Below are 71,475 nucleotides of genomic sequence, written 5' to 3' on the forward strand. Positions count from 1 at the left end.
GGAGAGGCAGTATTAGCATGGAACTCAGGACCTCGAGGGGTGCACCCACACACTGAGACAATGGGGATGTTCTATCGGGAACTCACCAATGCCAGCTGGCCTGGATCTAAAAAAGCCCTGGGATAAAACCGCTGAACATAGTGGACACTGAGGACTACTGAGAACTCAAGAACAATGGCAGTGGGTTTTTGATCCTACTGCACGTACTGGCTTTATGGAAGCCTATGCAGTGTGGATGCTCACCTTACTAGACCTGGATGGAGGTGGGTGGTCTTTGGACTTCCCACAGGGCAGGGAACTCTGATAGCTCTATGGGCTGACAAGGGAGGGGAACTTGATAGGGGGAGGGGGAGGGAAATGGGAGGCGGTGTCGGGGAATAGACAGAAATATTTAAAAAATAAATAAACGGAAAAAATAAATAAAAAAGAAAAGAATATAGAAATTCTCACCTTAAGGGTATATATCCAGAAAGAAACATTAAGTCAATATATTTTCCCATTTTTTGTATTATTCCTAAAAATTAATATTATGATGACAACCTCTGTCCATTGAACACTTATAGACACATGGATTACAAATGGACATACATAAAAACAAAAAATATTGTAATAATCCTTTTATCATAACTCTATGAAAAGATTTATCATATTATTTGGTGGTTTCATTTTATTTAGAGAAGAAACAGCACAGCAGACAACATCTGAGCTTTTGATTCAGGATCCCTGATTAATCAGCTACGTGCTGACTACTATTAGAAAAGGTACTATGCCCCAAAACTTGTGTTTTCTTTGTCTTAAACATATTAAAATGGCTACTACAATAAAGTTATAGGAATAAAACAAAGATTGCAATCATGCATTCAGTAAAGATGAGCAGGGCCAGGTGAGGTGGCCATAGACACAATCATGTTCACAATAGATAAGTCCCCCATTTTTGGATGTTCAATTAATGCTAATAATATCAATGTATTTCTCCTCTTGCTCATAATAGTGACTAACTCACGAGATTACTTAAAAACATTAATGAATATGGATAAGCATAGGGCATCACACTACCATGCCCAAATATGTTTCAAAATGCTCTACCCATCTCCCATTAACTAACACATTACATTATTCACATCATTTCAACAACAATATATCACAACATTTCAAATGTGAAATTGGTACATTTGCTTTCAAAGAATATCATATATATGTTTAGTACTCAAAAATTTTAATTCATTGGTTTATTTCTCAAACAGCAACCCTTATACAGCTCAATTTAAGTCTGGCTTCTCATTAGTGCATCCCAAAGCTTAGACTCAGAAAACCTAGAAAATGAGGGAAAAATACATATTTGGCAAACACGGACAATTCCTCATTTATGTTCTTTAAAACTACACAAAATACACATGATTATATAATATTAAAGATTGGATAGAGTTATGAATTGATAAAGAATATAAACTGTAATGTTTATTTGAATCTTTCTAACTCTACCCTAAGCCTGCCTTAAGCATACTTCCTCTGGTTCTCAGGGTGTCCTTACTCTTTCTTTTAAAGTTCCTTTTTTTTTCCATGTCCCTATTTCCATGTCAAATTAACTCTCTCTCTCTCTCTCTCTCTCTCTCTCTCTCTCTCTCTCTCTCTCTCTCTCTCCCTCTCGCTCTCACACTCTTTCTTTTGCCCCTCTCCATCGTTTCTCCCCTAAAGTGCTGTTGAGATTTAAAAATTGTCCTCCCTGGAGTAATTTTCTTCTACACATTAAAAAATTATTTTCAGGCTACAAAAAGCAGGAATAAAGAGGTAAATAAGATTGAAAGAAAAATCTAGACCTAGATCATGAAGAATGCACATAGAAGGACTATAAAATTTGAAAAGTTGGTATATAATTGGGAATAGAAAAATGAGGAAGCGTACTATAAACCAGGCATAAATATTTAAATTATGAACTTATCTCAGTTGAATCTGTCTGTATTTTCACTATGCTTATTATTTCAAATCATTTCCTCAACTTAAGGATACCTACCCAAATTTGGATGCTTCTAATTTAAACATAACTATATCTATTAAATAGTTTGTAAGATATAAATAATTCTGTATTCTTTTCAAAAATATAATTAGGTAAAAGTCACTTCCACATCTTTAAAGTCTTTCTGATCAGATCACGGATCAGAATCAAATTAATACAAACATTCCAACTTTATATTTTATACCAGAGCTGAAAGCAAGAAAATAAATTCAACTTTTTATATTTTAAGTACCATTTTGTTCTAAAATTAAAATGACATTTTATCACAACATCTGTTTGCAACATTGAGGCTTTTGGTCACATGTTAAAATTTACTTCTGGTCAGGTTTTCATAACACTCTTCCAACCTGAAAAGCATGAAAATCTTGACCAAATTTACTTCTGTTTTACAGAAGAATCACATAATGTTTGGTAGAAGGTGACTTGTTCACATTCAAACTATTTTTAAAAGTCAGTGAGGAGAAAATTACAAATCTTTCCTTTTTACTTACAAGTATCTTTAATATCTCATTAGATCGTAGGGTGTATTGTATCATTCATTCAATCAATTATTGGTGAATAAAGAATGATTCATTATATTGCTACACAAACTTAGTAGAAAATGTTACAAGGTTGTTTGGCTTCTCAAGGCCATTTACAATGTGGGTCTAGCTCATAGGCAGTCGGTTACTTAGCCTTTGCCAATACTTCAGTTGCTGTTTATCAGCTATCCTCCTGTGCATTCAATTTCTTTTCCTGACTGCTCTCTACTTTGCTCATCTTCCTCAAGCCCTTTAGGATGTGGCTCTTATCCACAGTAATTCCAAGCACAAACTAGCATCTGGGAATTAGCCACCCAAGCATTGTTAAGTTTATTTTCAGCCATGCATTTTACCTGAATGATAACAACATCATCTAAGCAGAGTCAGGCTTCTCTGTGTGCCCTAACATAAAATGCTACATGGAATCTTCCATTAGGGAGATAAGAAGCTAATTAAATGTACCTCAAGAGGCCACAGACTAAGATATGCTCAAAAAACATAGCAATTTAAAAGCATCATGTGGTTATAAAATTCTTTTCTCTAGAGTATTTGGTTTGGTCTATGTGACCAAAGAATTTCTGTAGCTCATAGTATGATATTAAAAGGAAGAATAAAAGAAAACCAGGATTGTTATGGTAACATTAACCTACGTGAATTTGAAAGTTAACATGGTGGCACACACCTTTAATCTCAGCAATCAGAAGACAGAGGCAGGTGGATCTCTGTGAGTTTGAAGCCAGCCTTACATAGTGACTTTCAGAACATTTAGAGCTACATAGTGAGATCTTGTTCAAAGCAAAAAAATCCCATTGATATTATTCCTTAATAATTGATAAATATTTTCTCAATGTTTAACTATCATCACCGAGTTAAATCAAACTAATGTACTAATTAAAGTGTAGTTTAAAACAAAGAAGAATTTTGAGAAGTATTCATTTTCTGTAAAACTGTGACCTTTAATTATAGATGTGTGCATAGATTGAGATGGACAGAAATCAAGTGCAGTAAATAAATCTCAAAAGTAAATAACTAAAATTTCTGTCAACTAAGAATAACAAAGAAACTATGTTCCACACACGTAACAACCCCCTAAAAAGTATGTTGAGACTATATAAGAAGACTTACAGTTTATACAAAGAACAGACAGCAGAATAACATCTTATAAAATGTTGTACAGGTAAATAAACATGAATGTAGACAAAACTAGATTATTTTTCAATAAGTATCACAGCACAGTAAGAGTTTAGGTACTGTGAATTATACTGGAAATGGCTGCGCCTAGGAATGGCATACTGTGTCAAGGGCTTGGACAGGTGCTTAATATATCCCCAAATAGGAGAGAAACCGAAACTGGGTGTAACTGGAGGGGTGAAATACTTGTACCTTCCGTTTTCTTAAATCTGAGGGATGAGCAGAGTTGGGAAAATAATATCAAATTAAGAAAGCATTGGGCGATATAATGAGTAATTATATCTTTGCAAGATAACTGTCTGCATGTTATCATGAGATTTCTTCTAATAGCACAATTTCCCTCAGATCATCTTATCCTCCATCAGGATTTGTACTATATTGTATTCTCTACTTAAGAAGTAAAATAGTTTTACTTTAATTGGCGATATACCTTGATGTGATTCATTTTATATGTATCATTATTTATTTACAGCACATGTAAACCACTTATCAGAGATTATTAAAAGAATATAAATACAATCCCTAAAGTCTAAATCTCATGTTTCCAGTCCCCATCGTAATATAGAGTCAAAACCATATAAGTGAAAGATTTCTGTATTAGATTTTTTTCAGTGGATGGTCAATTCCAAGTTAGGCCACCAATATATGTGAATACATTCACAATACAGGTTTATGTTTTCTTCTGGGTTATGGAAAATATACTGCAAGTTGTATGAACGCACACACACACACACACACACACAGAGAGAGAGAGAGAGAGAGAGAGAGAGAGAGAGAGAGAGAGAGAGAGAGAGAGAATGTACATTATGGTTGGTTTTAATGTCAACTTGCCACAAATTAGAATCATCTGAGTATGGAGGAGACTATCCCGAAAAATTGTCCTGATTGTCTTGTAGATGTTATCTCCTTGTTTAAATTACCTAGAGAACATGTATAAAATTGTTTGTGTGTGTATGTGTGTGTGCATGTGTGTGTTCATGATAAAGAAACTGTGACACTCTAAACTGCAATTTTATCTTTTTCTACAAAATTTGCATAATTTTTTCCTGCTCCAGAGACACCTCAAAATACATAGCATCAACAAATACCATTTCATCCTTAAACCCACCTATCTCAGGCTACTTCAGCAGCTCCTCGAGACACAGACTACAACTGCATAGAACGAACCAAAAGGTGAGTGACCAGCCTTTCAGCTGGACAGCCCAGTATGTAGGCCCTAGGCAAAACCTGGGCCCTTTACCCCCGACACACCTCAGCTACAAGAGCAAGCGTCCTATAGGCAGTGTGCCCAAGCACCACCTATCAGGTACTGCAATCTACATGTCCCTACAAGCCTACTCATTCTCTGCGACCTCAGCAGTCCCCTGAGATACAGACTGTGACTGCACAGAACTGACCAGAGGCAAGTGACCAGCAGCTCCCTGAGAAACAGACTGTGAGTACACAGAGTGAACCAAGAGCCACTCCCTAAAACAGGCAGTAACTGCACAGATTGGTCCAAGACATGAGACCCAGACACCTACTGCAAAAGTCAAACTAAGAGCAAAGACACTGCCTGCACCAACTGGACTAACAGATGGGTAGACACTAATGCAAGAATATATTAAACAATCTAAAGAGCAATGTGGCACCACCAGAGCCTTGTAGTCCTACAACAGAAAGACCTGAACCTCCCAACCCAGAAAAAGCAGAAGAAATAAATTTTGGGGGCAAAGAAAAAATTAAAGGCAAATAGGTCATAACACAAAATGTCCAAGAAATCTGGGGCACCATGAAAAGACCAAACCTAAAAACAATAGGGTTGGATAAAGGAGAAGAATAGCAGCTCAAAGGCAAAGAAAATATATTAAACAAAATCATAAAAGAAAACTTTACAATCTTAAGGAAGGAAACACTTATGAAAATACAAGAAACTTACAGAACACTAAATCAACTGTACCCAAAAGTTCCAGTTTAAAAAAATGGGGTACAGAGCTAAACAAAGAATTCTCAGCAGAAGAATCACAAATGACATAAAGACATTTAAGGAATTGCTCAACATCCTTAATCATCAGGGAAATGCAAATCAAATGGCTCTGAGATACCATCTTACACCTTCAGAATGACTAGGATCAAAAGTACTGAGAACAGCTTATGTTGGAGAAGATGTGGAGTCAGGGGATCACTCCTCCACTGCTTGTGGGAGTACAAACTTGTATAGTCACTTTAGAAACCAGTGTGACTTTTTCTCAGAAAACTGGAAATCAGTCTACTTTGAGGCCAATTGGTGTAGAAGGTACTTCTTTCTATGAGTTGCTTGTATTGGTTAATTAATAAAAAAAACTGTCTTGGCCTGATAGGCCAGAACTTAGGTAGGTGGAGAAGACAGAACTGAATTCTCGGAAGAAGAAAGCAGAGGGGAGAGACACCATGGAGCCACCAGAATCAGACGTGCTGAATATTTCCTGGTAAGCCACTGCCATGTGGCGACGCATAGATTAATAAAAATGGGCAAAATCAAGGTATAAGAGCTAGCCAATAAGATGTTAGAGCTAATAGGCCAAGCAGTGATTTAATGAACACAGATTTTGTGTGGTTATTTTGGGTGTAAGCTAGCCAGGTGGCCGGGAAAACAAATAGCATCTCTCCTACAACAGCCAATGATACCACTCCTGGTCATATATCTATAAGATACTCAATCATACCACAAGGACACTTGATCAACTATTTCATAGCAGTATTATTCATAATACTCAGAACCTGAAAATAATCTAGATGCCTACCAACCAAAGAATGGATAAAGAAAATGTTGAAGTATTACTCAGCTGTATAAAACAATGACATCTTGAAATTTACAGGAAAATTGATGGAACTAGAAAGAACTATCCCAAATGAGGTACCCCAGACTTAAAAAGATAAACACGGTTTATACTCAACAATAAATGGATATTAGATATAAAGCAAAGGATATTCAAACTACAATCCACGGATCCTGAGGAGGCAGGTAACAATGAAGACCCTAAGAGTGACACATGGATGGCTCAGGGAAGGAGAAGCAGATGAACTCTCCCTGGGTAAACAGGGGAAATGGGGTTGTAAAGAAGAGGTAATGGGAGATGACAACTTGAGGAAATAGACTGGCTGAGGAGGAAGAGGGACATTGTGGGAGTGAAATGGAGAGATCTAGATAGAGAGAGCCACTATGAGGTTGGGGAGAAACCTAGTGCCAGGAAATTCCCAAGAATCCGCAAGGATGACCACAGCTAAGACTCCTAGCAATAGTGGAGAGAGAACCCTAAGTGGTCTTCCCCTGTAATCAGATGGCTGAATACTCCAACTATCATCATTAAGCCTTCATCCTGTGATGTGGAATTCCCCTCTGTATGCTGTGATTAACATTAACTAATAAAGAAAGCTGGCTTGAGCCTATAACAGGACAGAACAAAGATAGACAGGGAACACTAAACTGAATGCTGGGAGAAAGAATGAGGCATCTCAGAGACACTATGTAGCCCCACCAGGAACAGACATGCCAGAACCACACTGGTAGTCCACAACCATGTGGTGATACACAGATTAATAGAAATGGGTTAAATTAAGTTGTAAGAGTTAGCTAATAAGAATCTAGAGTTAATGGAACAAGCAGTGATTTAAATAATACAGTTTCTGTGTGATTATTTCAGTTGGGGTTGAGAATGTGGATGGAATATAAAATAAAATTTAAAAAAAATTAAAAAAGGAAAAAAATACATAATTTCTTAAAACTTGTTCAAACTGGGATGCAGTAACACACACCTTTAATCTCAACACACAGAAAGCAGAGGCAGGTAGATCTCTGTGAGTTTAAGACCAACCTGGTCTAAAGTAAGTTACAGGACAGCCAAGGCTACACTGAAAAACCCGTGTCAAAAAAAAAACTAAATAAATAAACAAATAAAACAACTGTGTAAGAAGAGGGTAATTATGCACACGAATGGAAACCTTGCCAGCTAGTTTGGGCTAGGAGATTCATGGATCATGGAGGAAAACCAACAACTGTCACTTTATTAAACCAGCGTTATCTCAAACTGCACTATAAATATTTGTCCTTATAAACAAAGAGAGGTGTCATCCTCACCCCTCATCAAGGAAGCTCCTCTTTGGAATGGATGGAGACCATTATTTAAACAAAACAACTCCCACACCTCAGGTTCAGGAGTAATTGTAGAAGAGGTCAGAAAGATTGTAAGAGTCAGAGGAAAGGGAGTTTGCTATGAGATTGTGACCTCTAGTTATGTCAGAAGTTGTAATCATAAAATTTCAGCATGATTGTCTAAACATGATGTGAACAAGGCAAACATCCATGATAAAATGGGTGAGCAAAGCCCGAGAGGCTCATTGCTACACAGAGAACTACAGATAGCTCAGGAATGCTGATTTTGGGAGAAATAATCTTCCCCATGAAAGAGTACACTAATTGGCTATCCAATACAAACAGCCTGTCCTATAATATATATATATATATATATATATATATATATATATATATATATATATACAAGTATTATGCAGGCTCTGTTTGTCATTGATTTTTTTGTAAATCTTTTTTTTTTTCTATTTTGTTCATTTCAGCTAGTGTTTGATTATCTCTTCCCATCTACTGTTTGGGTGAGTTGATTGTTGTCGATATTCAAAGGCCTTCAAGCACTTAATTGAGTTTTTCACTTGACATCTCTCCAAGTTTTGAGTAGGGACATAGTGCTCTAAAATTTGCCAGTTTTGACTACCTTATTTATGTTCCATAAATTTTTAGATACTGTGTTTTCATTTACATTCAATTATAGAATTTTTAAACTTCCTTCTCCATTTCTTCCTTGAGTCAATTATCATTCGGTAGTATGTTGATTGGTCTCTATGAGCTGGTATGCTTTTTGTAGAATCTACTGGTATTGATATTCAACCTTATCCCATTGGGGTAATATAAAAGACAAAACGTCATTTCAGTTTTTCTATTTTGAGTAAAGTTTTGCATCCTAATATACAATTGGGTTTATGGAAAGTTTCATGGACTGCTGAGAAGTAGATGTGTTGTTTATTACTGGTGTAAAATGTTCTGTAGATGTTTCTTTAGTCTATTTGTTTTATGTCATTTAACTTCAGGTTTTCTCTGTTCAGTTTTTGTCCCATAGACTTACTTATTGGGATATTTAAGTCATCCACTATCACTATTTGGTGGTTAATCTGTGGTTTTAAGAATAATAGTATTTCTTTTATGAAATCAGGTTTTCTTGTGTTCAATGTGTATATGTCTAGAATTGTATTAGCTTCTTGGATTTTTCCTTTAATGCATATGTATTGGTCCTTCTTATCTCTCTGACTGGTTTTGACTTGAAATCTTTTTCATCAGATGTTAGAATAGTCATGTCTGCATTTTTGTAGGAGGCATGTTGTCTTAGTTATTCATGTTCTGTCTTTGTGATATGACCAAAGAATCTAGACATAGGTCATTGACAGTGTTCCTTGGTGTGGATAGCTTGGTCCCTCCTTAGTTGAATAGGTGTTTGGAGATCTGTTGTTACTCAAATGTAAAAGGCTAAGCAGCAGGTCACTAGTGATTGGAATTCAGTCTTGAGGCAACTCCGTATAGATATGTAAATAAAATATAAGAAGTGATGTCTGTGGTAAGAGGAGCCATGGACATAAATTCAGACCCTGACTGCTGCAGGACCATGGCCCCAGACATGGCCTAGGCAGCAGCTCCACCCAAACTGTATGAAAACCTGGCATCTGGTCAGTCACCAGAGACCATGTTGATGTCCAAGGGTCATACTACTGCTGGGGACATACTGATCTGGATGACCATGTTGCCACTGTGGCCATGATGATGTTGGGGATAAAGCTGCTTCCATGTCTGGATCCCTGGTCCCATTACAGCTGGGATCTGTATTGATGATCATGTCTTAGGGACTTCAGGAAACTACTGCAGGGCTGAAAACAACTCGACACGCCGAGCTGACGGCTATTCAAGGAAAAAAAAGGACAAGAACTTGGGCCTTTACCCAGGCAGTTGTAAAATCTCTGTTTTTCGGTTATGGTGCTCTGCACGCCATCCAGAACAGTCGCCCTGGGAACCGCAGGAAGTAGCTCAACGGAGAAACAGGAAGTCCCGCCTCTTCCTCCCAGAGGGAAGACGGTGAGCCGGAGGAGTCAGTCAGAGGGCCGAGCAGGAGCGATTTCCCCGACAAACGACGTGGCGGGGGGTCTGGCGGCAGGGATGGTTTGGCGTCGGCGGGGGTGCGGGAGCAGCGGCCTGCGGGCCCGAGCGGGCGGCGCGGCGTCGGGTGTCCGCGGGCCGGCCGCGCCCCCGCCCCCTCCTCCGCCTCCGCCCCTCCCCGCCAGGGCCGACGCCGCCCCGCCGCACGCCGGGACCCAGGCCCTCGCCCGTCGGCGGCGCTCGTCCCGCTGCCCGGCGACCTCCGGCCGGTGCTGCAGCTGTCGGGGCCGCGGCGGCCTCGCGCCGTCTCGGGCTCCTTGGGCGCGGGTGTCCCCTCGGCTGGAGCGCTGACAGCCGTGCTCGGAGTCCGCCGCGCCGCCCTCGGCTCCGGGATTGGCCGTTCCCCGGTCCGTCCCGGAGGAACACGCTTCCCCGGCTGCCCAGCGTCTGCTCCGAGGGACGGGCTTCCCCGCAGAGGCTCCGCGCAGCCCGCTCCCGTGCACCCGGGTGCCTTGCCGAAGCCGCTGCCGCCTCTGCAGCCTCTGCCGCCGCTGCCACTCGCGCTTCTTCCGTTACGCCATGCCGGTGACTGGGAGCCCACGACGGAAAGGTAGGTTCCTGCTCTGCGCGACTGCCGGGGGACTCGGGCCCCTGCGGCGGTCGACCCCGGTCAGCTTGGCAGTGGGCAGTGCGCCTCGTCCCACTTAAACTCGGCACCCTCGGGACCACCGCCGGCTGTGCTTGCCTTCTGTCTTCAGTTCAGTCTGCTGGGCGATGGGAGCAGAGGCTGCTGACCCCTGTTGGTAGCGTTGGGTTTTGAGTGGAGCGTTTATATTGAAGAGTTCTGGAACAGGACCTCTTGGCGGAGTTGGCCTCTGTGAAGACACTGCTCCACACTCACACCCCCTCTCTTTCTCTGTATCCCTCTTCCTCTCCTCCTCCCCCCTCTCTCCGATTTTTTTTTATTATGTAATGGGATGTAAAAGTCCAATGGTGACTTTTTAGCCTATGTTTGACAGGGCTGGTCACACACAGTATGTACCTAATTGGTGGGATCTTAGTCCATCTTGAAACAAAATACTGATTAGAAAGTATTCGAAGATCTCCTGTCTGTTGAACATACGCTATAACTCATAAAGCAGGACAACTTTGTATAGAAGTTACTCCAAATTCACTAACATCCATAAAATAACTTGAGCAAAATCAATGTTCACATTCAAATGTTTGGTACTTGTTCCAGATAGGAGTATTACTGTTGGCACAAGCCAGGCTCTGTGCTACAGCAGATGAGAACTGGTTACATTAAAAAACCCCACCAGGTAACTTCCACTACATTTGCAGGTCTGTTTTAGCACTTACAAGGTACATTTATTAAAATAGCCAAGTGTTAGCTTTCCAGAATCTAGAATAATGGCCGGCACAAACAGGAAGTGGAGACATTGCTTTGGGACCATACCCACTGTTTGTGCTCCACTACAACTTTTCTACAAACCTGAAAAACGCTTAAAAGGGTTTTTGTTTGTTTGTTTTTGTCTTTGGAGACAGGGTTTCTCTGTAGCTTTGGAGCCTGTCCTAGAACTAGCTCTTGTAGACCAGGCTGGCCTCAAACTCACAGAGATCCACCTATCTCTGTCTCCCGAGTGCTGGGATTAAAGGTGTGCGCCTCCACTGCACGGCCCAAATTAGGCTTTTCTTACTGGAAGAGAATGCTAGTAAAATAGAATGCTAATTTTTTTATTTCTCTCTTAAAAATAAACGCACCACACACATATACATACACATGGGGGGCGGGGGAGGTAGGTTTGCTAATTAGGTGGTGAAAAGAATCCTAGTTTGTAAATTCCCGAATGAGTTAAGCTGTGCAGATCCACCTGGCAATTGGACCCTCTTGGCAATAAGTGAGTGCTAGTGGGTGTTTCTGCACGGTGGCCTAACATTCTCCCTAGTTGTGGAGTTCATACAGGAAGCATTTCTTGTCTGCCTGCTTTGTCCCAGTCATTGTAGCAAATAAACTGATGGTCGGGATAGCGGAGTACCAGGTAGTAACTGGCCGTGGCAGTACAGTCTCGTGTTGATCCTGTGTTCTCTGAGGGCGAGGCATTGCACTGCTGCTCTTGGTTCTTGGGTGTCAGCTAGGAATGGGCTTTGACTGATGTAAGCAGAGGGGCATGTACTGGAAGAGTCATAGCAGGCTGGAGAAATGTGTTCCAGGAGAGAGACTGGGGGTCTGACTGAGGTCGTAGCTTGGCCACATCCTGTAAGTAGTCTGCTTAGAATTTTGCTACTGACTGGAGAAACTACCACCTTTGTGATGCACTCTTGAGTCCCCTCTGCGTCTCCATCATTGCGTCCTTTAAAGTTCTAAGTGGTAGGACATAAGATTGGCCAGACCACCTAGTTCCTAGGGAGTGGAGACAGTGTATTTTCTGTGTCACAGCATCTCATAAACAGCCCTGGATTCTTTTAAAATATGAAGGTAACTTCAAGAGCAAAAAGGTTTAATGTGACTATTACCAGTCAGCTTGTTGGACTCCTGTTAATTTACCCTCAAAAACTGGCTAAGCAAGGAGAAGTGGCATTTCAAGTGCTGGCTGGTGTTTACCACTTTGGTGTATACTTGAGCATCTGAACATTTTGAGTGAAGGCAATTGGAGGTGCTACTTGTTATTGTTGCAGGTCCCGTGTAGTCCTAGGTAGCAGGACCCTTAGCTCTCTCGACACAGTGTAGTCTTTGTGAGAGTGCAGGGAATCTAAATGCCTCTGCTCTTAGCAGCAACTGTCATTGCAATTTCTTTTCTTTCTCTCTTTTTTCTTTTTTTTTTTTCTTTTTTCTTTTGATTTTCGAGACAGGGTTTCTCCATAGTTTATTTGGTTCCTGTCCTGGCAGTAGCTCTTGTAAACCAGGCTGGCCTTGAACTCACAGAGATCCACCTGCCTCTGCCTCCCGAGTGCTGGGATTAAAGGCGCGCGCCACCACCACCTGGCCTCTGTCATTGCAATTTTTGGGAGGGATAGTGTTTACCCCAGAAAATTGGAAGTGTCTGAAATACTAAGGACTTGGTACTAAGGAGTAATAAAGGTAATAAACAGAATTCCATGAAAATAACAATAATGTTTTGAGCTCTTAGTTGGTATAAACTTTTCATAATCTCATTTAGTCCCCAGCACATTCTCTGAAGCCGTGTCCTACATTTTATCCACTATGGTGCATTCAGTTTAGGGTAGGCACGCAGTTTGTGCAGCTCTGTGCAGTTCTTAAATGGTGGAGCTAGTTTCTAGCCAAGGCGGTGTGACTGTATAGCCACTCTTTGAGTCATAGGCCAGTCCACTGACTTCATGACACTTTAGCCAACACTTGTCCCATGGTTCAGTCCTTAGATGTCTGATTGTAGGCACTTTGCCCCCAGGCAGTGTATAGTCTTGTTATCAGACACTTCGTAATGTGCGGCAGAGCCCAGGAGGAGGGAGGAAGGCCATTGCAGGGCACAGGGTACCCTAAAAGAGGGCAGGGCATTCTGGGAGCTGTCAGGGTAGCTGAGCAGAGCCCTGGGAAGTACAGCAGTCAGAAGCAGGGCTCCAGGTGTCAAGCTCCTTCTCAGGTTCGCTTGTTCCACTTTCACACCTTAAAATTGCAGCTGTCTGTATGTGTGCGCATCAGCAAATAGGAGCTCGCTGTTCATGGGACGCAGTTCTAATTTATGTAGCTGGAAATAGTCATGTACAGCTTAATAAAAGATTTACATATTGAAGGTGAAACTATAAAACATTTAGAAGGTAATTCGGGGCAATAGTTATATGTATGATTTGAGATTTTTGAGTCAATCACAAAAGATACAAGTCATAAGAGAAAAAATGAGTTTTATTGTCATTATTAGTTTGGATAATGGTATATGAAAAAGACCCAGAAATGATCAGGCAGATTAACAAAATTGAACGTGTCAGTACATATTATTGGTAAAAGTTTAATGCTATTTGAAGAGCAAGCAGCAAAAGTCAGAATAATAGGAAACAGGTTAGGGAGAGAGCAGGTAAAGTGATAGCTGCTAAAGCCTGATGAACAAGTGAGAAGTCAGGGCAAGTAAGCACTCTCAGCTCTTGTGGAGGGACACAGCCAGCCTGGGATACACAGCACAGAAGCAGAAACTGGAGACTGCCTCGACAAGGTGGAAGGCGGAAACTGACTTCTGTATCGGCGAAAATGAATGCAGACAGAAATTGTAATAATACATACAGCTTTAATTGATAAATAGACTTATAGAACCAGAGGTTCCAGCGGAGAACAGGAAAGCAGAAGGGGCGGCCGGGAGTGCGCCCGCAATCTTTATAAGTAAAAAATATCCTCGGGGGGACCCCACCCTACAGACTTCCTCTACAAGTACGCACCCATTCTCTCCCCTTCTCTATTACACACACGCAAACACACACACACACACACACTTAGAAAAGAATCTTCAAGTATATATTTTATACACCCTCACCAAAGAGATAAGTATAAAGATGCTCCCGTTGATCAGTAGCTAGAAGAACTAATTGGTGTGTAATTTATGCACTGCTTATACCCGCTGTGTGGGTCTTGGACTGTGGTGGAGGGGTGGCGAATGTGCAGGTGGCCATAAGGGTCCGGCCTCTCAGCAAGCGGTGAGTCTGGCAGGGGCGGGGGGGGGGGGGGGGGGGGGGGGGGGGCGCCTGAGGCGTCAAGTGAACTGAGAGGAGAGCGAGAAGGCGCCTTTCTCTAGGTGGACTGGCCTGGAGAAAAATCAGACTCACAGTGCCCTGAGGGCTCAGGGTCCAGAAGCCATGAAGGCCTGGAGGGACAGGGCTTCAAGTCGAGCTTTCCCGTCAAGCTAGTAGATAGCGGTTCCTGTGTGCCTCCCTCCAGAGGTCGCTGCCCTGTCTACACGTCCCTGGCATCTTGCCAACAAGAGTTTCTTGGGACCCTGGCTCCGGTCTTGGTGCACTTAGTAGGGCCTTTCTCGTGCATCATGACGTGAGGAGGTGCAAAGAGGTGGGCAGTCTCCACTCCTCATGGTGACCCAGGAGGACCCGAGAGGACTGAAAGGTGTGTTCATATACATATATACATGGGATTCCTCTGTGGGGACTTAGGAAAAAGGATTGTCGGGATATGGGAGGGAAATTGAGGCCCAGAGAGAGAATGTGATTTCAATCTGTGCTCAACAGCTGACGTGATTTAAGAACAGAACTGTGACATGGGAAGGGGAAGTTGCTCCTTAGTGCCAGTTCCTTGTGCCTGCGCCTCATTCCACACCTCTCAGCCCTTGAGGCAACCATTGTGGAACTGAACATTTCATCCTCTCCCACTCGGGAAGTCAAAGAAGGCTTTGCACAAGGGTTGATGTCTGAACTGTTCTGAAAGATCTTTGAGTTTTCTGACAGGAGGGGAAAGTGCAGAGCTCTCTAAAGTAAGAGCAGGAAGAGAAAGTAAATTTAGGCTGTTAGGGTGTAGATGGGAGCCTTGGACACGTGCGTGGATAGACAGACGCAGGGTGTGATGGGCGAGAAAATTGGCAGAGTGTGGTTCTATACCAGATGACATATCTTGAGATTTATTGTAGAAAAAAATCTTCAATGTCCAGTACACAGAGGTCAAGAAAGGCTTTGTCTCCTATGACAGAAATAGTATCATGGGGTGTTAGTTTTGTCCTTGTAGAGGTCATTTGCTTTGAAAAGTTTTGACAGAATGAGAACCATGAGATAGGAGGAAGACATAAGAAGATATACCCATGCCAGTGTTGTTGGCAAATGCCTTTAATTCCAGCACTCAGGAGGCAGAGGCAGGTGAACCACTCTGTGTTGAAGGCCAGCTCGGTCTATCAGCCTAAGTTCCAGGACAGCCAGGACAATTGGTTTTTAAACATCTGGGTTTGCATAACTACACGCGGTGACTCAGGGTTGGAGGCTTCCAGGGAGCAGCTATCCAGGAGGAGGTAACTGCTGGTAGATTTCATTCTTTCTAAACTAATTTTTAGGGTTCTTAGGATAGCAGTATTGACCACTCTTAACTTTTTAGTTCCTTGGAAACCAGGAGTTTCAAATAGCATGGATTAGATTAAGAAAAGGATGTTGAAACCCTTTGTTACTTGCAGTCGTTGCCGAGAATAACACATCTCATCCAACAAAAATGAAAAACAATCAGGGAACTTATTTACTTTCAGCTCCAGTGAAGAGGCTTGAGAGTAAGTGGTAGATTAGATCATCAAGCCTCCTGGTCTCCAGGTGTGAGCTGATTTTTAGCAGGCTGCAGATCCACAGTCACTGATTCAGGAGTAGTTTTGTAAACAATTAGTGTGATCTCAGCTAAGACGTTTAGACTAGACCATTCTCCAATTCCCACAGAATTCTGCAGAGATGGTGGTGGTACCCACTGCTTATTGACGCTGTTTTGCATACGGAGAGTCTGCTGACTGTGTCATCTGTCCCAACTTACAGGTAAGTTATCATGACTGACAACTGTGCTTGAGAAGGAACCATCTAGCCCAAGCTTACATTATTTTTCTCCAAATGAGAACATGGTCTTGCTTAAGTTCTAGAAGCAGGATTTGATTCACTAAACCAACCACACTGCTCCTTCCCAAGATGCTCAAAATTGTTCCTGTGTTCTATAGGACTTGAGAAAATGCTGGATGAAATAACACAGAAGTGATTTTGGAGTCCTCCCCTTGACCCATATGTTTCCCATAATCAGAAATTCTGTTTGTTGGTTAGAGATGCTGCCATTGCCTGTCCAGAGTCATTCGCCACTGGAGAAAACACCTGCCCCACTGAGCTCTGCCCCACTGCCCTCTACTTTCACTTGGTACCTTAATTTGTTTCACTTTTTGGTTTTTGTTTTTGATCTATAAAATAGACTAAAATGATAATCACGTCAATCTTTTCTCTTTTTTTTCTGAGACAGGGTTTTTCTTTGTAGCCCTGGCTGTCCTGGAACTCCCTTTGTAGACCAGGCTGGTGGCAAACTCACAAAGATCTGCCTACCTCTGCCCCCTGAGTGCTGCGGTTAAAAGTGTATCCCACACCACCTGTCTCCATGTCAATCTTTTTATAATACATTTTATTAGCATGTCTTAGTTGTACAAAATAATGGGCTTTATTATGACATTTGCACATATGTAGATAATGAACTTTGATCATATCACCTGTTACCATTTCATGTCTAATCAGGTGTTAATCATATTTTTAGTGATCGTTTTTGTTCTTCTGGCCTCTTCTCGTTTGTTCCTTTTTTGAGTTTTAAAAAAAGAAATAAATACAAATGTGTAGCTTGGTTAAATTCCCCTCTAGAACAGTGGTTTTCAAATTACAGCACACATAAAATCCCTGCCCCCCAGAAGCTGGTTATCATCTGCTCTACTCCTCTAAACATTTGAATTAACTCAGCCTTCTTGTATTCTTCTTAATTCTGATGTAGGCAGCCTGTAGACTTACTTCTATTCAAAGTCTTTGATGCTAAAGATGGATTCTGCTGATGGGCTCTGGCAGCTAGTAATAGTGACTGCTTTGCCTTGCTTAGGGCTTTTCCTTAGTAGGACTGGTTTGAACCGTTTGAAGCCAGCTTCTTTTTGTTGTTGTTGTTGTTTTTGATTTTTGTTTGTTTTCTGAGACAGAGTTTCTCTGTGTAGCCCTGTCTGTCCTGGAACACTCTCTGGCTGGTCTTGAACTCAGAAATCTACCTGCCTCTGCCTCCTGAGTGCTAGGATTAAAGGTGTGTGCCACCCAGCTGAAGCGAGCTTCTTCCTTGAGATTGATGTCCTTTCTGCCCTCTTAAAATTTAATGCCAACATGTCTGTAGGTGAGCAGAGGAGGTAGGAAAATTTCACCTACTTGTGGACTGATGATCCTGGGAGTTGGGAATATCTCTGTACATGGGGGTGTGTGACTGGGTGATAAAGCACTTGCCTAGATGTATAAGACAATGGGCTTGATCGCCTCCACCACAAAAGAATACCTCTCTCGTGTACTGTCTTCTGTATAGTGGACAAGAAAGTACAGTAAAGCCTTAAGGGGAAAGAAACAACAGAAACTTAAGTTCAACTAACAAAGATGCTACTTAGCTAGTTACTTTTTGTTTGTTTTGTCTTGTTTTTTGTTTTTTCAAGACAGGGTTTCTCTGTATTGCCCTGGCTGTCCTGGAATTACCTCTGTAGCCCAGGCTGGCCATCAACTCACAGAGATCCACCTGCTTCTGCCTCTGAAGTGCCGGGATTAAAGCATGTGTCACCACTGCCCAGCTAGAGTTAAGTTTTATCTAGGACTTTATTCCAGATACACCAAGTGCCTTCAGTTGATGAGCCATCTTGTCCTAGCCAGAGGTTTTTGTTATGAAAAGAGTGGGCTTCAGATGCATGGATCACCATAATAAGCCATTAAAAAAGCCTATTAAAATGAGTAAGTTTAAATCCCCAGCACTGCAAGAAGAAGTTTATAGTGAATGTAAAGGTGGGCTAGTTGCTAGCAGTGTTACCACGTACGGACAGGGTAGGAGGATTTCTTAGTACCTTGGCTTTCTCCAACTTCAGAAGTACGCCCAACATTTCAGCAGAGAGGACTGCAGTGTTCTCATCAGTACTTTGTACAGTGGTTCAGAGACGGTGAGAAATTGTGTCTTGCACTGGACCAAAGATATTTTCCAAGCCTTATTTTAAAGCTATAGTTAAGGATCAGACAGATCTGGACTTAAATCTCAGTTACTGGTCCTGGCTGGGTGGCCTTGGATGAGTTATGCAATTTCTCTAGGCTTTAAAATTCTGTCAGAATGAAGACATGCTATGAAGTGGTATCAGGAGAGTAGGGTGGGTAGGGAAATTACAGTGTCCATACACAATATGGTGCTTTATACATTATCACCGAAATAAATGGTGGTGACAGTTAGTGCTTCCGGAGTCAAAGTGTCTGATCAGGAAAGTGTGCCCTCAAGGGAGTCTTCACGTGCTTTTGGCTATTTATGGAGACAGGCATTGCACTTCCTGGAACAGGGACAGGAGTGAGAAAACTAATTTCTTTTTGTCTTTTCTGTTTTTGTTTCTGGTGTGTGTGTGTGTGTGTGTGTTAAGTGGGCAGCAGATGTTTGTAATTCTAGCATTTAGGAAGAAGAGACAGGAGGATCAGAAGCTCAGTCATTTTTGGCTAGAGAGTAGATTTAAGCAGCCTGGGCTACCTAAGATTCTGTCTCAGAAAAGAAAACAAAAAGTATTTCTTCTCATTGGAATTCTGTTCTCATTTCTTAGCGAGGCCAAAGAAGGGGGAAGAATTATTGTGGAAGTTGAGGACAAAGTGGCAAAAATCAGGAATTTGAAGGTAAGTCTGAAATTGTGTTTGTTTTCTTAGGTACGAATCTATGATTAAAGGTGACTCTGGGGTGAATATGTTTAATATATTAGAGAGCAGGAGATGTAAGGATTGTGGGGAAAGCTTAGACCAATCATAAAGTAAATAAACAACAAAAGAATTATGCTTAGAGTCCAGAAAATGTGGCGTTGTAGTCCATGCTGTTAAATAGAATAGTGCAGCTGTTTTGGAAACTGATAAGAGCTGCTTTGAAACCAAATCCAGACTATGTAACTCATGCTGGGGGCAATTTGTATGCCTATGTAACTCACCTGGCCACCAATTAAACTTTATCCTGAGCCCCTCAACTGATAATACTTTATCCAGGTCATTATTGGGAATTTTAGTATTTGTCTGATAATGCAGGGTTTGTGTTGGCCATAATATGGTCCAGGTGTCAGACATCAGCCTGCAGATCCCAGAAGGGAGTTGGTCACTAGCCCGAGTCTTGTTCAGATTTCTTTTTCCACAACCCTGCTTAAATTTGGAGCTCAACTGGGCAGACACGGGGAACGTCCTTCCCTGCTCCTCACCCTGCCCTCCAGAGTCAACTTCCTCCATCCTTCCTGATGCAGAAGATGAGCTGGTTCTTCTTTTGTGGTCCTTGAGCAGTGGAAAGAAACCAGGGAGGTGATCACGTGATCGATGCTGTAGTTAGCTTGTGATGCAATGCCAGCCTTTCCAAGAGCTGAGGAAGCTGAGGCAGAGTGAAGGTCATCTAAATCCCAGCCCTCAGAGCTCTGGTCACCCCCCCCCCTTACTTCCCTGCTGTGATTTGTTTCCTCTTGTCAGCAGCTCCTGTTAAAGGAGGGGTCCTGTGAAAGTTTAAGCAGGAGCTCCTGGAGAACAAAGGGCCTTCCATCCCTTGCCTTCTCTCTTACTGCCCTTGCTAGTTTGTTGTAAGATCTCACACTCTTGGGTCTAGAGAATAAAGTATGTCCAAGAGGAAAATTTAAAAGCAAACTTAAAAAATATTATTTTATGTGTATGGGTGTTGTGCCTGCATATATGTCTATGTACCACATAGGTACCTAGTGGCCTAAGGGGCCAGAAGAGGGTATCAGATCCCCCAGGCCTGGAGATACAGATGGTTAAGACCCACCATGTGGGTGCTGGGAATCAAGCCCAGGTCCTCTGGATGGGCTGCCAGTGCTCTTAACCTCCGAGCCACCTCTCAAGCACCCAAGGACAGATTCCAGTTTGCCCTCTACACACTTCCTTAGCTGTTGGCTTCCCTAAGGTCAGTTGTTTATGAACAAGCTATTCATTATGACATCCATGTTCTTCTGTAGATTTTGAATGGCTAATGTCAGAGCTACCTTCCCCTTTTCTAACTTTCTTCTTGTCTAAAATGTGTTTTGGGTATATTTTCCCCTTAACCTTGATATGGGCACTCTTAGTGCTGCTTCCTCCTCAAGGAGCACCCTCTGTGGCCATGCTTTCCCACTTGGAGCTGACAGAAGACAGTGGAGCAGCCAGCACGCAAAGCTGTGCGTGCTTACCGACTGGTGATTTTGTAGCATCCTGGCCATTTTATACCAGCGAACTAGGAACTCAGGGTGTGCACCAGGTGTCCATTCTTCAGTTTCTTGTCTCTGGAGAGGATGAAAATGCAAAAGGCATTTTATCATAGGAAGATCATTAACTCCTGAGTGCCACAGTTTAAATACCAAGACTAGGCATGTCTGTGAAGAATGCCAGCCATTCTACCCAGTACCCAGGGCTCAGCATAGTTCCACGTTTTGGCCCTACCCTGTGTTCAGCAGCTATATTATTCCTGGTTATTCCATTTAATACTATTTCCAAGTCACTGAAGGTAGATTCCTGAAGGATCCCAGCGAAAGCTCCAAGGTGATGAAATCTGCAGCACCCAGAGGCTGTGCTACTCATGCTGTCAGTCTCCTCTATAGAAATGCCTCGGGAAGAGCGAGTGATGAAGATGTCCTTTAAAAGAGCCTGTTTCTCCTGCACTGTCCTGTAGTTCATGTGTTTGTGCGCAGACACAGGCTTGTGTCATGGTCATATTTAGTTCCTGGGTCTTTCTTTGTTCCTAGTGAGATGGAGATAGATGTTACCTCTCTTCTTTTGTGACTGTCGTAAACATTATAGTGATAGTCCAGGTCTCTGTAATCATCAGAGAGCATAATTAAGGGCCACTGTCCAGATTCCAATGATATGACAGGAAAGACACTGGATGCTGTGTTTAATTTTAGGTGAACAGTCGACCAGAGAGGTCTGGAGACACCCGGGAGAAGGTTGTAGCGTTTGGTTTTGATTACTGCTATTGGTCAGTCAACCCGGAGGACCCTCAATATGCATCTCAGGAAGTGGTAATGTCATTTTCCCTCTATTCTCCTTTTTACAAATGTTTGCTGTAAATTTACTTTTCAAGGTCATTGTGACAGTTGCAAACTTAAAGTACTCTAACTGCTACTTTTAACTTTGAAAACTCTCAAATGAAAAGTGGTTTTCGAGAGGAAAACCCTCAAATACATTGTGGAATGTTTAAAGTTATTTTAATGATAGCATTAGTTTTTATAACTGGATACTTAGGTAAATTAGCATGGAATCTGGGTGATGAGTGTATTTTATGATATGCTGGTTAGAAACTAATGTTTTAATCTGAGAAATGGTAATACGTGGCATCAGTTTCTTTTCTTTCTTTCTTTCTTTCTTTCTTCTTTTTTAATGTGGCAAAGAGGTGGAAAAAGACTGCTTGGTGAAGGTGTGGGAACTTGACTAGTGTCCGTTTCAAATCTGGGCCTCAGAGTGACTAGGAGTGGGGCTTAGTGCAGGTAGTCTTCTACTATTGGAATAGGTCAGTGTCTTAGGGGTTTTTATTGCTGTAAAGAGATACCATGACCATGACAACTCCTAAAATAAAAACACGTAATTGAGGTGGCTTGCTTACAGTTTCAAAGGTTCAGTTCATTACCAGGATGGAGAGCATGGTGACATGCAGGCAGATAGATGTGATGCTGGAGCTGAGAGTTCTACATCTAGACTTAGAGGCAACAGGAAGTTGACTGACTGTCACACTGAGTGAAGCTTGAGGAAAAGACTTCAAAGCTGGCCCACATAGTGACACACTTCTAATAGTGCTACTGCCTTTTGGGGCCATGTTCTTTCAAACCACCACAGTTAGTAAGGCTCACCTCAAACATGGCATACTTGTGTCTGTGTATATATGACTTAGATGTTAACAAAGTGTCACCATTCATAGATAGCTGTTAGCAAGATGTCACTATCTATAGACTGTAAAGTATCACTATTAATAGATAATGGTTAGTAAGATTTTAGCATTCAGAGATACCTGTGAACAAGGTGTCACCATTCATAGACAGATGTTAACAAGATGTCACTGTTTATTGGTGGATGTAAACAAGAATGTCACCTAGGACCTGAGCAGTGTTGGCGTACACTTTTAATCCCAAGTGCTGGCACTTGGGAGGCAGAGGTAGTCAGATCTCTGAATTGGAGCCCAGTATGGCTTATATAGCAAGTTCCAGGCCACTTACTCAGTTGAGACCCTGTCTCAAAAAACAAACAAACAAAACAGATGTTAATGTTAGTAATTCACAGGTAAATGTGTGATGATGACTAATTTCAGTTGTCAGATTGATGAGCTGTAGAATCACCTGGCAGACTGGCGTTGGCAGGCCTGTAGGGATTATCTTGGATAACGGTCAGGTAGGAAGAGCCTGTCCCTGAGAATGGTACCATTCTGTGGGCAGGAATCCTGGGCTCTATAGGAGAGAAGGTAAGGTGAGCACCAGTGTTCATAGTGTCCCACCTCCAGACTGGATGCTGTGTGACCAGCCACTTTCAGCATCTGCCATCTTTCATTCCCTGCCATGATAGATTGTACCCTGAACTGTGAGCCAAATAAACTTTCCCCCATTCTGTTGTTTTTATTAAGGTATTTAATCATAGCAACAAGAAAAGTAAGAGCGGGATCTGGGGATGGTAGTGCACACCTTTCATCCCAGCATTCAGGAGGCAAAGCCAAGGATCTATGAGTTTGAGGCCAGCATGGTCTGCATGGAGAGTTCCAGGGCAGCGAGGGCTATAAGTGACCCTGTCTCAAAGAAGAGAGAAAGAACACATCTGTCTTTATTCCATGATCCTTTATCCTATAACCCTGGTGTTACTAGCTTCCTATTATTTGTAATTTTTTAAAATTACACTTATTTGCCAGGCAGTGGTGGAGTACACCTTTAAGCCCAGTACTCGGGAGACAGAGACAGGAGAATCTCTTTGAGTTTGAGACCAGTCTAGTCTACAAAGCCAGCTCCAGGACAGGCTCCAAGGCTACAGAGAAACCCCATCTCTAAAAACTAAATAAGTAAATTATGCCACACACATATAAGGAGGCCAGAGAACAATTTTTAGGAGTCTTTACTCTCCTTTCACCTTGTGGCCCCAGGGATCAAACTCAGGTCTTTAGGCTTGGTGGCAAAAGACATTTCCTACTGAGCCAACTCCACAGCCCTAACTTTCCATTCTTAAGGAAGATCTTCGTTGATAAAAATTGTATTTATACCCTATTAAAAATATTTGGATGTTCAGCCAAAACTTTTCATCAAAATTGATCTGTTCTCCCTGGTGTGAATCTGCACTAATGCTAATCTGTTTATACTCTGAAATTAGACCCACATTTGAAATAGGCACAGATACTAATTTACTGTCTTACTTTGAACAAGCTACTTAAAATCTCTATGGCCTATTCTTATTAGTTATGTGTGTGTATTATTACCATTGTGGTAGTGAATATCTCAGAATTACCATATGATGAATTATTTGTTAAAGTACTTATGTTCATTGCCCACCTAGTAAGTTGATATGTGAGTTTTTATGTGCTTTCGCTCAGATCCTGGCACAGTGAGCAACCATTCTCTTACAGCACATGAGAAGCAAATACGTGCTTTTTCTTTTTCCTTTCTTTATTTTTATTGAGCTATACATTTTTCTCCCCTCTCTTCCTTTCCTCTCCCCTTCTACTCTCTCCTGTGAGCCCCAAACTCCCAGCTTACTCAGGAGATCTTGTTTTTTTCACCTTCCTATGTAGTAGATCCATGTATGTTCTCTATTTAGGGTTCTCTTTGTTGTCTAGTTTCTCTGGGTCTGTGTCCTGTAGGCTGGTTTTTCTTTGCTTTATGTCTAAAAGCCACTTATGAGTGAGTACATGCTATATTTGTCTTTCTGGGTCTGGGTTACCTCACTCAATATGGTGTTATCTAGATCCATCCATTAGTGCACACTTTTTCTAACCCTTCTTTGAAGCTGTGTATTTCTCCTGGGACCAGCATGTTCTGCTTGGGAAACTCACCTAACTTCCTCCTGGTGATGAGCAGCTGTTGGGGCAGGAGTTCTCTGCTCACACACATTTGAAGTCAGGAACGGTACTTATAATGCAGTGGTCTAACTGTTTTTCAGTTTATATACATTTAAATAATCTCAACTTTTAGTAAAAATTGCCTTTTTAGAATTGCAAGCATATCTACAGAGATGACAGGAGAAAGAATTTGTTTTCATCTTGGTTTTGTTTGCTCTTGCTTGATTGGTCCTCCTTTCTCAAACATTTCCCCTTAAATCAGCATCACATTTGATGTGTCTATTTTAGAGGAGACAGATAATCACAGTGTGGTAAGTACTATGCTTTTTTACTTGTGCATTGTGTGTGATGTACATGTCTGTATGCATATATGTGTGCATGTTTGTGTGCACAGGAAGGTATGCTTATTTGCTGGCGTGTGTGTCTGTATGTGTGTTGGAAGTATATGTAGGCCTGAAGTTGACCTTCCTCAGCTGTTCTCCACTGTTTTATTGAGGTAAGGTCTCTCTGAACCCAGGATTCACCAAGTCTAGCTAATCTACCTACCTAGTTTATTGTAGGGACTCTCCCACTTCTGCTTCCCAGATGCTGGGATTACAAAGGGTAACTACACTCTCCCAGCCTTTCTTCTCTCTTTTTCTTCTTCCTTCTTTTTCCTCCTCCTCCTCCTCCTTCTTTCTTCTCCCTTCTTCTCTCTTCCTTCTTCTTTTTCATCATCTTCTTCTTCCTCCTCCTCCCCCTCCTCTTCTCTTTCTTTCTTTCTTCTTTTTTTTTTTTTAGTGTGTGTATGTGTGGTTTTTTTGAGACAGGGTTTCTCTTTGTAGCCATGGCTGTATTGGTACTTGTTCGGTAGACCAGGCTGGCCTCAAACTCAGAGATCTGCCTGCCTCTGTCTCCTAAGTGCTGAAATTAAAGGTGTGCATTACCACCACTGGCTCCCACTTTTTTTTTTAGTTAGAGGTGCTGGGGGTACAGATTGTGGTCCTCACACTTGCATGGCCATCACTCTGTCCATTGAGCAGTTTTCCTCAGTCCAACAATGTGGAAAATAACACACATTTTACCCAAGCTTTTCATGGAATTTCAAGGGAGATATATACCAGGTGTGGTAGCGAATGTAATATTATGTACCCATATTAATCCCAGCATTTGGAAGGCAGAGGTGGATGGATCTCTTGTGAGTTTAAAGTCAGCCTGGTCTACATAGTCGTTTCCAGGACAGCTAGAGCCTATCTCAAAACAAAACAAAAAACAAAGAGAGGGGTGGGTAAATTGTTATTCTCAATGATGGGAAGAAAGTATAAAAATTTTTGTTCATATTATAGAAGATGGGGCAGAAGGAGTGTAGGAGCTGGAGAAAGGAGCTGAAGGGTGTGGGACACTGGCATCCAGGCGTGACAGGGCTGTTGTACTCTTAATCTCATAGCAGGTGTGATTACTTACACAAGAGCTGGACTACATTGAGCCTGCCAGAATTGTGTTGTGGGAGGGACTCACGGGGCCCCCATGCTTACTTGAGAATTTATAAGCAGTTATCAGTGGTCAGGGAGGGAGAGACATTGTCTTCAGTGGTATCGCCACTGATAAACTGCACGGTCGGTCCACTAAATCATTGAAAATAAGCAAAAAAGGGACAGACACATGAAATTAGAAGGGGAGCTAGTTAGGAAGAGGGAGTATAAGGGAGTTAGGGTGAGAGGAAAAAGGCAAGAAAGATAAACAGGGGAGAATGTAATTGGAATATATTATGTACCCATATGAAAATTTCATAATGAAACAAATTATATATAGGTAATATATGCTAATGAAAACATTTTAAAATCTGATTAACAATATGATTGCTTAGTTTGTAATAAGATAGAACCTAAGTCTGTAGATTCTCTTCCAAAAAATGAGAGAGACATTCTTTCCTAAGATTTGAAAGTAACACACACACACACATACACACATTTAACCTCAGCTCTTTGGATTTCAAGAGGATCTGATTTCTCAGAGCATCATGTGAGTCACTAATTTAACTTGGGAGTTCCCTCTTGGGTTTCATTCTGTCCTTCAGCCAGGAGTCTGTAGGCCATGTAGATGCCTATAATAGCTATGAGTGCAGTCCGATGCAAACTTGTCAACTTAATTCAAATGTGTGAGGTGTGTGTGTGTGTGTGTGTGTGTGTGTGTGTGTGTGTGTGTGTGAGTGTGCGACTGTTTGACTGGTTTTTTTTGTAAGTCAATTGCACAGTTTAGTATGTAAACTTTGTAGATGTCAGTATTGTGCCAACAATGTCAAGAAGTATTCAATGTATTCCATCTAGTCCAAGGTGTATGAATCATCTGGCTAAGGCTGGCCTCAGTATATCATGTACGAGATTCATGGGGGACCCTTGGTTCAGTTGTCTAAATGTCAATAGAAATCTCTCTTGTTTCTGCAGAAAGACATAGAAGACAGATAGTATTTTTCAACTATGAAGCAGAGAGTATGGGGTATTTATATTTCCTCTCCCTCAAAGACTGAATGCAATAAAAGCCTGAATTCCAATAGTGACAGTTTGTCCAGGCATCACTCATAGTCTGGATTTTTATTTTATTTCATTTTTGAACAGGGTCTCACTATATAGCCCTTGCTAGTCTGGAACTCTGGATATGTTAGACTAGCCTGCTCTTGAACTCACTGATATACACTTGCCTCTGCTTCCCCAGAGCTGGGATTAAAGACATGGGCCACTGCACCCATGGATTTTCAAGCTGTAAAAGGCAGAACCCTGGGGTGATGTGAGATTCCCCTCTGTATGTTGTGAATATCATTGGTTAATAAAGAAGCTTCTTTAGATCTATTGCAGCGCAGAATAGGGCAAGGTGGGAATTCTAAGCAGATAGTGGAGGAGAGCAGACAAATCAGGAAGATGCCATGTAGCCACCCAAGGAGAAAGATGCCTGTGGGAACCCGCCAGAACCTTGCCACTAGGCCATGACCTCGTGGTAATGCATGGATTAATAAAAATGGGTTAATTTAAGATGTAAGAGCTTGCTAGAAATACGCTTGAGCTATTGGCCAAGCAGTGTTGTAATAATACAATTTCTGTGTGATCATTTCAGGCCTGGCTGACCGGGAAATGAACAAGATGCCTCAGGCTACACTGGGGAGTTCAGGCAGATGTGGAATTGAGCCCTAAAATTATCTTAGTTTATACACGGTCTCCTAAGTAACTGTCCCTCAGGGATGGAAGAAGCAAGCAGAAAAATGTGCTCATTTGCCTTACACATTTCTTAGAAATAGTAGATTATTCCTTTGTCTCTCATTTCATTGTTCAGCTCTTATTTCTGAAGCTCAGCATTTAGGTATAAGACAGGTGCTTCTTAGGGATACTCACTGAGTTTACACAGGAGGAAGATTAATACAGCTTCTATGTAGCTGGGAGAAGCAGCGACTCTGTTGAGATGGAATTTGACAAGAATAGAAACCCTTAATTACTCTCTATTATTCCTCTCATGTTAAATTGGTCATCTTGTTTGTGGTGATGTTAAACACAGACATGTCATGGTTTCAGGCTGGTATGATTTTTCCTTCTGTCCACATCCATTTTAAGAAAGTAAACAACTTCTTCCTTCTCTTCAAGGATCTGGAAACATTCCATGAAGTTTAGTGATTCGGTTTCAGGGTTTGGAAAAGTCAGAGTTAATTCTGGAAATGTTTTCATAACCAACTTTCTTCTATAGGGAGAAAATAGGACTTTTGTTTTGTAGAGACAGAGTCCCATGTAGCTCACACTGGCCTTAAACTTGCTGTGTGGACAAGCCTTCTGCCCCTACCTTTCAAGTGCTAGGATTATAGGCTTGTACCATCTTGCCTGGGTTCTTAAAATGCTGTTGTTGTTTTGAGATAGTCTCTCACTGTGTAGACCAGGCTGGCCTCAAACTTGTTCCTGCCCCTGCCACCCTCATGCTAGGATTACAAACCGATTGAGGGCCACCCTGTTCTAGGTAGACTGGGTATTTTAAGTTCTGTTATATCATTTCTTCTCCATGGCAGTCCTGGAAAGTGTGGAACCTAGATTTAAACCCAGGTCTGCTGCCTCAAAGTCTTGACTTTTATACTAGATTCTCCTAAGTGCTGTATGAACTTGCCCCATCTCCTCACTCTATGATGCCCTCTGATATTTGAAGTGTGAAATGAAGTATCTGACATTTAGAAGATACTGGACTGTTAAGTCTTACAGTAGTGTAGAAAGAACCAACGGTCATGAATGAAGGACATGTTATTTTCAGGCCTGCTTAGTGACTCCTCTCTTTCTGAGAAGTGGAGAACACCACCTGATTTTAGTTCTGTAACCAGAGCAAGTGTTTGTCTATGGATGCAATCAGGATGTTTTATCCTAAATTACCTGAGTACTTCAGTGGACTTGAGTATTCTGTGATATAGAGACAATAGTTTGTACTTTATAACAGTGAATGAGAATGCTACTTACTCCTTTGTGACCCAGGGGCTAGGTGTTGAAGTGTAGCTGGAATGCTCCCACAGGCGACTAGGATCTGTGTCACAATGTAGTCATTGTGCTACTTTCTTTTCTTTCTTTGAGTTTTGCGACAGGGTCTGAGTGTGTGGCCAAGGCTGGTCTGGAACTCATTATATAACCCTGATAAACCTTCAGCTTGCTATCTTCCTGTCTCAGCCTCCCGGGTGCTGAGATTCCAGGCCTGCACTAGCTCATTGTGCTTTCTTCCTAGTATAACCCAGCACTCCTGGCTCTTGTCTTTCCAAGTAGGTTCTCTTTCATCTGTCTTGTACCCTAGGGTGTCCAGTTTCAAATCAGAGGGGGAACGAACGCAAGTCCTCCAGAATGAATCCAGAAGACTTTTAATATATATGATGCTTTTGTTTTGGTTTGGAGACAGAATTCTCCTGTGTGGCCTAGGCTGGCCTCTTACTGAGATCTCCCCACCTCAGCCTCCATTTGTTCCATAAATAGGTGTTAAACTAGAGTTAGTTTTGTATAGTTTGGGATGGACTTGAAGTCTGAGAGCTGAAGCGGAAGAAGTGACTTGAGGCCAGCGTGTTGAGGAATTGTGACTAGCGTGCAGCCGCTCCTTCTGCAAAGGCTTTAAGGCTGGGGGAGGGGACTATGGCTTTAGTCAGGAAGTTGTACTGTAAGTGGGATATCTGAGGCAGATACCCCACAGGTCATCACAACAATTAATCTCTTAAACCAAACCTAAAAATGAGATGAGCTTCAACTGGCCTTGCTAAAGTATAAAACCAGTTCGCTTGTGTCTCCAGTGCTAACATTGGCCTCGTGAGACCCTTTAGACTAAACAAGATTAAAAACAGGAAAATATGCTCCTAGCAGCATAATTGGCAGAAAACTTTTTCCACATAGACGCAATCATCTAGGCTTGTTTTCCTTCCCCGGTGTATGTGTATGTGTGGTGTGCAGACATGTATGGAGGTTCACGGTCATGTGTGTGTGGTTGTGGTGTCTCTTTCTGTGTGTGCACACTGGCCCAGGGTTGATTTCCAGTGTTTTCCTTAGTCACTCTCTGCCTTACATACTGAGGCAGTCTCTCCCACTGAACTTGGATTCAACTTTTTGCCTAGTCTAGCTGAGGATTCCCTTTCTTCCCTTTCTACGTGCTAGCATTACAGGTGGTCTACCACACCCCCCCAGCTTTTTTTGTTCTGAGAACCCAAACTCTAGTTTTCACATTGGCCTTGTCTGGTGAATACCACTCAGCCATATTTCCAGCTTCCTTCTATACAAGTATTTGCAGCTCAAACGATATGAAACAGCTTGGTCCTACTTGACTATGTCTTGGTGCTGCTGGACCAAACCCATTGAAAACAATGCTGAGGAGCTCTTTTGAGTACACTGGAAACAGTGCTGTATGCAAGACTCTAACGAGCATCAAACATGTGGGAAGGAATTCAGGATTTAAAGGAAAACTACTGAACAACCATAATGTAATTTTATTCTGCATATATTTTGTGAGCATACCGGATTCAGTCCATTGTTATACATTCATTTATGTGCACTGTGTTGCTTGTGGATGCCATGTCGGAGCCTCAGCCTTAAATGAGCATCCTCTGTCTAGTACTTCAGGGGCTTGCCTAGGGTTTTCTCGTGATGGTGAACCCAGAGAATCTCTATAGCCAGGGATCCAACTCCCAGGACCACTGTTTTACATGCTATCCTCATGAGAGCAGTGGTGGAGGGACAGTTCCATTTGAGAACAAAGGAAAGAAGGGACAAAGAGTCTAAAGGCTAGGAAGGCAATGCTTATTTGGCTTGGTTTTGTTTTTCCTTTCTCCCCAGCTGTGATGTTATTATGCCTAAATAAATACTGTGTTGGGGAAAGTTTTGGAAGCACTAAGACTATGACTCAGACTCTCTCTGTCACCCTGGCCTTTGCTCACAACTCTCATCTGGCTCAACTCAATATTATGAACATGTTTCTTCAGAAGATAACTGTGTGGTCAAAAGGAACATTATCACCTGGTGTGCTGTAACTCCATTTAATATATATATATATATATATATATATATATATATATATATGTATGTATATGTATATATATGTGCACGCACACACACATACACATGTTACTTTAGTATTTTAAGATGCACTCGCAAAATAATATGTGGCCTTTTCAGACATTCTTAGCATTACCTATCTCTCCTTTCTCCCTCTTCCTCTATGTTACCAACATACTTTTAATATTGTCTGGGTGGTTGAGATACGTGCTGAGAAATGGTGTTTTATAAAGTTTGATCTGTGCAACAACATAGATGAACCTTGAATAGTAAGTGGAGAAAAATACCTTTTTTCTTTTTTCATCCATGTTGTTACACATAACAAAATTTTCTTTGTTTCTAAAAAGTTTCCTTGTGTAAAAAAAAATTTCCTTGTGTGGAGTTAATGGTTTGTCTATTAATTAAGTTCTACTCACCTCCCACCCCATTTCCCCTAATTTGTAGGAAGACTATAGGTTAAAATACATTTAGACCTTTCTCTGTAATTAGATGAAGCCATAATTTACTGTGGTCCATGTTTGCTGTATTTTACCAATAGGTTATTATCTTTATTGCATTTTGGGTCATCCACAATTTCAGTTTTTATTTTTTTGTGATTGAAGGGTTATCGGTGATTTCTTCATTTTTGTACTGTCTAATTGTCTTATATTATTGATAGTTTTCTGGCTGAACGTGATTGCCTTGTCATCTAAAGAATGCAGCGCGCTTAGTGGAAGAAAATAAGCGTGTTTACCTTGCACTAACATTTGAGTCCTTTTTCTTCATGTATTTGATTTTCCAAATTCCATTAAGTTAATCCCTCACAGTGTAACACAGTTGTTTATACAGTTTAGACATCTTTTCTGTTACACAACCTACTTGATTTTCAAGGCTCCATTCTGGTTTTTCCTGAGTCATTTTCTGCAGCATGAATAATAAATACCAAGAGACAGATATTGGGGTTCCACCTGAAGACTAGAAAAGCAAAAGCAGCCAAGCCACTAGAGAGCTCTTACCTCTTTGAAATCTTCAGACTGAAAGAGAACCAGTCCTCGTCTGCCTTATATTCCTCTCTAGTGCTGGGATTAAAGACGTGCACCACCACTATGCAGCCTCTATGGCTGACTAGTGTAACTGCTGGATTAAAGGTGTGTGCCACCACTGCCTGGTCTGTATGGCTGACTAGTGTGGCTGCTGGATTAAAGGTGTGTGCCACCACTGCCTGGTCTGTATGGCTGACTAGTGTAACTGCTGGATTAAAGGTGTGTGCCACCACTGCCTGGTCTGTATGGCTGACTAGTGTGGCTGCTGGATTAAAAGTGTGTGCCACCACTGCCTGGTCTGTATGGCTGACTAGTGTGGCTGCTGGATTAAAGGTGTGTGCCACCACTGCCTGGTCTGTATGGCTGACTAGTGTAACTGCTGGATTAAAGGTGTGTGCCACCACTGCCTGGTCTGTATGGCTGACTAGTGTGGCTGCTAGATTAAAGGTGTGTGCCACCACTGCCTGGTCTGTATGGCTGACTAGTGTAACTGCTGGATTAAAGATGTGTGCCACCACTGCCTGGTCTGTATGGCTGACTAGTGTGGCTGCTGGATTAAAGGTGTGTGCCACCACTGCCTGGTCTGTATGGCTGACTAGTGTGGCTGCTGGATTAAAAGTGTGTGCCACCACTGCCTGGTCTGTATGGCTGACTAGTGTGGCTGCTTTTCACTGACCTTCGGGCAAGCTTTATTTATTAAAATACAAATAACAGTTCATCACTGAGAGAAGTCAGGGCAGGAACTCAAGCAAGGCAGAAACCTGGAGTCAGGAGCTGATGCAGGTCATGGAGGAGTGCTGGCTGCTTGCTGGCTGCTTACTGGATTGCTCCTCATGGCTTGCCCAGTTTGCATTCTTGTAGCACCCAAGATCACCAGCCCAAGGATGCCACCACCCATGCCAATTAATAGTTTAGAAAATACACTATAGACTTGCCTGCAGGCAGCTCTTATGGAGGCACTGTTTTCAGTTGAGAGTCCCTCTTTTCAAATGACTCCAGCTTGTGTTAAGATGACACAAAGCTATCCAGGAACTATATGGTTTTTTTGTTGTTGTTTTTGTTTTTAGGATAGGCTTTCTCTGTGTAACAGCCTTTGCTGTCCAGACTGGCCTCAACCTCGCCGAGATCTGCCTGAGTGCTGGGATTAAAGACGTGCACTAACACTGCTGGGTCCATATGCACTTTTTACAATTACTTTTGCTATGAGTCCACTTGGTTAGAGAACATAATAGCTAACAGAATAAAAACCCATACAAACCAAAGCAACTTATCAGTGACAAATCCCTCTAGGAATATGTAGGCCGCCCCTATGCTTGGATGAACCATTGTTAGGAAATTGTCAGCAGTGTTGTTGATTCTGGTTGGATTTGAGAAAGGGATGTCTGAGCCGGGCCTGGTGACATACACCTTTAGTCCCAGCACTCTGAAGGCAGAGGCAGGCAGGTTCTCTGAGTTTGAGACCAGCCTGATCTACAGAGTGAGTTCCAGGACAGCCAGGACTGTTACACAGAGAAACCCTATTTAGAACAACAAAATAAAAAGGAAAGAGAGAAAGGAAGAAAGGAAGAAAGAAAGGAAGAAAGGAAGAAAGAAAGAAAGAGGGGGGGAGCGGGGGAGGGAGGAAGGGAGAGAGAGAGGGAGGGAGAGAGAGGGAGAGGAAAAAAGAACAAGGTCTATAGTGCTGTGCATTATATATGTTCCATTACTTGAATTCTTAAAAAATAAATAAAGGAAGTCACCTATCTATTCTTAATTGGTGTCTGCGGCAGACTGTAGTTCAGTGATTTATCTTAACTCTTAGACTATGATGTCATATTGTGAGGCACAATTAATAAAAACTCAGAGAAATTGGGGTTCAACCTGAAGACCCAAAAAGCAAAACAGCCAGCTACTGGCTCTTACTTTGACCTCCATCCAAAAATGGCGATCCTGCCTCCAGGAATCTCAGAATGAGACTGTGTCTGAGAGCTGTCTCCTCCCACTTTATAATCCTCCCTAGGGCCGGGATTAAGAGCATGCACCACTGGGATTAAAGACATGCACCACCCAGTTTCTATTGCAACTAGTGTGGCTACTGAGATTAAAGGTGTGTGTAAGGCTGAACAGTGAGGCTGTTTTACTCTCTAATCTTCTGGCAAACATTTATTTATTAAAATACAAATGAAATGCCACTATAGTATTGCTGCCTGGGGGACCAGCCTCCAAGCAGCACAGGGTTCAAAGGGCAATTCACAACATTAGACTTTTCTGTCTGAGGGTGTTAAGGAAAAAGACACTCACTCAATCTCTTGATGCTTTCCTTCTTTATTCTTCTGTATTTTTTAAGGCCCATGTAGCAGCAGAAAGGTCCAGCCTCTTCTGATAGACTGAACTGGAATGGACTGGGCTTGGACTGGACCCCAAACAGCCATACAAAGACGTATTTATTGATTGTTATACAGTATTTCCTCATACCAAGGTCCCTAATCTAAATTTGCACATCTTACTGAAGACCATCACATGCCTCCATGATTCTAGTCATTCACTATGCATTGTGTGCAATACACAATAATACAAGAGCCTCAAGTGTACCTGAGGTGTCTTGTGACCAAAGTCATAGGATGGCCACAGGACCCTTTGGCAAAACATTCACTGTTTTCTACAAGGATTCTTCAAGATGAAGGTACTTCTGAAATACGGCTGTTCAATCCAATATATCTACCCCATACAGTGACTGTGTTAAATTTCTTACAGAGTACAGGTAAAAACGCTTTGTTTCAGCTAATGATGCACACCGAGACCCGTGACTATGTCTTTTGGCATTAGAGTCTTTCAGCTCTAAGATTAAAGGATTTTGAGCCAGCCTGGTTCCTGGGACTCAACTGTTTCTCTTAATCATTAACTTGAGCTATGATCTAGGCAGCTCCTTAAGTGACCCCTTACATAGACCCCTGTTGTGTGACGTTTCCTTGTAGTTACTTTTATTTATCACAACTCTGTATTTTTAATATTATTATATAATATATTGTATAATGTAACATTATTATTATCAATTAAACAGTATCTGTTAGAGAGAAGTCATTTTTTATTATAGTCTACAGGTAAAAAATGTCCAGTGAGCAGGATGTTTCCATGAGATAAACACATTACTTTACAGGCAGTAGGGCATCTCCCCACACCCGATTCACACCAGAGAAAGATAGCAACAGCAACATGTAAAGGCACAAGAGAATCAAAAGACATCCTGGAGTCTGTAGTCTCAGGGCCTTGCCTCACCCACCAGAGAGTCTCCTACTGATGGGCTGACACCTCGAACCCCAATTGTCACCCGCTGCTCCCCTGACATGGCTTATGTCTCATTGTGTTAACATGGGTGGAGTGGAACATGTCTTATCTCCCTGTTTTCCTCTTTCTAAGGTTGTGGCTTTTCCAGGATCTTCTGATGAGCTAAGCCTACCAGCTCTTGAGGAGTGGGTACTGTATCTTTTTGTTGGTTTTTCTAGATAGGGTTTCTCTGTAGCTTTGGAGCCTGTCCTGGAACTAGCGCTTGTAGACCAGGCTGGCTTTGAACTCACAGGGATCTGCCTACCTCTCTCTCCCAAGTGCTGGGATTAAAGGTGTGTGCCAACACCGCCCAGCTGTGGTACTGTGTCTTAGTCTCCATCATTCTTGACTGGAGCCCTGATCCTGTTGATATTCTTCTATCATCAGCTATAGTGCTTTCTTCAGTGATACTTTCAGAGAACACATAGGCATTTGGATAAGGACATGAACGAAGTAACAATCTTTGGTTTTTTTCTCTCTCTTTACTCTGCTCAGCTGAGCATAAACTGTGGGTAGTAACGATTACCTAAATTATTCTATTATTAATAAAAACTCCCGAGTCAGATATGGGGTTAGAACCAGATTGATCAGGGGCAGAGAAGTAACTAGTGACCTCCTTTCTGTCTCCTTCCTTAATCCAAAGAACACACATCTTTCTAAGCATCTCTCTACTACTTCCCATGTCTCTCTATATATCCTCAGTCCTCCAAAACCTCTATGGCTAATTTTGGTCAGCTATTAGCTAGCTCTGGCCTCGAATACAAGGTAAACCTTATTGCCACAGCAGAGTGGTAGTATGAACAATTCTGCAACAGGGCAGAAATAAAGTTTAGATTTAGATGTGGCCCTTCGCTGTTTCCACCTCTGTTCTCACCTCCTGCCCCAGGAAGCTGGAGTGTGTGGAGGATATTTCAAATAGTGAATGAATGGTAGTCAATTCATCTAATCTAATGCAGCAAAATATATTGCTTCTTCAGACTCAAGGAATGTCACCTGGCCAGACTTTAGGAGGCAAGCAAGACCTCTCCCAATTTTTAACTTTGTTAACATAGTTTGTGTGACTAGAGAGAGCTACAAGAGAGACCATGGGAAGGATCTCTCTTGAACAGAGCTCAAGTCTTCACAGCACCCTGAGTTCTTTTGGCCTTTTGCCTAGACCATGGACACATTAAAAAGCAAACAGAAGTAATAACGGCCAAGAAGCCTAAGTGGAGCTGCTGGAATACGAGACGATGTAGTCTTGACTTAGCTCCTGTCTTTACCTGGTTGCCCCCAGTTTCGCCTGTGACAGCAGTCTGTGTGATAGACATCTTACAGCTGGAGAAACTGGAGTTTACAAAATGCAAGGAACTTGCCTAGGATCACCAACTTTGAAGCACAAGACTAGGTGCACACCACAATCTGGAACCATACTAGATGTTTCACAGAATTGAAAGGGAAGTCAATAAAATAATCAGGAAAGCACTGGGGCCCCCGCGGCAGCAGGAATCGCAGGCAGTGCCACACAGAGTAGGCTGGCACAAGCGCCATAGTTGACACTTCCGCCGCTGTGCTGGGCACTCCTGGAGAACTTGTCATCTGCTGTTCTGCTTTTGTGTCTTTCTTCGGGAAGTCAAATGGGACTGTCTACCTGCTTGGCAGCCTCCTTGTGTGTGTCATTGTTCCAGCTGCCAGCAAGTGAAAGGGCTCCGAGGTGGAAAACTGGGTTCTGCTTCCCACCAAGACCAGCATCGGTGGTCAAGAGTGTTAGGATGCTGCCTGGCAGAGTTCAGTTGAAATTTCAGGAAACCTAGAAACTTAAAGTGCAGTTGCCACATGAGGATTACTGGTGGTTTCTGAATTAGTCACAAAATCTGACCACAGATGAAGCGATTGTCCAGCAGAACCTACCAGCTATCAGGAGCAGTCAGAGGAGCGACTGTCAGGGACAGCTCTCTCTAACTTCTAGCTGGTCCTGTGGGGTCTTCAGACCATGAGTCACCTTCTTGAGCAGTGTTTCACTGTAACCACCTCATTAGCCTTAGTGAACATTTCTCTGTGTATCAGGAGGAGCAGGTTTTTGCCTTTTTATCTTTGTCCTGCCTTAGGCTCTTTTGTGTTAGACTACAGAACACTGGGGCTGAGATACTGCTCAGCCATTTGAGATACTTACTGCTCTTTTAGATGACCTAAGTTTGGTTTCTAGTGCCTGTACCAAGTAGTCATAACTGCCTGTAGCTTATGTTCCATGGACTCTGATGCTCTCTTCTGGTTTCACCAGGCACTCACACACGTGTGCACATACTCCACATACTACATGCACCTACATGCAGATGATGAAAATAAATCCTTTTTAAAAGGACTAGCCCTGGGCAGTGGTCTACAAATCAAGTTCCAAGACAGCCAGAGCTACACAGTGAAACCCTGTCTTGGGGAAAAAAAGAAAAGAAAAAGGACTAGGAAACGTATTTTAAAACAAACAAAAAATGAGGCTAGTACTCAGTAGGTACCTAAGAATATTTGAGCAATTTGAATTTTCCCTTAAAATCTTTTCTTGTGAAGCTGAAGTGATTCTTACAAATGACCAGTTCAGGTGTGAGCTGCCATGTGGGTACTGGAAATTGAACCTGAGGTCCAGTGTTCTTAACTGCTGAACTATCTCTCTAGCCCCAATATTTTAATTTTATTTTTTTTTTTAGGTTTAATGTATTTTTTCAATGTGCTGTGGGAAGATGGATCAATAAGCTTTCTACTTTTGTTGTTACAGGTGTTCCAGGACTTGGGTACTGAAGTACTGTCTGGAGCTGCCCAAGGTTACAACATATGCCTCTTTGCCTATGGGCAGACGGGCTCTGGGAAGACATATACCATGCTGGGGACTCCAGTAAGTGTTAGCACTGGAATGAACTATCTTCCTAATGTCACAACAAACCTGTATCTTACATTGTCCTTACCACTGTGATATGGAGCATGACCTCCATAATCAATATTAAAGGGATTAAAGGCATGCGTGTGACCCTCTCCTATACTTAACAATGGCATTTTACTAGTTTACCTGAACAGTAAAGTTTGTATAATTAGTCTCTCTTTGTGAAACTTTGAAAAACTAGACTTTCATGATTCCCTTTGACAATGAGTCCTTGTTGATCCCACTGGATATATGTATTACTTCCAGGTTCATCACATAAAGCTTCACAATTTGACTGGGGTTAAACCTGGACTGCATTTTAGTGCTATACAGGGATAAGAATGCCGTGTTCAGCTTTCAAAGCTATGTGTATTAGAAGAAAGCAAGAGATGTAGCTTTGCTGGGGGCTTTTAAAAATGTAGAGTATAATGCAAGTTGTTTTTAATCACAGAAAATTGAGGGGATAATGCCAGGTATGGTGGCACATGCCTTTAATCCCTTTAATCTTTGAAGGTAGTAGAGGCAAGGCAAATCTTTGATTCCAGGCCATCCAGGGATACACACTGAGACTCTGTCTCAAAACAGACAACAGCAATAAAAATAAAATTAAGGGGATAGCATTCCTTAAGAATACCCTTAGTCAGGACCACGGGGGGTGCACCCACCCACTGTGACAGTGGAACTGATCTATTGGGAGCTCACCAAGGCCAGCTAGACTGGGACTGAATAAGCATGGGATGAAACCGGATTTTCTGAACGTGGCGGACAATGAAGGCTGATGAGAAGCCAAGGACGAGGGCACTAGGTTTCGATCCTAATATGTGAAGTGGCTTTGTGGGAGCCTAGCCTGTTTGGATGCTCACCTTCCTGGTCCTGGATAGAAGTGGGAGGACCTTGAACTTCCAGCAGGGCAGGGAATCTAGACTGCTCTTCATTCTCAAGAGGGAGGGGGAAATGGAGTGTTGGGAGGGAAAGAGGAGTGGGGAGAGGGGGAGGGGAGTGGGGGAAGGGGTAATGTGTGCGAGGAGGGGGAGGGAAATGGGATTTTTTTTTTTTGCAACAACTAAAAAAAAAAAAAAAGAATACCCTTTCTAGCCAGGCAGTGGTGGTGCAAGCCTTTAATCCCAGCACTCTGAAGGTGGAGACAAGTGGATCTCTGTGAATTTGAGGCTAGCCTGGTTTACAAGAGCTAGTTCCAGGACAGGCTCCAGAAACCCTGTCTCGAAAAAACAAAACAAAACAAACAAACAAACCTAGAAGATATAGAAGTATGCTAGTGAGATGACCTGAGCACTGGTTGACAAATAACATTGTATAGAAACAATCTGAAAAAATAGCCCACTTCTCTGGGTACAGCTCACTGTTCCCTTTGTCTGTGGTTAGTGTGGTTTCAGACATTTGAAATTAAGAAAAAAAAAATCCTACTAGGTCAAAAGGGATAAAACCTTAAGCCTCTGGTTATGAGATAGAGGAAATACCTACTTCTTTGGATTTTTGCAGTTTTGCAGAGGGTGTTTGTGTGTGCTTCTGTATCTAGGGATCTAGACACAGTAGGGATCTAGAAGAGACCACATTAGTGGTGGAAAATGATAAAGTTCATTGCAGGAAAGCACATGTCTAAGTTTGCCAGCTTCTCCTATCTATTTATGGTAATAATCTGCCTCTCATCTGTGTCTCTTGATAGTGCCAGCCTCAAGTTTTATACGTCCTTCTATAGTGGCTAGCTAGCACTAAGCCCACACACCCCTCCTCTGTGTTTGGGGGGGTCCAGGATCCCGGGTGTTTGGGGGTAAGAGGAGGGCAGGGGCATTGCCCAGAGTGAACAGTAATGTTTTTCTTTTTCTGTCATCCAGGCTTCTGTTGGGCTGACCCCACGGATATGTGAGGTATAGACTCTCTCTGATGATGTACTTTCAGAGTAAGTTCCCTATGTCAGCTCCCTTCAGGGAAATCTGACCCTCTGATTTTGTGCAGGCTCTCTTCATCAGGGAAGATGGCTGTGCCTCACTGCCTTTTTCCCGCAGCATAAAAGTAAGGTAAGAACTCAAGCTCCAGACCCCTAAATGTCCTAGTTCCTTGGTCTGTTTGTAAAGCTCCTAGCAGTGAGACCAGGACCTGTCCTTGATGCTTAGATGGCTTTTGGGAATCTGTTTCCCATGCTGGATTTCTTCAACCAGCCATGATGCAGATGGAGGAGCTCAGTCCTGCCTCAACTTGATGTGCCCTGCTTTGTTCAAGCCCATGGGGGCCTGCACTTTTCTGAATGGAGGCAGAGGAGGAGTGGATGGGGAAGGGGGGATGGGAGGAGGAAGGGACTTGATGCACAGGACAGAAGGAGAGGAGGGAGGGAAAACTGTAATTGATATGTAAAATAAATGGAAAAAATGTTAATTAAGTTTTAAAAAATTAACTAAAAAAAATGCTATCTTAGTTCCTTTCTTGTTGCTATGATAAAACACCAAGACCAAAGCGACTGATAGAAGAAAGAGTTTATTTGGACTTAGGGTTCCACAAGGTTAGGATATATAATGGTGGGTACAGCAAGGTGACAAAAAGCAGGAACAGGAAGCTGAGAGCTCAAATCTTAAACCATAATCATGAAGCTGAGAGAACTAGTGGGGACTGTCAGGAGGATTTTAATCTCGAAGCCTGCCCCAGTGACACACTTCTTCCAGTAAGGCTGTTCTGCTCACTATCTCAGTTACTTTTCAATTGCTGCAAGAGGACACTAGGACCGAGGCAACTGGAGGGTCCCTATTGCGAACAGCACTGAAATCTGTGGAGTCCTAAAGGTAAGGAAGATGTCTGTTCCAGCAGAGGATTCTGATTTTGTGTGACCCCTAAATAAATAACCGTCTATTTGTTAGTTCTGAGCTAGTGTGGGATTTCTTTTAAGTGTCCTTCCACATAACTGAGACCCTTTTCACATAAATTTTTGATTTTATACTCAGTTTATGTGGTAAAAGATTCATTCTGAGATAATATCTTCTCTCTACATTAAAATTCCTGTAGTGGAATGTTAGGGGGATAACATGACCAAAATGCAGGCAAGACTCAGATCTACATGATCCACATGTGCCTTCTGTAATTTCTCTTCAATCAAAGCCAATTCTCTCTTCCAGTTGACAATACCCTGGGTCTGTTTAAGTCATTGTCACCAGCTAAGGTTTTGTTTAAATTAATCAGGTCGTCAGGTTTTATTCCAATAGTGTGCCATAGAAGGAAAATGTCCCCTAGCAATCTTTGGAAGTCATTAAGAGTCTGCCAACAGTCTTTCCTAATTTGCACCTTCGGGGTTTTATTTTTTATAAACCTATTTTATAAGCTAAATAATTTAAGTTTATTATATTGCATTTAAATTAAAGATATTACACATAATACTGCTTCAAGGGACATTTAGTACCCCCTGTATATTATTCTGGGACGTGGACATACAACTGAGATCAAAAGAGACTTCTTATAATAAAGTGTGATAAGGCAATAAGATAGTTACGTTAGGTGGCAAAATAGATATAGTAAATACACAACTTTAAATAAGCAGCTGAGAGATGCCTCACTGAGCTACTATTTGAGCGTCGGGATTGTGTGGTCACTAGGATGAGACTGCAAATACAGTGGGCTAGCTGAGTGCTTGGTGTACAACGAGATTCCATAAATTCATAGTAACATTCTTACGAAGAATGTCTGAAATCATTAGGAGTTGGCTAGATTTCTGCACCCTCTGCCGGCCGGCCTTTTGGGGGGAAGGAGCACTTGATGAGTGCTCTCTGTCTCTTGTTGGAGCTCCTCACTGACTCTTCCCAGAGCCTGAGCCCTTTGATCTCTGTCTGCTTATCCCAGCTGAAGCACCACTTTCCAACTCTTGACTGTCTCTTAGATCACATCCTGAGCGATCCCAACAAAGGATGCCTTGTGAGGTCAGGTTGTAGTCCGACCCTTGCTAAATTGCTGTTGTCTTTTACTAGCCTCGTCTCTGGTTCTCCTTTTTTCATCGCAAAGTTAAAAAGCCATACTAAACCAAGTTTCAGGCTCTACTCCGGGTGGGTTCTCACACAGAACCCAATACTAGCAGCTGGTGCCCCTAGTCCAAAATCTCCTCAAAAGCCTGGCCCATAGTCTCTAGCACAAACAGCAGTAGGTAAGAAATTAGGGTAAACCTGAACTCCCAAACTATGCAGCAAACACCTGATGTTTTCAGAATACCCATCCTCTCTCCATAGCCCCGCCTTCTTGGATCTTCTCCTGGGTCACACCCCAACACATAATCATCTGCCATGCCTCTCCCCCTTAGAACCCCTTGGTTGTGTCTTTGTGGAAGTGGAAGGTTGTAGGGCATCAATTGGTGTCTGTCATTGTGATGCGATAGGTAACAAACAAGGCCTGCCTGGTCGCCAGGGTAATGGCGCTTTCACAGTTCCAAAGGCAGAAGCCTCAGTCTCGTCTTCCGACCCAGGGAGAGTGGTCGTGTTTCAGGGACGTGGAGGCGGAGGCGCTGAGTTTGGGATTCCAGAGTTGACGTGGCTTAGGTCGAGCGGTATTCCTGAGTTGACTTGGCTTAGGTCGAGCGGGGGGGAGCCCGGCTTTGCCGGTGCCACCCACCTGCAGGTGAGTCTGGTGGGCAGGCCTCGCTGGGAGCCCCGCATAGGCCCACAGTGCACCGCTGGCCAGGGGACACTGGAGCTCAGCCGGCCGCCCCGCCCCTCGCAGCTCCGCCTCTGTCACCTGCCCATCCTAGGTGGCAGCCCAGTTGCTGCAGCCCTATGAGGCCCAGGAGCATTTAGACACCCTGGTGGCCAGCAGGGTCCTTTCTCCTTGGGAGAGGCTCAGAGGTGGGCGAGCCGGCCAGTCCTGCGTGTTTCTAGGTGGGGTGTGTGACAAAGCCTGGCTTTAAGTCTAGAGACTCCTTTATAAATATGCTAATCACCCTCAGTGGAAAACCACACACTATATGCCTGAATCTCAACATCATATACCTTATGGAATGTACAGATATGTGTCAATAAAAATAAGAACTTAAGTTTCCTATGGGTGTCTCTAAACATAATTATATAACAGTTTCTGTTCATTTTTCTTTAGAAAACCACTTCTCATTGATAAAACACAGATATAGAAAGGCACACTATAAAACATATAGTTACTGTAACAGATATAACTTGGTTGTCCATTCTAGAAGCCCTTCTTTATGCTTTCCTTTTAGTTTTATTATCCTTTTGGGAATCTTGCCCTTTTCACTTGCTACGTCTTCCATCTTTTGCTTACAACGGTGTGTAGAGAGACATGGGTCCTGCGGCTGTGGAGTTGGACACTCCGCAGGAGTGCACATGGCTTATGTGGTTCAGTGTGTTCCTCTGTCCTCTGCGTTTCCTGCAGATGTAGCAGGATGGGTGGCCTGAGTTTCCATGCTTTGACAAGACTCTAGAAGGTGGTTATCTTCTTTCTTTGGGAAGTTCATAATGTCTGGACTTTACTTTATCAGCTATTGACTGATCGGTATCTAGATACCTTGATCAGGGCCTGAAAATGTTAGAATAGTTGTTTTTTTTTTTCTGAATAATTTTATGGGAAGGTAGTGCACACTTGTGTGTGCGTTCATGTTTGTGTGTGTGTGTGTGTGTGTGTGTATGTGCGTGCGTGTGTGCGTGCAGGCTAGAGGTCACCCCTGGGTGCCCTTAGGAATCCTCCACCCTTGCCCTTTTGAGACAGGGTCTCCCTGGGACCTGTGCTGGTCAGATAAGTGAGGATGGCTGTCCAGGGAGTCTCGAGGTCTTGCCTTCACATTTTTGGTTCTAGGATTCCAAGTGTGCTGCCAGACCTGGCAGTCTGTGAGCCATTCCCTCATCAGTGTGCTCGACACACTGATTAGTTAACAAACGCCAATTGGCTCTGCCCTTTGCTTGGTTTGTTGCACACCCGTGGCTACCATCTGTTTCCTCTTGAACGGACACTGCTGAAGCCAGATTTGGTGGTGGTCGTTGATTTTGACTGTTGCTACGTTAACCTGGGGGTTGACAGGAAACTTGATTGTGCAGGGACTTTTCTGTTGTTGGGGGGCGCTGTTTGTTCTGCTCAGGTTGCCCACAGGTCTTTGCTGTTCCTCTACTTGCTTTGCTCTTATCTGGGGATCTAAGAAGCACACACATGTTCCTTCTTCCCTGCCTATTGCCATCTTCTGAGTCCATCAGTTGGTTGTTTGCTTATTCCCAAGAGCGGCATGTAAAATTTAAAGACAGAATAATCATCTGATAAGTTATATTCTAGTATGAATTTCTTTAGAAGATTTATACAGATCTCTATGAAAGATTACTGATGGTGTTCATTTCCTTTATTAAAATTAATCTTCAATGGTTGGGGTGTGGATTAGCGGTTGAGTGTCTACACAGCATGCGCAGGCCCTGAATCCTCAGCATAGGGGCTTTGGGGGTGTAGCTTTTCTGAGCACAGCCTTTTCTTTATGGGTTTAATTTTCTGTTCACTGATTTCTGCTCTGGACTTTGTCTCCTGCTCTCTGCTTGTGTTGCCTTTTGTTTTCTAATTCTGCTCAGAACAAGCGGATACTGATTTCAGTCATTTACTACTGTAAATGTCTATACTCCACATTGAATAGTGACTCTCCACTGACACCACATGGTTTGTCAGGGAAACTACATGAAAGAACGGGCTTCGGGAACACATGAGAAGGGAAATTTTGATGAGTCTTGGGGTTTTATCGAAAATCAGAAAAGGATCAATGTGGGAGAAGGAAAACTTAAGATTTTTGTTTATCAATGAAAAAACATAGGGTATTAAAAGGCAGCCCTTAAGACATCCTTGACAATGATGTCCTTGCATTTAAAGATTGTGTTCTTGCATTTTATTATTCAAACTGATCCTAGTGATGATGCGTGCAATAAGGCACCTGAGCAGGACAGGGTGTGGCACACAGCTGGCTGCACCCAGAATCCAGTGACAGTCCCTTCTCTCACACAGATGATATGGGTACTAATGTCTAGCTGCACCCATCTGCTTTACTTACTCCCCAGCAGCCTCTATCTGTTTTTACTGATTGTTGCGCTTTCTTTCTATTTCTCTTGCAGAGATGCTGAGGCTATTTTATGGTATAGGGAATGCAGTTTTACATGTGTCGGGCTATAATGCCGAGCAAGAGATGAAAGATCGTTTGGAAGCTGTGAGTAACTTTGTCCAGATCCAGATTAACAAGACCTCCGTTGTGTGTTCTTCTGAGGAGAATAACTTAAGCTAGAGGGATGTGAGCAGCCTCCCTCGTGCAGTAGAAGTGATGTTTAAGAAAACCACTGCCACTCTGTAAATGATCCTGTTAGTCCGAGAGCTGTGGGGAAAGAAACCAAGTGTAGATGAGCCGGGAAAGATGGGTCTCTGCTATCTACTTAGACAGTTTAGTATCAAACTGTCTTAAGAAGTTATTGTTAACCAGCGGTTGTGGCGCACGCCTTTAAACTCAGCACTCGAAAGGCAGAGGCAAGTAGATCTCTGTGAGTTCGAGGCCGGCCTGGTCTACTAGAGCTAGTTCCAGGACAGGAGCCAAAAGCTATGGAGGAAACCTTGTCTCGAAAATCCAAAAAAAAAAGAAAAAAAAAAGAGAGAGAGAGAGGGGGGGGGAGATACAAAAAAGTTATTGTTAGCATCTTCCTTCTCCCCTTCCTCCTCCCTATCCTCCCCTTCCTCCTCCCTATCCTCCCTTTCCTCCTCCTTAGGGACATAACTCTTGTTCCACAGGAAAAGTGTAAAGAGTAAATTGGACTGGAGCACTATATTTGTTTATAAACCTCTGTTTATTTCTGTAAATTTGTCTGCCTTTCTTATAGTTTGCATTGTATTTTCCAACCCTTGAGGATTCAAAAGATGTCCATGAACTTTTTCAAAGACAAGTGGCAAGCCAAAGAGTTGAGGGCTTTTGTTTTGTTTAAGTAATTTTTGATAAATTATTTTAATTTAATTTAATTTGTTTGAGACAGGGTCTCGTGTATTCCAGGCTGGTCTCCAACTTGCTCTGTAGCTAGCCAAAGAATGACCTTGGACTCCTGATCTCTCAGCCTCTGCCTTCTGAGTGTTGGGTATCGCTGTAGAGAACGAACAGGAACCGTCAGGTATTGGGGGCGTGTGCAGTTTACCCTGATGTTGCTGTGCCCCTGTGGCTCACAGTGGTTGTAAGTCAGCCTCGACTCCCCCTGCCCCCTGTATTATATTGTCAGAAGTGTTCCTTCTGAGAGGAGTTTTTCAAGTTCTGAGCCACAGCCCTTGAGGGCACTTGTTACCTCCCAGTGCCCTGCTTAGCCTTGCCTTTCAGGGACATTGCTGTCCCTTGACTGCACTGGGGATGTGGCTCAGGAGAAGAGCACCTATGCAGTGTGGATAAGGCCCTAGGTTTAGCCCCTCCTACAGCAGGGCCACGAAAAGGAGGGGAATCTAATAGGGTTGTTTAACATCTCAAAGTTGGTTTTAAAGGCAAGTAATTTCTTTGTTTGAATTCTTTTCATCCTCTATGGTTCCTATGGCAACTCTCTTCCCCTGGCTATGGTGGCAGGCACTAACCTTTTCCTTTTCATGTTGAAGCTTTCAGACTTTCCATGAGTCATATTGTTAGATTTTTTTATTTTTTCCATTTTATACTCTGCATTTCACTCAGGCTTACTACTTTGCCCTCAGGCCTTAAACATGCCAGCATCTTATATCATCATTTCCTTTCTGTGTTCAATAAATGGTGTCCAGCCGTCCCAGTCCGCTCCAGCTGTCAGTCACAGCAGCCCTGTAACCACGGTGTGCCATGGTGTGCTTAGTGCAGCGTGCATGTGTGCATGTGTGTGCCTGGGGACATGGAGGACAGCAACAGAAAAGAGTATCAGAGACAAGATGAGGGTGTGTCAGATCTTTTGAAGATGGAATAACAGGTATTTGTGGCTTCTAGGATACAAACCCTAGTCACCATTGTTGTAGGACAAGCTTTCTTAAACTCAGCTATCTTCCCAGCCCAAAATTTATCCCTTTGTGTTAATTTTTTTTCTTGATTCTGTCGTTGCTGTTTGATTTTGTTGTGGTGGTTGGTTGGTTGGTTTTATTGGTTTTTGTTTGTTTGTTTGATACAGGGTCTTTCTGACTGTTCTGGGACTCTAAACCAGGATGGCTTCTAAGAGAGATCTTCCTGCTTCTCGCTCCTGAGTGCTTCTATCACTTTAATGAAGCTGTAATTCAATGTCTCTAAAAGGCAAACAGTGTAAAAAAGATAAAATATATATTGATTGTAACTCTTAAGTAAGTAACTTCAATCTGTTGCAATTTTCAGCATTATAAGAACTCAAAGGAGCTGAAAGAACTAAAACAAGTCGAGGAGAAGGAGGAATTGATTACACATTTGCAAGCCCAGCTTCACCAGGCACAGTCAGAACAAGCCGTGAAGGTAGGAGTGAGTCACCTCGGTATTATTATCTTAACAAATCATTACCAGCCAACGGATATCCACAACAAATGCCTCTTGTAAGACAATCAGTAGCAATCTTGTATCAGATGGTAGCTTCCTGCCTGACCTCAATCTCTCGCTTACTTCCACATCTACTAATTTATTAGAGTGTGCAAACGTGTATGGCATTCTCGGTTGGTATTTGCACATATTCAGTGTATTCTTCATATATGGATCGTGTGTTCTGAGAAACTCGTGAATTACATGATTCATAGCATTCGGTCAGCTCCGATGCTTTCATTTTCTCCTTGCAGGTTTCTGTTAACCTTTATTTTTGGTTGAGTATTTTTTTTAACCAATTTTGATTAATATTTTTTAGATTTCTCCTTTCTCTCATTTAACTCAAGGCATTCTGTTTTGTGTTTGGCTTTCTCTTCTGAAACGAGCTTTCTTTTATATCAACTTCATGAATTTTATTAATTTTTCAAATTTTCTAACTCTAATTTTCCTTTCATGTCCTCTTCTTACAGTGTCTTTCAGCATATTGTTCTGCTCCTTATTCTTTGTGATTTTTGTTGTTGATTTTGAAGGAAGGTCTCACAATGTAGCCCAGTTTTACCTTGAACTTGTGGCAGTCCTCCTGTCTCAGCATTTTGAGTGCTGGAATTATAGGCATGAGCCACCATGCCTGACTTTTGAATGATATTATGTAATTGTTCATGCATCTTTTGTGTGAAGATTTTTGCTTACATGTATGTATATGCACTACATACCCCCAGAGGTCAGACGAAGACATCAGATCCCCTGGAATTGGAGTTACAGATAGCGTGGGTGCTGGTTCGGAACCTGGATCTTTTCATGTGAGCAGCAAGTGCTAGTAGCGACTGAAACATTGCTAAGCCTCTATCTATACAGATCGCATATGGGATTTTTTTCCTGTGGATGGCCTGCATTTACCCTTGATCAAAGAACAGGAAGGTTGCATCTCTTCTAATACTAGCTGCCACCTATTCCTGCAAATACCTCTTGGTTACCTTGGATTTTTTCCCTATTCCAAAGGAACATCAGATGTAGCTCTATTGCTGTCTTTTTTATCATTACTTTACAGTCTCTAATGCCAAGAAAATCCCAATTTTCATGGTTTGCCCTTAGCTTCTTTAGTCCACGGTTTGTAGAATAGATACCTACATATTGTTACTGTTGTCCATGTTTTTCTGCTCAGTATCTGAATGGTCTGCCTCTTTGCTGCGTTAGCTTTCAAAGAAATTGAAAAGCGTATTGCTATTGCTTCTGTCTTCTTCTGAAAAGTTTTGGCAATTGAATGATATTTTATAAATTAGCAAATAAAATTCGTTGTCCATTAAAGTTGAAATTACAAAAAAATAGGGTAGGTATTCAAGGCAAATGAGAAAGTCAGAAGAACTAAAAGTTGCCAATCCCATTGCTTAAGTAAATATTTTCTCCTTCAGTTGGATGAGGAATCGGCTGCGATGGAGGAGTTTGTATTGATGAAGCAGCAGCTTCAAGAAAATAAAGAACTCATTTGCACTTTGCGGACTGAGCTCAGGCAGAAAGAGGAAGAGCAAGCTGCACAGGTAGGATGATGGCGCCTCCATTAGGATAGAATCCATGAGGCCCTCAATGGTGCAAGGGGAAAGTCAATCCCGGCAGTCACTTGAAAAGCATGGTAGATGAAAGTATGGTACCTAGGATATTAAAGCCAAGCTTAGGCGGGTGTGGCAGAAGAAGCTACAAGTATGGTAAGTGGTTCATATTTCAGTAGGAAACACCAGAACCCCTCAAAAATGCCATTAAGGTTGGTGAACTTGCCATAGCTTTATGGTGGCTGTTTTTATTCCTTAGGTCAAGATACTCCATTTTAATAGCACAGAGATTCTGTATCTCAGGAAAGGGCTCATGGCGGAACTCAAAGGAAATGGATAGATACAACAAAAGAAATCAAATCATTACCTCCATTCTTTTCTGATTAAAATCTTGTTAGGAAGATATATCTTAGGCTTAAAGCTACTTACTGAACATAGACTAAAGAAGTGGAGGGTATGAGGCTCATTGCTAATGACTCTAGTATGCAGCATTCTTCTTCATGGTCATTCTGAAGCCAGAGCCAGAGCAGTAGTGCTCTCCTGTCAGTCTGTCCTTCCCTGCCTGCCCCTCCCGCTCTCCTTTGCTTCCTGGTCTACTCATTTATTAGAGTTTGCATGTGTGTGTGTGACGGTCTTGATATTTGCACATATTCAGTGTATTTTTCCTGTATGGATCGTGTATTTTCAGAAACTCTTGAATTACATGATGCATAGCATTCGGTCAGCTCCGATGCTTTCATTTTTTTCCTTGCAGGTTTCTGTTAACCTTTATTTTTCGTTGTGTAATTTTTTTCCCAATATTGATTAATATTTTTTTGATTTATCTGTTTTCTTATTTAACTCAAGGCATTCTGTTTTGTGTTTGGCTTCCTCTTCTGAAACGAGTTTTCTTTTATATCAACCTCATTAAATTTTATTACTTTTTAAAACTATTCTAATTCTTATGTTCCTTTCATGTCCTCTTCATTTTTGTTAATCATGGTTAACTATGAAATAAGTTACAGTGTCTTTCAGCATATTGTTCTGCTTTTTATTCTTCGTGATTTTTGTTGTTGTTTTTGAAGGAAGGTCTCACAATGTAGCCCAGTTTTACCTTGAACTTGTGGCAGTCCTCCTGTCTCAGCCTCTTGAGTGCTGGAATTATAGGCATGAGCCACCATGCCTGACTTTTGAATGGTATTATGTAATTGTTCATGCATCTTTTGTGTGAATGTTTTTGCTTACATGTATGTATATGCACTACATAACCCCAAGAGGTCAGACGAGGACAACAGATCCCCTGGAACTGGAGTTACAGATAGCGTGGGTGCTGTGATGGAACCTGGATCTTTTCACAAGAGCAGCAAGTGCTAGTTGCCACTGAACCATTGCTAAACCTCTATACAGATCGCATTTGGGTTTTTTTTTCCTGTGGATGGCCTGCATTTAGCCATGATCAAAGACCGGGAAGTGTTGCATCTCTTCTAATACTAGCTGCCACCTATTCCTGCAAATACTTCTTGGTTACCTTGGATTTTTCCCTATTCCAAAGGAACATCAGATGTAGCTCTGTTGCTGTCTTTTTTTCATCATTATTATTTTATAGTCTCTAATGCCAAGAAAATCCCAATTTTTATTGTTTGCCCTTTACTTGTTTAGTGCAAGGTTTTTAGGATAGTTTTTACATATTGTTACTGTTTTCCATGTTTTTCTGCTCACTGTCTATTTGGTCTGTCTCTTTGCTATGTTAGCTTTCAAAGAAATTGAAAAGCGTATTGCTATTGCTTCTGTCTTCTTCTGAAAAGTTTTGGCGATTCAATGATACTTTATAAATTAGCAAGTAAAATTCTTTTTGCATTATTAAAGTGGAAATTAGAAAAAAATAGGGTAGATATTCAAGGCAAATGAGAAAGTCAAAAGAACTAAAAGTTGCCAATCACATTGCTTAACTAAATATTTTTCTTCTTCAGTTGCATGAGAAATCGGCTACGATGGATGAGTTTGTCTTGATGAAGCAGCAGCTTCAAGAAAATAAAGAACTCATTAGTATTTTGCTGACTGAGCTCAGGAGGAAACAGGAAGAGCTAGCTGCGCAGGTAGGATGATGGCGCCTCCATTAGGATAGTATACATGGGGTCAAGAATGGTGCAGGTGGCAAGTCAATCCCGGCAGTCCCTTGAAAAGCTTGGGAGATGAAAGTATGGTAGCTAGGATATTAAAGCCAAGCCTAGGAGGGTGTGGCAGAAGAAGCCACAAGTATGGTAAGTGGTTCATATCTTAGTATGAAACATCAGAACCCCTCAAAAATGCCATTAAGGTTGGTGAACTTGCCATAGCTTTATGGTGGCTGTTTTAATTCCTTAGGTCAAGAAACTCCATTTTAATAGCACACAGAGATTCTGTAGCTCAGGAAAGGACTCATGGCAGAACTCAAAGGAAATGGATAGATACAACAAAAGAAATCAAATCATTGCCTCCATTCTTTTCTGATTAAAATCTTGTTAGGAAGATATATCTTAGCCTTAAAGCTACTTACTGAAGATAGGCTAAAGAATTGGAGGGTATGAGGCTCATTGCTAATGACTCTAGTATACAGCGTTCTTCATGGTCATTCTGAAGCCAGAGCCAGATCAGTAGTGCTCTTTTCAGTCTGTCCCACCCTGCCTGCCCCTCCCGCTCTCCCTTGCTTCCTGGTTACTCATTTATTAGAGTTTGTATGTGTGTGTGTGACGGTCTTGATATTTGCACATATTCAGTGTATTTTTCGTGTATGGATCGTGTGTTTTCAGAAACTCTTGAATTACATGATGCATAGCATTCGGTCAGCTCCAATGCTTTCATTTTTTTCCTTGCAAGTTTCTCTTGACCTTTATTTTTGGTTGTGTAATTTTTTTCCCAATTTTGATTAATATTTTTTTGATTTATCTGTTTTCTTATTTAACTCAAGGCATTCTGTTTTGTGTATGGCTTCCTCTTCTGAAATGAGTTTTCTTTTCTATCAACCTCATGAATTTTATTACTTTTTAAAACTATTCTAATGCTTATGTTCCTTTCATGTCCTCGTCATTTTTGTTAATCATGGTTAACTATGAAATAAGTTACAGTGTCTATCAGCATATTGTTCTGCTTTGTATTCTTCGTGATTTTTGTTGTTTTTGAAGGAAGGTCTCACAATGTAGCCCAGTTTTACCTTGAACTTGTGGCAGTCCTCCTGTCTCAGCCTCTTTGTGCTGGAATTATAGGCATGAGCCACCATGCCTGACTTTTGAATGATATTATGTAATTGTTCATGCATCTTTTGTGTGAATGTTTTTGCTTACATGTATGTATATGCACTACATACCCCAAGAGGTGAGACGAGGACATCAGATCCCCTGGAACTGGAGTTACAGATTGTATGGGTGCTGTGATGGAACCTGGATCTTTTCACAAGAGTGGCAAGTGCTAGTTGCCACTGAACCATTGCTAAGCCTCTATACAGATTGCATTTGGGGTTTTTCCTGTGGATGGCCTGCATTTAGCCATGATCAAAGACCGGGAAGGGTTGCATCTCTTCTAATACTAGTTGCCACCTATTCCTGCAAATACTTCTTGGTTACCTTGGATTTTTCCCTATTTCACAGGAACATCAGATGTAGCTCTATTGCTGTCTTTTTTTTTATCATTATTATTTTATAGTCTCTAATGCCAAGAAAATCCCAATTTTTATTGTTTGCCCTTAACTTGTTTAGTGCAAGGTTTTTAGGATAGTTTTTACATATTGTTACTGTTTTCCATGTTTTTCTGCTCACTGTCTATTTGGTCTGTCTCTTTGCTATGTTAGCTTTCAAAGAAATTGAAAAGCGTATTGCTATTGCTTCTGTCTTCTTCTGAAAAGTTTTGGCGAGTCAATGATACTTTATAAATTAGCAAATAAAATTCTTTTTGCATTATTAAAGTGGAAATTAGAAATAATAGGGTAGGTATTCAAGGCAAATGAGAAAGTCAAAAGAACTAAAAGTTGCCAACCACATTGTTTAAGTAAATATTTTTCCTTTTCAGTTGCATGAGAAATCTGCTGCGATGGAGGAGTGTGTCTTGATGAAGCAGCAGCTTCAAGAAAATAAAGAACTCATTAGTATTTTGATGACTGAGCTCAGGAGGAAACAGGAAGAGCAAGCTGCGCAGGTAGGATGATGGCGCCTCCATTAGGACAGTATCCATGGGGTCCAGAATGTTGCAGGTGGCAAGTCAATCCCGGCAGACACTTGAAAACCTTGGTAGATGATAGTATGGTAGCTAGGATATTAAAGCCAAGCCTAGGAGGGTGTGGCAGAAGAAGCCACAAGTATGGTAAGTGGTTCATATCTTAGTAGGAAACATCAGAACCCCTCAAAAATGCCTTAGGTTGGTGAACTTGCCATAGCTTTATGATGACTGTTTTTATTCCTTGAGTCAAGATACTCCAATTTAAACGCACACAGAGATTCTGTATCTCAGGAACGGGCTCATGGCGGAACTCAAAGGAAAAGGATATATACAACAAAAGAAATCAAATCATTGCCTCCATTCTTTTCTGATTAAAATCTTGTTAGGAAGATATATCTTAGGCTTAAAGCCACTTACTGAACATAGACTAAAGAAGTGGAGAGGGTATGAGGCTCATTGCTAATGACTCTAGTATGCAGCGTTCTTCTTCATGGTCATTCTGAAGCCAGAGCCAGACCATTAGTGCTCTCCTGTCAGTCTGTCCCTCCCTGCCTGACCCCCCACTTGCTTCCTGGTCTACTCATTTATTAGAGTTTGCATGTGTGTGTGTGACGGTCTTGATATTTGCACATATTCAGTGTATTTTTCCTGTATGGACCGTGTGTTTTCAGAAACTCTTGAATTACATGATGCATAGCATTCGGTCAGCTCCGATGCTTTCATTTTTTTCCTTGCAAGTTTCTCTTGACCTTTATTTTTGGTTGTGTTTTTTTTTCCCAATTTTGATTAATATTTTTTTGATTTATTATTTTTCTTATTTAACTCAAGGCATTCTGTTTTGTGTATGGCTTCCTCTTCTGAAACGAGTTTTCTTTTCTATCAACCTCATGAATTTTATTACTTTTTAAAACTATTCTAATGCTTATGTTCCTTTCATGTCCTCGTCATTTTTGTTAATCATGGTTAACTATGAAATAAGTTACAGTGTCTATCAGCATATTGTTCTGCTTTGTATTCTTCGTGATTTTTGTTGTTTTTGAAGGAAGGTCTCACAATGTAGCCCAGTTTTACCTTGAACTTGTGGCAGTCCTCCTGTCTCATCCTCTTTGTGCTGGAATTATAGGCATGAGCCACCATGCCTGACTTTTGAATGATATTATGTAATTGTTCATGCATCTTTTGTGTGAATGTTTTTGCTTACATGTATGTATATGCACTACATACCCCAAGAGGTGAGACGAGGACATCAGATCCCCTGGAACTGGAGTTACAGATTGTGTGGGTGCTGTGATGGAACCTGGATCTTTTCACAAGAGTGGCAAGTGCTAGTTGCCACTGAACCATTGCTAAGCCTCTATACAGATTGCATTTGGGGTTTTTTCCTGTGGATGGCCTGCATTTACCCATGATCAAAGAACGGGAAGGGTTGCATCTCTTCTAATACTAGTTGCCACCTATTCCTACAAATTCTTCTTGGTTACCTTGGATTTTTCCCTATTTCACAGGAACATCAGATGTAGCTCTATTGCTGTCTTTTTTTTTATCATTATTATTTTATAGTCTCTAATGCCAAGAAAATCCCAATTTTTATTGTTTGCCCTTAACTTGTTTAGTGCAAGGTTTTTAGGATAGTTTTTACATATTGTTACTGTTTTCCATGTTTTTCTGCTCACTGTCTATTTGGTCTGTCTCTTTGCTATGTTAGCTTTCAAAGAAATTGAAAAGCGTATTGCTATTGCTTCTGTCTTCTTCTGAAAAGTTTTGGCGAGTCAATGATACTTTATAAATTAGCAAATAAAATTCTTTTTGCATTATTAAAGTGGAAATTAGAAATAATAGGGTAGGTATTCAAGGCAAATGAGAAAGTCAAAAGAACTAAAAGTTGCCAACCACATTGTTTAAGTAAATATTTTTCCCCTTCAGTTGCATGAGAAATCTGCTGCGATGGAGGAGTGTGTCTTGATAAAGCAGCAGCTTCAAGAAAATAAAGAACTCATTAGTATTTTGATGACTGAGCTCAGGAGGAAACAGGAAGAGCAAGCTGCGCAGGTAGGATGATGGCGCCTCCATTAGGATAGAATCCATGGGGTCCAGAATGTTGCAGGTGGCAAGTCAATCCCGGCAGACACTTGAAAACCTTGGTAGATGATAGTATGGTAGCTAGGATATTAAAGCCAAGCCTAGGAGGGTGTGGCAGAAGAAGCCACAAGTATGGTAAGTGGTTCATATCTTAGTAGGAAACATCAGAACCCCTCAAAAATGCCTTAGGTTGGTGAACTTGCCATAGCTTTATGATGACTGTTTTTATTCCTTGAGTCAAGATACTCCAATTTAAACGCACACAGAGATTCTGTATCTCAGGAACGGGCTCATGGCGGAACTCAAAGGAAACGGATAGATACAACAAAAGAAATCAAATCATTGCCTCCATTCTTTTCTGATTAAAATCTTGTTAGGAAGATATATCTTAGCCTTAAAGCCACTTACTGAACATAGACTAAAGAAGTGGAGAGGGTATGAGGCTCATTGCTAATGACTCTAGTATGCAGCGTTCTTCTTCATGGTCATTCTGAAGCCAGAGCCAGACCATTAGTGCTCTCCTGTCAGTCTGTCCCTCCCTGCCTGCCCCCCCACTTGCTTCCTGGTCTACTCATTTATTAGAGTTTGCATGTGTGTGTGTGACGGTCTTGATATTTGCACATATTCAGTGTATTTTTCCTGTATGGACCGTGTGTTTTCAGAAACTCTTGAATTACATGATGCATAGCATTCGGTCAGCTCCGATGCTTTCATTTTTTTCCTTGCAAGTTTCTCTTGACCTTTATTTTTGGTTGTGTTTTTTTTTCCCAATTTTGATTAATATTTTTTTGATTTATTATTTTTCTTATTTAACTCAAGGCATTCTGTTTTGTGTTGGGCTTTTTCTTCTGAAACGAGTTTTCTTTTTCATCAACTTCATGAATTTTATTAATTTTCCAAACTTTTCTAACTCTATCGTTCCTTCATGTCCTCTTCATTTTTCTTAAACATGTTTAACGATGAAATAAGTTACAGTGTTTTTCAGCATATTTTTCTGCTCCTTATTCCTCGTGATTTTTGTTGTTGTTTTTGAAGGAAGGTCTCACAATGTAGCCCAGTTTTACCTTGAACTTGTGGCAGTCCTCCTGTCTCAGCCTCTTGAGTGCTGGAATTATAGGCATGAGCCACCATGCCTGACTTTTGAATGGTATTATGTAATTGTTCATGCATCTTTTGTGTGAATGTTTTTGCTTACATGTATGTATATGCACTACATAACCCCAGAGTTCAGACGAGGACATCAGATCCCCTGCAACTGGAGTTACAGATAGCGTGGGTGCTGTGATGGAACCTGGATCTTTTCACAAGAGTAGCAAGTGCTAGTTGCCACTGAACCATTGCTAAACCTCTATACAGATCGCATTTGGGTTTTTTTTTCCTGTGGATGGCCTGCATTTAGCCATGATCAAAGACCGGGAAGTGTTGCATCTCTTCTAATACTAGCTGCCACCTATTCCTACAAATTCTTCTTGGTTACCTTGGATTTTTCCCTATTCCACAGGAACATCAGATGTAGCTCTATTGCTGTCTTTTTTTTTATCATTATTATTTTATAGTCTCTAATGCCAAGAAAATCCCAATTTTTATTGTTTGCCCTTAACTTGTTTAGTGCAAGGTTTTTAGGATAGATTTTACATATTGTTACTGTTTTCCATGTTTTTCTGCTCACTGTCTATTTGGTCTGTCTCTTTGCTATGTTAGCTTTCAAAGAAATTGAAAAGCGTATTGCTATTGCTTCTGTCTTCTTCTGAAAAGTTTTGGCAATTCAATGATACTTTATAAATTAGCAAGTAAAATTCTTTTTGCATTATTAAAGTGGAAATTAGAAAAAAATAGGGTAGGTATTCAAGGCAAATGAGAAGGTCAAAAGAACTAAAAGTTGCCAATTCCCATTGCTTAACTAAATATTTTTCCCCTTCCGTTGAATAAGAAATCGACTGCGATGGAGGAGATTGTCTTGATGAAGCAGCAGCTTCAAGAAAAGGAAGAAGTCGTTAGTACTTTGCAGACTGAGCTCAGGCAGAAACAGGAAGAGCAAGCTGCACAGGTAGGATGATGGCGCCTCCATTAGGATAGAATCCATGGGGTCCAGAATGGTGCAGGTGGCAAGTCAATCCCGGCAGTCACTTGAAAAGCTTGGTAGATGAAAGTATAGTAGCTAGGATATTAAAGCCAAGCCTAGGAGGGTGTGGCAGAAGAAGCCACAAGTATGGTAAGTGGTTCATATCTTAGTAGGAAACATCAGAACCCCTCAAAAATGCCTTTTAGGTTGGTGAACTTGCCATAGCTTTATGATGACTGTTTTTATTCCTTGAGTCAAGATACTCCAATTTAAACGCACACAGAGATTCTGTATCTCAGGAACGGGCTCATGGCGGAACTCAAAGGAAACGGATAGATACAACAAAAGAAATCAAATCATTGCCTCCATTCTTTTCTGATTAAAATCTTGTTAGGAAGATATATCTTAGCCTTAAAGCCACTTACTGAACATAGACTAAAGAAGTGGAGAGGGTATGAGGCTCATTGCTAATGACTCTAGTATGCAGTTTCTTCTTCATGGTCATTCTGAAGCCAGAGCCAGACCATTAGTGCTCTCCTGTCAGTCTGTCCCTCCCTGCCTGCCCCCCCACTTGCTTCCTGGTCTACTCATTTATTAGAGTTTGCATGTGTGTGTGTGACGGTCTTGATATTTGCACATATTCAGTGTATTTTTCCTGTATGGACCGTGTGTTTTCAGAAACTCTTGAATTACATGATGCATAGCATTCGGTCAGCTCCGATGCTTTCATTTTTTTCCTTGCAAGTTTCTCTTGACCTTTATTTTTGGTTGTGTATTTTTTTTCCCAATTTTGATTAATATTTTTTTGATTTATTATTTTTCTTATTTAACTCAAGGCATTCTGTTTTGTGTTGGGCTTTTTCTTCTGAAACGAGTTTTCTTTTTCATCAACTTCATGAATTTTATTAATTTTCCAAACTTTTCTAACTCTATCGTTCCTTCATGTCCTCTTCATTTTTCTTAAACATGTTTAACGATGAAATAAGTTACAGTGTTTTTCAGCATATTTTTCTGCTCCTTATTCCTCGTGATTTTTGTTGTTGTTTTTGAAGGAAGGTCTCACAATGTAGCCCAGTTTTACCTTGAACTTGTGGCAGTCCTCCTGTCTCAGCCTCTTGAGTGCTGGAATTATAGGCATGAGCCACCATGCCTGACTTTTGAATGGTATTATGTAATTGTTCATGCATCTTTTGTGTGAATGATTTTGCTTACATGTATGTATATGCACTACATAACCCCAGAGGTCAGACGAGGACATCAGATCCCCTGCAACTGGAGTTACAGATAGCGTGGGTGCTGTGATGGAACCTGGATCTTTTCACAAGAGTAGCAAGTGCTAGTTGCCACTGAACCATTGCTAAACCTCTATACAGATCGCATTTGGGTTTTTTTTTCCTGTGGATGGCCTGCATTTAGCCATGATCAAAGACCGGGAAGTGTTGCATCTCTTCTAATACTAGCTGCCACCTATTCCTACAAATTCTTCTTGGTTACCTTGGATTTTTCCCTATTCCACAGGAACATCAGATGTAGCTCTATTGCTGTCTTTTTTTTATCATTATTATTTTATAGTCTCTAATGCCAAGAAAATCCCAATTTTTATTGTTTGCCCTTAACTTGTTTAGTGCAAGGTTTTTAGGATAGATTTTACATATTGTTACTGTTTTCCATGTTTTTCTGCTCACTGTCTATTTGGTCTGTCTCTTTGCTATGTTAGCTTTCAAAGAAATTGAAAAGCGTATTGCTATTGCTTCTGTCTTCTTCTGAAAAGTTTTGGCGAGTCAATGATACTTTATAAATTAGCAAGTAAAATTCTTTTTGCATTATTAAAGTGGAAATTAGAAAAAAATAGGGTAGGTATTCAAGGCAAATGAGAAAGTCAAAAGAACTAAAAGTTGCCAATTCCCATTGCTTAACTAAATATTTTCCCCTTCCGTTGAATAAGAAATCGACTGCGATGGAGGAGATTGTCTTGATGAAGCAGCAGCTTCAAGAAAAGGAAGAAGTCGTTAGTACTTTGCAGACTGAGCTCAGGCAGAAACAGGAAGAGCAAGCTGCACAGGTAGGATGATGGCGCCTCCATTAGGATAGAATCCATGGGGTCCAGAATGGTGCAGGTGGCAAGTCAATCCCGGCAGTCACTTGAAAAGCTTGGTAGATGAAAGTATAGTAGCTAGGATATTAAAGCCAAGCCTAGGAGGGTGTGGCAGAAGAAGCCACAAGTATGGTAAGTGGTTCATATCTTAGTAGGAAACATCAGAACCCCTCAAAAATGCCTTTTAGGTTGGTGAACTTGCCATAGCTTTATGATGACTGTTTTTATTCCTTGAGTCAAGATACTCCAATTTAAACGCACACAGAGATTCTGTATCTCAGGAACGGGCTCATGGCGGAACTCAAAGGAAACGGATAGATACAACAAAAGAAATCAAATCATTGCCTCCATTCTTTTCTGATTAAAATCTTGTTAGGAAGATATATCTTAGCCTTAAAGCCACTTACTGAACATAGACTAAAGAAGTGGAGAGGGTATGAGGCTCATTGCTAATGACTCTAGTATGCAGCGTTCTTCTTCATGGTCATTCTGAAGCCAGAGCCAGACCATTAGTGCTCTCCTGTCAGTCTGTCCCTCCCTGCCTGCCCCCCCCACTTGCTTCCTGGTCTACTCATTTATTAGAGTTTGCATGTGTGTGTGTGACGGTCTTGATATTTGCACATATTCAGTGTATTTTTCCTGTATGGACCGTGTGTTTTCAGAAACTCTTGAATTACATGATGCATAGCATTCGGTCAGCTCCGATGCTTTCATTTTTTTCCTTGCAAGTTTCTCTTGACCTTTATTTTTGGTTGTGTATTTTTTTTCCCAATTTTGATTAATATTTTTTTGATTTATTATTTTTCTTATTTAACTCAAGGCATTCTGTTTTGTGTTGGGCTTTTTCTTCTGAAACGAGTTTTCTTTTTCATCAACTTCATGAATTTTATTAATTTTCCAAACTTTTCTAACTCTATCGTTCCTTCATGTCCTCTTCATTTTTCTTAAACATGTTTAACGATGAAATAAGTTACAGTGTTTTTCAGCATATTTTTCTGCTCCTTATTCCTCGTGATTTTTGTTGTTGTTTTTGAAGGAAGGTCTCACAATGTAGCCCAGTTTTACCTTGAACTTGTGGCAGTCCTCCTGTCTCAGCCTCTTGAGTGCTGGAATTATAGGCATGAGCCACCATGCCTGACTTTTGAGTGGTATTATGTAATTGTTCATGCATCTTTTGTGTGAATGATTTTGCTTACATGTATGTATATGCACTACATAACCCCAGAGGTCAGACGAGGACATCAGATCCCCTGCAACTGGAGTTACAGATAGCGTGGGTGCTGTGATGGAACCTGGATCTTTTCACAAGAGTAGCAAGTGCTAGTTGCCACTGAACCATTGCTAAACCTCTATACAGATCGCATTTGGGTTTTTTTTTCCTGTGGATGGCCTGCATTTAGCCATGATCAAAGACCGGGAAGTGTTGCATCTCTTCTAATACTAGCTGCCACCTATTCCTACAAATTCTTCTTGGTTACCTTGGATTTTTCCCTATTCCACAGGAACATCAGATGTAGCTCTATTGCTGTCTTTTTTTTTATCATTATTATTTTATAGTCTCTAATGCCAAGAAAATCCCAATTTTTATTGTTTGCCCTTAACTTGTTTAGTGCAAGGTTTTTAGGATAGATTTTACATATTGTTACTGTTTTCCATGTTTTTCTGCTCACTGTCTATTTGGTCTGTCTCTTTGCTATGTTAGCTTTCAAAGAAATTGAAAAGCGTATTGCTATTGCTTCTGTCTTCTTCTGAAAAGTTTTGGCAATTCAATGATACTTTATAAATTAGCAAGTAAAATTCTTTTTGCATTATTAAAGTGGAAATTAGAAAAAAATAGGGTAGGTATTCAAGGCAAATGAGAAAGTCAAAAGAACTAAAAGTTGCCAATCCCATTGCTTAACTAAATATTTTTCCCCTTCCGTTGAATAAGAAATCGACTGCGATGGAGGAGATTGTCTTGATGAAGCAGCAGCTTCAAGAAAAGGAAGAAGTCGTTAGTACTTTGCAGACTGAGCTCAGGCAGAAACAGGAAGAGCAAGCTGCACAGGTAGGATGATGGCGCCTCCATTAGGATAGAATCCATGGGGTCCAGAATGGTGCAGGTGGCAAGTCAATCCCGGCAGTCACTTGAAAAGCTTGGTAGATGAAAGTATAGTAGCTAGGATATTAAAGCCAAGCCTAGGAGGGTGTGGCAGAAGAAGCCACAAGTATGGTAAGTGGTTCATATCTTAGTAGGAAACATCAGAACCCCTCAAAAATGCCTTAGGTTGGTGAACTTGCCATAGCTTTATGATGACTGTTTTTATTCCTTGAGTCAAGATACTCCAATTTAAACGCACACAGAGATTCTGTATCTCAGGAACGGGCTCATGGCGGAACTCAAAGGAAACGGATAGATACAACAAAAGAAATCAAATCATTGCCTCCATTCTTTTCTGATTAAAATCTTGTTAGGAAGATATATCTTAGCCTTAAAGCCACTTACTGAACATAGACTAAAGAAGTGGAGAGGGTATGAGGCTCATTGCTAATGACTCTAGTATGCAGCGTTCTTCTTCATGGTCATTCTGAAGCCAGAGCCAGACCATTAGTGCTCTCCTGTCAGTCTGTCCCTCCCTGCCTGCCCCCCCCACTTGCTTCCTGGTCTACTCATTTATTAGAGTTTGCATGTGTGTGTGTGACGGTCTTGATATTTGCACATATTCAGTGTATTTTTCCTGTATGGACCGTGTGTTTTCAGAAACTCTTGAATTACATGATGCATAGCATTCGGTCAGCTCCGATGCTTTCATTTTTTTCCTTGCAAGTTTCTCTTGACCTTTATTTTTGGTTGTGTATTTTTTTCCCAATTTTGATTAATATTTTTTTGATTTATTATTTTTCTTATTTAACTCAAGGCATTCTGTTTTGTGTATGGCTTCCTCTTCTGAAACGAGTTTTCTTTTTCATCAACTTCATGAATTTTATTAATTTTCCAAACTTTTCTAACTCTATCGTTCCTTCATGTCCTCTTCATTTTTCTTAAACATGTTTAACGATGAAATAAGTTACAGTGTTTTTCAGCATATTTTTCTGCTCCTTATTCCTCGTGATTTTTGTTGTTGTTTTTGAAGGAAGGTCTCACAATGTAGCCCAGTTTTACCTTGAACTTGTGGCAGTCCTCCTGTCTCAGCCTCTTGAGTGCTGGAATTATAGGCATGAGCCACCATGCCTGACTTTTGAATGGTATTATGTAATTGTTCATGCATCTTTTGTGTGAATGTTTTTGCTTACATGTATGTATATGCACTACATAACCCCAGAGTTCAGACGAGGACATCAGATCCCCTGCAACTGGAGTTACAGATAGCGTGGGTGCTGTGATGGAACCTGGATCTTTTCACAAGAGTAGCAAGTGCTAGTTGCCACTGAACCATTGCTAAACCTCTATACAGATCGCATTTGGGTTTTTTTTTCCTGTGGATGGCCTGCATTTAGCCATGATCAAAGACCGGGAAGTGTTGCATCTCTTCTAATACTAGCTGCCACCTATTCCTACAAATTCTTCTTGGTTACCTTGGATTTTTCCCTATTCCACAGGAACATCAGATGTAGCTCTGTTGCTGTCTTTTTTTTTTATCATTATTATTTTATAGTCTCTAATGCCAAGAAAATCCCAATTTTTATTGTTTGCCCTTAACTTGTTTAGTGCAAGGTTTTTAGGATAGATTTTACATATTGTTACTGTTTTCCATGTTTTTCTGCTCACTGTCTATTTGGTCTGTCTCTTTGCTATGTTAGCTTTCAAAGAAATTGAAAAGCGTATTGCTGTTGCTTCTGTCTTCTTCTGAAAAGTTTTGGCAATTCAATGATACTTTATAAATTAGCAAGTAAAATTCTTTTTGCATTATTAAAGTGGAAATTAGAAAAAAATAGGGTAGGTATTCAAGGCAAATGAGAAAGTCAAAAGAACTAAAAGTTGCCAATCCCATTGCTTAACTAAATATTTTCCCCTTCCGTTGAATAAGAAATCGACTGCGATGGAGGAGATTGTCTTGATGAAGCAGCAGCTTCAAGAAAAGGAAGAAGTCGTTAGTACTTTGCAGACTGAGCTCAGGCAGAAACAGGAAGAGCAAGCTGCACAGGTAGGATGATGGCGCCTCCATTAGGATAGAATCCATGGGGTCCAGAATGGTGCAGGTGGCAAGTCAATCCCGGCAGTCACTTGAAAAGCTTGGTAGATGAAAGTATAGTAGCTAGGATATTAAAGCCAAGCCTAGGAGGGTGTGGCAGAAGAAGCCACAAGTATGGTAAGTGGTTCATATCTTAGTAGGAAACATCAGAACCCCTCAAAAATGCCTTAGGTTGGTGAACATGCCATAGCTTTATGATGACTGTTTTTATTCCTTGAGTCAAGATACTCCAATTTAAACGCACACAGAGATTCTGTATCTCAGGAACGGGCTCATGGCGGAACTCAAAGGAAACGGATAGATACAACAAAAGAAATCAAATCATTGCCTCCATTCTTTTCTGATTAAAATCTTGTTAGGAAGATATATCTTAGCCTTAAAGCCACTTACTGAACATAGACTAAAGAAGTGGAGAGGGTATGAGGCTCATTGCTAATGACTCTAGTATGCAGCGTTCTTCTTCATGGTCATTCTGAAGCCAGAGCCAGACCATTAGTGCTCTCCTGTCAGTCTGTCCCTCCCTGCCTGCCCCCCCCCACTTGCTTCCTGGTCTACTCATTTATTAGAGTTTGCATGTGTGTGTGTGACGGTCTTGATATTTGCACATATTCAGTGTATTTTTCCTGTATGGACCGTGTGTTTTCAGAAACTCTTGAATTACATGATGCATAGCATTCGGTCAGCTCCGATGCTTTCATTTTTTTCCTTGCAAGTTTCTCTTGACCTTTATTTTTGGTTGTGTATTTTTTTCCCAATTTTGATTAATATTTTTTTGATTTATTATTTTTCTTATTTAACTCAAGGCATTCTGTTTTGTGTTGGGCTTTTTCTTCTGAAACGAGTTTTCTTTTTCATCAACTTCATGAATTTTATTAATTTTCCAAACTTTTCTAACTCTATCGTTCCTTCATGTCCTCTTCATTTTTCTTAAACATGTTTAACGATGAAATAAGTTACAGTGTTTTTCAGCATATTTTTCTGCTCCTTATTCCTCGTGATTTTTGTTGTTGTTTTTGAAGGAAGGTCTCACAATGTAGCCCAGTTTTACCTTGAACTTGTGGCAGTCCTCCTGTCTCAGCCTCTTGAGTGCTGGAATTATAGGCATGAGCCACCATGCCTGACTTTTGAATGGTATTATGTAATTGTTCATGCATCTTTTGTGTGAATGTTTTTGCTTACATGTATGTATATGCACTACATAACCCCAGAGTTCAGACGAGGACATCAGATCCCCTGCAACTGGAGTTACAGATAGCGTGGGTGCTGTGATGGAACCTGGATCTTTTCACAAGAGTAGCAAGTGCTAGTTGCCACTGAACCATTGCTAAACCTCTATACAGATCGCATTTGGGTTTTTTTTTCCTGTGGATGGCCTGCATTTAGCCATGATCAAAGACCGGGAAGTGTTGCATCTCTTCTAATACTAGCTGCCACCTATTCCTACAAATTCTTCTTGGTTACCTTGGATTTTTCCCTATTCCACAGGAACATCAGATGTAGCTCTGTTGCTGTCTTTTTTTTTATCATTATTATTTTATAGTCTCTAATGCCAAGAAAATCCCAATTTTTATTGTTTGCCCTTAACTTGTTTAGTGCAAGGTTTTTAGGATAGATTTTACATATTGTTACTGTTTTCCATGTTTTTCTGCTCACTGTCTATTTGGTCTGTCTCTTTGCTATGTTAGCTTTCAAAGAAATTGAAAAGCGTATTGCTATTGCTTCTGTCTTCTTCTGAAAAGTTTTGGCAATTCAATGATACTTTATAAATTAGCAAGTAAAATTCTTTTTGCATTATTAAAGTGGAAATTAGAAAAAAATAGGGTAGGTATTCAAGGCAAATGAGAAAGTCAAAAGAACTAAAAGTTGCCAATCCCATTGCTTAACTAAATATTTTCCCCTTCCGTTGAATAAGAAATCGACTGCGATGGAGGAGATTGTCTTGATGAAGCAGCAGCTTCAAGAAAAGGAAGAAGTCGTTAGTACTTTGCAGACTGAGCTCAGGCAGAAACAGGAAGAGCAAGCTGCACAGGTAGGATGATGGCGCCTCCATTAGGATAGAATCCATGGGGTCCAGAATGGTGCAGGTGGCAAGTCAATCCCGGCAGTCACTTGAAAAGCTTGGTAGATGAAAGTATAGTAGCTAGGATATTAAAGCCAAGCCTAGGAGGGTGTGGCAGAAGAAGCCACAAGTATGGTAAGTGGTTCATATCTTAGTAGGAAACATCAGAACCCCTCAAAAATGCCTTAGGTTGGTGAACTTGCCATAGCTTTATGATGACTGTTTTTATTCCTTGAGTCAAGATACTCCAATTTAAACGCACACAGAGATTCTGTATCTCAGGAACGGGCTCATGGCGGAACTCAAAGGAAACGGATAGATACAACAAAAGAAATCAAATCATTGCCTCCATTCTTTTCTGATTAAAATCTTGTTAGGAAGATATATCTTAGCCTTAAAGCCACTTACTGAACATAGACTAAAGAAGTGGAGAGGGTATGAGGCTCATTGCTAATGACTCTAGTATGCAGCGTTCTTCTTCATGGTCATTCTGAAGCCAGAGCCAGACCATTAGTGCTCTCCTGTCAGTCTGTCCCTCCCTGCCTGCCCCCCCCCCCACTTGCTTCCTGGTCTACTCATTTATTAGAGTTTGCATGTGTGTGTGTGACGGTCTTGATATTTGCACATATTCAGTGTATTTTTCCTGTATGGACCGTGTGTTTTCAGAAACTCTTGAATTACATGATGCATAGCATTCGGTCAGCTCCGATGCTTTCATTTTTTTCCTTGCAAGTTTCTCTTGACCTTTATTTTTGGTTGTGTATTTTTTTTCCCAATTTTGATTAATATTTTTTTGATTTATTATTTTTCTTATTTAACTCAAGGCATTCTGTTTTGTGTTGGGCTTTTTCTTCTGAAACGAGTTTTCTTTTTCATCAACTTCATGAATTTTATTAATTTTCCAAACTTTTCTAACTCTATCGTTCCTTCATGTCCTCTTCATTTTTCTTAAACATGTTTAACGATGAAATAAGTTACAGTGTTTTTCAGCATATTTTTCTGCTCCTTATTCCTCGTGATTTTTGTTGTTGTTTTTGAAGGAAGGTCTCACAATGTAGCCCAGTTTTACCTTGAACTTGTGGCAGTCCTCCTGTCTCAGCCTCTTGAGTGCTGGAATTATAGGCATGAGCCACCATGCCTGACTTTTGAATGGTATTATGTAATTGTTCATGCATCTTTTGTGTGAATGTTTTTGCTTACATGTATGTATATGCACTACATAACCCCAGAGTTCAGACGAGGACATCAGATCCCCTGCAACTGGAGTTACAGATAGCGTGGGTGCTGTGATGGAACCTGGATCTTTTCACAAGAGTAGCAAGTGCTAGTTGCCACTGAACCATTGCTAAACCTCTATACAGATCGCATTTGGGTTTTTTTTTCCTGTGGATGGCCTGCATTTAGCCATGATCAAAGACCGGGAAGTGTTGCATCTCTTCTAATACTAGCTGCCACCTATTCCTACAAATTCTTCTTGGTTACCTTGGATTTTTCCCTATTCCACAGGAACATCAGATGTAGCTCTGTTGCTGTCTTTTTTTTTTTATCATTATTATTTTATAGTCTCTAATGCCAAGAAAATCCCAATTTTTATTGTTTGCCCTTAACTTGTTTAGTGCAAGGTTTTTAGGATAGATTTTACATATTGTTACTGTTTTCCATGTTTTTCTGCTCACTATTTGGTCTGTCTCTTTGCTATGTTAGCTTTCAAAGAAATTGAAAAGCGTATTGCTGTTGCTTCTGTCTTCTTCTGAAAAGTTTTGGCAATTCAATGATACTTTATAAATTAGCAAGTAAAATTCTTTTTGCATTATTAAAGTGGAAATTAGAAAAAAATAGGGTAGGTATTCAAGGCAAATGAGAAAGTCAAAAGAACTAAAAGTTGCCAATCCCATTGCTTAACTAAATATTTTCCCCTTCCGTTGAATAAGAAATCGACTGCGATGGAGGAGATTGTCTTGATGAAGCAGCAGCTTCAAGAAAAGGAAGAAGTCGTTAGTACTTTGCAGACTGAGCTCAGGCAGAAACAGGAAGAGCAAGCTGCACAGGTAGGATGATGGCGCCTCCATTAGGATAGAATCCATGGGGTCCAGAATGGTGCAGGTGGCAAGTCAATCCCGGCAGTCACTTGAAAAGCTTGGTAGATGAAAGTATAGTAGCTAGGATATTAAAGCCAAGCCTAGGAGGGTGTGGCAGAAGAAGCCACAAGTATGGTAAGTGGTTCATATCTTAGTAGGAAACATCAGAACCCCTCAAAAATGCCTTAGGTTGGTGAACATGCCATAGCTTTATGATGACTGTTTTTATTCCTTGAGTCAAGATACTCCAATTTAAACGCACACAGAGATTCTGTATCTCAGGAACGGGCTCATGGCGGAACTCAAAGGAAACGGATAGATACAACAAAAGAAATCAAATCATTGCCTCCATTCTTTTCTGATTAAAATCTTGTTAGGAAGATATATCTTAGCCTTAAAGCCACTTACTGAACATAGACTAAAGAAGTGGAGAGGGTATGAGGCTCATTGCTAATGACTCTAGTATGCAGCGTTCTTCTTCATGGTCATTCTGAAGCCAGAGCCAGACCATTAGTGCTCTCCTGTCAGTCTGTCCCTCCCTGCCTGCCCCCCCCCACTTGCTTCCTGGTCTACTCATTTATTAGAGTTTGCATGTGTGTGTGTGACGGTCTTGATATTTGCACATATTCAGTGTATTTTTCCTGTATGGACCGTGTGTTTTCAGAAACTCTTGAATTACATGATGCATAGCATTCGGTCAGCTCCGATGCTTTCATTTTTTTCCTTGCAAGTTTCTCTTGACCTTTATTTTTGGTTGTGTATTTTTTTTCCCAATTTTGATTAATATTTTTTTGATTTATTATTTTTCTTATTTAACTCAAGGCATTCTGTTTTGTGTTGGGCTTTTTCTTCTGAAACGAGTTTTCTTTTTCATCAACTTCATGAATTTTATTAATTTTCCAAACTTTTCTAACTCTATCGTTCCTTCATGTCCTCTTCATTTTTCTTAAACATGTTTAACGATGAAATAAGTTACAGTGTTTTTCAGCATATTTTTCTGCTCCTTATTCCTCGTGATTTTTGTTGTTGTTTTTGAAGGAAGGTCTCACAATGTAGCCTAGTTTTACCTTGAACTTGTGGCAGTCCTCCTGTCTCAGCCTCTTGAGTGCTGGAATTATAGGCATGAGCCACCATGCCTGACTTTTGAATGGTATTATGTAATTGTTCATGCATCTTTTGTGTGAATGATTTTGCTTACATGTATGTATATGCACTACATAACCCCAGAGGTCAGACGAGGACATCAGATCCCCTGCAACTGGAGTTACAGATAGCGTGGGTGCTGTGATGGAACCTGGATCTTTTCACAAGAGTAGCAAGTGCTAGTTGCCACTGAACCATTGCTAAACCTCTATACAGATCGCATTTGGGTTTTTTTTTCCTGTGGATGGCCTGCATTTAGCCATGATCAAAGACCGGGAAGTGTTGCATCTCTTCTAATACTAGCTGCCACCTATTCCTACAAATTCTTCTTGGTTACCTTGGATTTTTCCCTATTCCACAGGAACATCAGATGTAGCTCTGTTGCTGTCTTTTTTTTAACATTATTATTTTATAGTCTCTAATGCCAAGAAAATCCCAATTTTTATTGTTTGCCCTTAACTTGTTTAGTGCAAGGTTTTTAGGATAGATTTTACATATTGTTACTGTTTTCCATGTTTTTCTGCTCACTGTCTATTTGGTCTGTCTCTTTGCTATGTTAGCTTTCAAAGAAATTGAAAAGCGTATTGCTGTTGCTTCTGTCTTCTTCTGAAAAGTTTTCTCAATTCAATGATACTTTATAAATTAGCAAGTAAAATTCTTTTTGCATTATTAAAGTGGAAATTAGAAGAAAATAGGGTAGGTATTCAAGGCAAATGAGAAAGTCAAAAGAACTAAAAGTTGCCAATCCCATTGCTTAACTAAATATTTTCCCCTTCCGTTGAATAAGAAATCGACTGCGATGGAGGAGATTGTCTTGATGAAGCAGCAGCTTCAAGAAAAGGAAGAAGTCGTTAGTACTTTGCAGACTGAGCTCAGGCAGAAACAGGAAGAGCAAGCTGCACAGGTAGGATGATGGCGCCTCCATTAGGATAGAATCCATGGGGTCCAGAATGGTGCAGGTGGCAAGTCAATCCCGGCAGTCACTTGAAAAGCTTGGTAGATGAAAGTATAGTAGCTAGGATATTAAAGCCAAGCCTAGGAGGGTGTGGCAGAAGAAGCCACAAGTATGGTAAGTGGTTCATATCTTAGTAGGAAACATCAGAACCCCTCAAAAATGCCTTAGGTTGGTGAACTTGCCATAGCTTTATGATGACTGTTTTTATTCCTTGAGTCAAGATACTCCAATTTAAACGCACACAGAGATTCTGTATCTCAGGAACGGGCTCATGGCGGAACTCAAAGGAAACGGATAGATACAACAAAAGAAATCAAATCATTGCCTCCATTCTTTTCTGATTAAAATCTTGTTAGGAAGATATATCTTAGCCTTAAAGCCACTTACTGAACATAGACTAAAGAAGTGGAGAGGGTATGAGGCTCATTGCTAATGACTCTAGTATGCAGCGTTCTTCTTCATGGTCATTCTGAAGCCAGAGCCAGACCATTAGTGCTCTCCTGTCAGTCTGTCCCTCCCTGCCTGCCCCCCCCCACTTGCTTCCTGGTCTACTCATTTATTAGAGTTTGCATGTGTGTGTGTGACGGTCTTGATATTTGCACATATTCAGTGTATTTTTCCTGTATGGACCGTGTGTTTTCAGAAACTCTTGAATTACATGATGCATAGCATTCGGTCAGCTCCGATGCTTTCATTTTTTTCCTTGCAAGTTTCTCTTGACCTTTATTTTTGGTTGTGTATTTTTTTTCCCAATTTTGATTAATATTTTTTTGATTTATTATTTTTCTTATTTAACTCAAGGCATTCTGTTTTGTGTTGGGCTTTTTCTTCTGAAACGAGTTTTCTTTTTCATCAACTTCATGAATTTTATTAATTTTCCAAACTTTTCTAACTCTATCGTTCCTTCATGTCCTCTTCATTTTTCTTAAACATGTTTAACGATGAAATAAGTTACAGTGTTTTTCAGCATATTTTTCTGCTCCTTATTCCTCGTGATTTTTGTTGTTGTTTTTGAAGGAAGGTCTCACAATGTAGCCCAGTTTTACCTTGAACTTGTGGCAGTCCTCCTGTCTCAGCCTCTTGAGTGCTGGAATTATAGGCATGAGCCACCATGCCTGACTTTTGAATGGTATTATGTAATTGTTCATGCATCTTTTGTGTGAATGATTTTGCTTACATGTATGTATATGCACTACATAACCCCAGAGGTCAGACGAGGACATCAGATCCCCTGCAACTGGAGTTACAGATAGCGTGGGTGCTGTGATGGAACCTGGATCTTTTCACAAGAGTAGCAAGTGCTAGTTGCCACTGAACCATTGCTAAACCTCTATACAGATC

At 41.2% G+C, this 71,475-nt stretch overlaps 2 protein-coding genes and 1 long non-coding RNA gene across 3 annotated transcripts; 2 read left to right on the forward strand and 1 right to left on the reverse strand.

Moving 5' to 3' along the window:
• Window positions 1–6,715: 6,715 nt before the first annotated feature.
• Window positions 6,716–45,470, forward strand: LOC142844314 (uncharacterized). The gene is made up of 11 exons (XM_075962646.1): window positions 6,716–6,811; window positions 8,317–8,352; window positions 9,868–10,508; window positions 16,256–16,348; window positions 19,144–19,213; window positions 21,457–21,573; window positions 38,168–38,284; window positions 40,162–40,194; window positions 40,283–40,344; window positions 41,010–41,100; window positions 45,382–45,470. The coding sequence occupies exons 1-10, from the start codon at window positions 6,716–6,718 to the stop codon at window positions 41,038–41,040; spliced, it is 1,296 nt and encodes a 431-aa protein (XP_075818761.1). The 3' UTR covers window positions 41,041–41,100; window positions 45,382–45,470.
• On the reverse strand, window positions 19,258–20,833 carry LOC142843762 (uncharacterized). Its single transcript, XR_012909690.1, has 2 exons — window positions 20,746–20,833; window positions 19,258–19,940 (listed from the first exon to the last, which is right to left on the reverse strand). It is a non-coding gene; the product is annotated as an uncharacterized LOC142843762 (long non-coding RNA).
• A 451-nt stretch (window positions 45,471–45,921) lies between the features above and the next one.
• On the forward strand, window positions 45,922–57,626 carry LOC142844315 (uncharacterized). The gene is made up of 7 exons (XM_075962647.1): window positions 45,922–47,214; window positions 47,607–47,720; window positions 49,190–49,315; window positions 51,274–51,399; window positions 53,345–53,470; window positions 55,415–55,540; window positions 57,501–57,626. The coding sequence occupies exons 3-7, from the start codon at window positions 49,211–49,213 to the stop codon at window positions 57,624–57,626; spliced, it is 609 nt and encodes a 202-aa protein (XP_075818762.1). The 5' UTR covers window positions 45,922–47,214; window positions 47,607–47,720; window positions 49,190–49,210.
• The last annotated feature ends 13,849 nt before the right edge of the window (window positions 57,627–71,475 follow it).

This window comes from Microtus pennsylvanicus, chromosome 2, assembly GCF_037038515.1.
Source record: "Microtus pennsylvanicus isolate mMicPen1 chromosome 2, mMicPen1.hap1, whole genome shotgun sequence".
NCBI lineage: Eukaryota > Metazoa > Chordata > Mammalia > Rodentia > Cricetidae > Microtus > Microtus pennsylvanicus.

Excerpts from the sequence above, each read along its gene's own strand:
- LOC142844314 (XM_075962646.1), top strand. The coding sequence starts at position 6,716 with ATGAAGACCCTAAGAGTGACACATGGATGGCTCAGGGAAGGAGAAGCA. Across the intron at positions 21,574-38,167 it reads AATATGCATCTCAGGAAGTG|GTGTTCCAGGACTTGGGTAC; the intron begins GTAATGTCATTT and ends TTGTTGTTACAG. Across the intron at positions 38,285-40,161 it reads ATACCATGCTGGGGACTCCA|GCTTCTGTTGGGCTGACCCC; the intron begins GTAAGTGTTAGC and ends TCTGTCATCCAG.
- LOC142844315 (XM_075962647.1), top strand. The coding sequence starts at position 49,211 with ATGGAGGAGTTTGTATTGATGAAGCAGCAGCTTCAAGAAAATAAAGAA. Across the intron at positions 51,400-53,344 it reads AGGAAGAGCTAGCTGCGCAG|TTGCATGAGAAATCTGCTGC; the intron begins GTAGGATGATGG and ends TTTCCTTTTCAG. Across the intron at positions 53,471-55,414 it reads AGGAAGAGCAAGCTGCGCAG|TTGCATGAGAAATCTGCTGC; the intron begins GTAGGATGATGG and ends TTTCCCCTTCAG.